This window comes from Larus michahellis, chromosome 3 (genome assembly GCF_964199755.1).
Source record: "Larus michahellis chromosome 3, bLarMic1.1, whole genome shotgun sequence".
Taxonomy (NCBI): Eukaryota; Metazoa; Chordata; class Aves; order Charadriiformes; family Laridae; genus Larus; species Larus michahellis.
Window position 1 is genome coordinate 92303012 of NC_133898.1, and position 72089 is coordinate 92375100.

Sequence of the window (72089 nt, forward strand, 5' to 3'; positions counted from 1 at the left end):
GAGAAGAAAAATGTAGAAAAATCCTCCAGTGAGGGATTCCCTGGAGGGAGTCAGTCCAGACTGAAAAAATCATTTCTGAAGTACTCAATTCCTACCATTGTGATGCCTAATGATAGGGACATTTGACAGCACAATCTTTTCTGATCTCGAGAATGTGTGTATGAGCTGGGAAAAGAAACTGTGTATTCCTGTCTTTAATGCTGTAGTTTATGACAGAATGGAGTGTAGTATGTGCTTACTGAATACTTTTGACTCCCCATACTTACAACTTTATGCCCCAGCATCATCATATGTGGAAAAAGAATAAACCCTTTAAGATCAACTCACTGAGTAGGAAAACCGTGGGAAGTGCCTAGTTGCTCTCCCAGTGCACACTTGGACATTGCGTGGATACTGGTATTTAAACAAATTAACATGTCAGGCTGGGTTCCTCATCTGTGGCATCCCATGCAGATATCCACAGCCATGCCTGCATCAACTGCAGAGTGTCTGTCCCTGACCCTCCAGTTTATTTACTTCATTCAACTCATTTTATCTGTCTGAATATAGGGGGGTTTTGAGGTAGCTACTAACCCAGCAGCCTTATGCCAGTTGTGAATAAACAGAGGGACCAGATTTTTCAGCACCTTTTCAATTTCTAGCCAAGCAGTTGAAATTCATCCAGTTATTATGGACCTAATCTTGCTTTCACCACCAAAGACAGAAAAATTCCCATTGGCTTGAGTGGGAATGCAATGAGATCAATAACTGAGCCCAATATGGAACTGGATTTCCTTTTGGAGGAAGCGGAGAGCTGTGCAGTGGCAGAAGCCTTCCCCCAAATCACCAGGAGTGCTCCAGAGGGACAGGAGGAGCCGTGCTTTCCGGTGCATGTCTGTTATCTCACGCGATGTGGCAAGAGGAGTTATCCACCCGCAGCTGTACTGACTCTTGACGATGAAATTATTTAATTCACAAGGCATTCAGTACCTGCAACAACAACAAAATGGCATGCATTCGAGATATGTAAATTAAATTACTTGCTTTTGCACACAGAATTTCAGCCATTAGAGGGAGAGATAATGACTTGCAATATGTTTTTGAGAAGAAACACACAATCATAATCTTATTTATTTTACACTTTAATTTCCTAACGTGCACATGTGCATGGAGGACTTGTTTGTGCAATTGTCAGTTATCAAAGAAATGTCAGACTACGGATAATTTAATATTGCTGCCCCTTAGGCTTGAGCAGATGGCTGAAGTTCAGGAACTAGCAGAGTTGCCTGCATTAAGAAGAGAAATCCGTGATGTGCACAGGGTAGGTTCTTGATGTAATGTTGATTACATACACACAGACGTGCAGACACACACACACACACACACACACACACACACACGGAAAATAGGCAGAATACAAAAAGTGAGCTGTTCAAGAATTTTTTTCATTCAAATTATTCTTTTCTTTGCAGAATAAAATATTCTATTTGCAATCACTTTGAACTGAATGGCATTGTCTGATTGATCTGGAATATTTTAAGTCAGGTAACACTATATATTGCACTTCTCCGTTGTGGTGCACTGTCTCATGGGAGACACGCTTCCAGAGCTCTGCTTCTTAAAAGAGCTGTAAGTCCCATGACAGACATAACCATTCTCTGATGGAGCAATTCAGTGCCTCCTAGGAGACACGCATGGGAGCTGCAAAGGGGTTATCTCACCTCCAGAGCTCCAGTGCCCTGGAGAGGACCAGTGCCCGCACCCCAGGATACACCACCCTGACAGGGAAACACTGTCTCTTGCGGGCTGACCTGAAGCACTCTTTCCAGCCAGTTCAGTATCAGACACTTCAGCGTGGCAATGTTGTGTCTTAATCAAAAAGTCCAAAATGAAATGGTTTTACCATGGCTCTTCAAAACAATCTTTCAGGTAAGTGTGTCTCCTGAAACATGTCAGCGTGTAGTACTTTTGCCCCAGTGGGTGATGAAAGCAAATGCACCAATATAGGAATTCCCCCAGGAACAAAATACTTTCTTTTTCTCTGCTAGAAGGAAAAGTGTACACTAAATTTTTTGTTCTCCCTGCCCACTAAACAGCAGCTATTATTTTCTTCATTTCGAAACGGGCCTCTCCGGGGAACGCTGCACCCGGCAGCCACTGCAGAAAGTGATGTGACTGCTCCTGTGCTTGAGCTTCGGGCCAGGCCCTTGAGACCGGGCTGCCTTTGTCAACGGTGGCAGCTGCCGTTTTCTTGTAAGTCATGGCTGGGGTAGGAGCCCACCTCCCTGCCTCAACCACCGCGCAGGGATTAGACCCCTCACTCAGCCAGACCAGGGTCAGGTCCTCCCTCTGCTCTGGGGCTCGGCGAAAGGGTCGGCTGCTGCTATTTCAAAGCCAGATGACATTTTAAAGCTGGGTGGCATTTGGGTCCTTTCATAGGTCTAACATTAAAGTTTCCTCACACGTACAGGAACCGCAAATCACCTTGTCCTCCCCGGGATTTGTTCTCACGCTGGCTGCACTGTTATTTAGGATGAAGTAAGAATACATCATTTTTTCCATCTTGCGAAGGCCAGTCACAATATTGTGCTGAGAGCAGCAGAAAATGCCCTTCAGAATAACAACACAAAATCTTATTAACGGCTTCTAAAATGTTCCGGTGCAGCCTGCCCTGGTTTCCTTTTTTGTGACTACCATAAACATCTGTCTAGCTCTGTAGCAGAGCAATGACAGAAACTAAACCATTGCTTCAAAAAGCTGTAAAATCTCAGTCCTGTTTGGATTCATGCTCAGGCTTTAAAATTTCTTTTAGCGATACAATTTGTGGCTTTTCCTTACAACTGTAAGGAAAGGTCACATATGAAAGTACCATATATACCCTCTGATCAGCAAAGTGTCCACAATTGCAGACAGAATGGAGGTGCAGGGGATAGAACTGACACACACAAAAAACATGCCCCAGCCAGACATCCCAACCCAGCAGGCTCCCCTTCCAGATGACCTCCTAAATGGACAATATCTTTCTTGCAATGAACAGTGAGGCAAAATATACGGTCTTAGGAGCACACCGCTTTGTCAGCAGCTGCCATCAAGTGCTATAGTTAGACAAATGTCGTCAGCAGAAACGTGCCCTTTCTCGGTGCGATATACATACAAGGTTGGGTTGTTTCTTTCATTGCAAAAATGAGATGTAACACTAATGACTTTGCTGAAGTGTCTCTGGAGGTACCCCACAAACGCAGATGCTGGTCAATTGCTCTGTGTTTGTACATCCCCCCTGCCCTGGGTGGTCCCAGTGGTGCTCTGGTACTCTACAGCTGATTGGACCAACAGGATGAGACCAGCCCAAATCTGTAGGATTAGAAATTTATGTCTTCCAAGAAGCACATGAGAACAGACTGTTTGTTCGCTTCAGTCTCTTCCTTAAAGCTGTGTTCCAGAATGTGGAGGCTGGAAAACTGCCGAAGGTAAAAGAAATTTGCGTCAGCTGACAGCTGATGAACTTCTTGTTCACAGACACAGGGCCAAAATCCGTGGGGACTTATGCTGCGGAGTAATTCATATGGAGCCAAATCCATGGATGGCAGCATGGGGCTGGGCGTCTGGGCAGAGATTAACTAAAGAAAGAGTGGTGGAGGCTGTTTTGCTTCACTTTAGTCTGTAAGTGCCATGATCAGGAACAGCGGATTAGCAGCTAACCACACGCATTTCCTCTGGGCCCCTCAGGACCGAAGTTCTGCACAGGGTGCTGGTGAGTGCAGGTCCTGGCTCATGGTACACCTCCCTCTGCCCACATTTCATGAAGAGGTTCACCAAGACAGTCCAGCAGTGCTGCATTGCATCTCCACTTTTCTCTGGCAGCAACAAAAGCTCACCCTGAGGTTCTCTCAGGGCCAGTTTGGGTGCTACAGGCTGAGGTCCAAAGATCTCCGCAACTAAGTCTGCTTATTTCCCTGCAGTCCCTTCATCTGCTGCTGCCGTGTTTTGCACAGGCACTGCCTGGGCATTGGTATGGTAGAAGGTCCTCAGCCCATGGCTACAGAAAAAGGACCACAGTCTCAGCTGGCACCTACTGCTGATCATCAATGGACACGTGTGCCATACCACACAGACTTAATGGACTAAGGTGTACTTCACTTTAGGCATACTACTCTGGGGATCACTATACAGCCCTAAATATCATCTACACTGACATATTTGGTCTCTTGGCCTCATGTCTTCCTTCCTCTGTTTCAGTTTCAGTTGCTTCTTCTCAGTCTACCATTCAAGAATAAGTTTCAAGAAGTAATATTTAAGCATAATCTTGGTCTCCTTCTCAACTGTACAAGCCACTGGGGCTGGTCCTAGTCTTGTGGCTCAGGCTGGCATCCTTTGGGCTCCTTTTCTCAAATTTTGACAACATTTACATTAGAAAAGGCAAACAGTAAACTTCCAGCTATTCAAGGAGTTAATCAACAGGATCCCCTCTGAAACTGCCCTCAGGGACAAGGGAGCAGAACAGAGCTGGCAGATCTTTAAGGATGCTTTCCGTAGAGTGCAAGAGCTCTCGATCCCCAGATGTAAGAAATCAGGAAAGGAAGGCAAGATGTCGGCATGGCTGAGTCGAGACCTGCTGGTCAAACAAAAGGACAAGAAGGAAATGCACAGGCAGTGGAAACAGGGACAGGTATCCTTGGAAGAGTACAGGGATGCTGCCCGGTTGTGTAGGGATGGGGTCAGGAAGGCCAAGGTGCAGCTGGTGCTGAACTTGGCAAGGGACACAAAGAATAATACGAAGGATTTCTACAGGTATGTCAGCCGGAAAAGGAAAGTCAAAGAAAGAGTGCCCCCCATGAGGAACAAGAGTGGCAAACTGGTAACAACGGACAAGGAGGAGCTTGAGGTACTCAACAACTTTTTCCCTCACTCTTCTCTGGCAACCTCTCTTTCTACACCTCTCAACTGGATGGACCACAAGGCAGGGACTGGGGGAGAAAAGTCCCTCCCACTGTAAGAGAAGATCAGGTTCATGGCCACCTAAGGAACCTGAACACACAGAACTCTATGGGATCTGGCAAGGTGCATCCCAGAGTCCTGAGGGAATCGGCTGGTGTAGTTGCCAAGCCACTCTCCATGATGTTTGAAAAGTCATGGCAGTGAGATGAACTCCCTGGGGACTGGAAAAAAGGAAATATTGCATCCATTTTTAACAAGGGTAGAAAGGAGGACGCTGGGAACTACCAACCTTCCCAGGCAACTCTATGCCTGAGAAGATCATGGAACAGATGCTCCTAGAAGCTATGCTAAGACAGACGGAGGGCAGGGAATTGATTCAAGACAGCCAGCGTGGCTTCACCAAGGGCAAGTCCTGCCTGACCAACCTCATGGCCTTCTATGATGGAGTGGCTACATCAGTGGACAAGGGAAAAGCTATGGATGTCGTCTATCTGGATTTCTGCAAGGCCTTGGACACAGTCCCCCACAACCTCCTTCTCTCTAAATTGGAGAGATATGGATTTGATGGATGGATGGTCACATGGCTCAATGTCCAGATGGAGATCAATGACAAGTGGTGTCCCTCGGGGGTCCATATTGGGACCACTACTGTTTAATATCTTCATCAATGACATAGGCAGTGGGATTAAGGGCATCCTCCACGAGTTTGCAGGCAACAGCAAGCTGAGTGATGCGGTTGACACACCTGAGGGATGGTATGCCACCCAGAGGGACCTGGACAGGTTTGAGTAGTGACCCCCTGTGAACCTCATGAGGTTCAACAAGGCCAAAGGCAGGGTCGTGCACCTGGGTCAGGGCAACCCCCAGTACCAATACAGGCTGGGGGATGAAGGGTTTGAGAGCAGCACTGCCGAGAAGGACTTGGGAGTACAGGTGGATGGAAAGCCGGACATGAGCTGACAATGTGTGCTCGCAGTTCATAAGGCCAATCATATGCTGGGCTGCATCAAAAGAAGCGTGGCCAGCAGGTCTGCCCCTCTACTCTGTGCTGGTGAGACCCCACCTGGAGTACTGCATCCAGCTCTGGAGCCCTCAGCACAGGAAAGACATGGACCTGTTGGAGCGGGTTCAGAGGAGGGCCACAAAAATGATCAGACGGCTGGAGCACCTCTGCTATGAGGACAGGCTGAGAGAGTTGGGGTTATTCAGCCCGGAGAAGAGGAGGCTCTGGGGAGACCTTATTGCAGCCTTCCAGTACTTAAAGGGGGCCTATGGGAAAGACGGGGTCAAACTTTTTAGCAGGGCCTGTTGTGATAGGATGAGGGATGATGGTTTTCAACTGAAAGAGGGTAGATTTAGGTAGACATGAGGAAGCAATTTTTTATGATGAGGGCAGTGAAAGTCTGGAACAGGTTGCCCAGAGAGGTGGTAGGTGTTCCATCCTTGGAAATATTCAAGGCCAGGCTGGACTGGGCTCTGAGCAACCCAATCTAGTTGAAGATGTCCCTGCTCTTTGCAGGGGAGTTGGACTAGATGACCTTTAAAGGTCCCTTCCAACCCAAACTATTCTATGATTCTACGAAAACCCTGAAAATAAAATCTAAAACAAACAAAGAAGATCCTCTCTTCTTAAATCCCAATGTATAGCACATTGCTATGCAAGCACACAGACATAGCTCGTGTAGCATGAAGTCAGTGAAACACCAATTTAACAGGACTCCTGAGGGGAATTCTTTCTATATTCTAATACATAATGAAGAATAATGGAAGAATCACAGCATAGCCTGAAAACTTGTAGGAACTGGACTTTGTCCCAAATCTTCTGTAATTCAGGCACCCGTTCAACTTTCTACAGAGGTAGCCCTGTTTTACTTGATGAAAATATCCTTGGGCTTTGAGTTAAACACACATACATTAAAACTAGAAACTGAATCCCTGGCATCAAAAATAGCTGTTTATACTACCTTATCAATGAAGACAGGCTGGATTCAAAGCTTTTTTTGTATGTTTGTTTTAATTTGTTTGTTTTGCCTGACCTTAAAACAAAATTATTCACAGTTCTTTTGGAAGAAATAAAAAATCATCGCAAATTCAATATATTTAGCACCCTATCAGATTGGAGTACTACTTCCTTTAACTGCTGTAGGAGGAAGAACCACATGCTTCAGCCCACACTTCTCATGCAGTTAATAACTTAGGCTTTTTGCATAGGCAAAGGGATCTTAAGTCAATGGAAAAACAATGTTATATGGTTAATGTAATTAATGAAACAGAGATCTGCCTCCTCCATGGGCCCCAAACCAACAGGAAACGATGGCTCCTTGTGGCAGGCTACTGCTGAGCCCTCTGGCAGGAGGAGAAGATGGAGGCATGAAGAAATGTCCGATTTTCCTCCAGGACAAGTCCATGACCGGACTGTTGCGTGAGAGAACAATGCTCTCCCATCTCTCTCTGCTCTGCATAAAGAGGGGCTTCCTAACTCCCTTTCAGTAGCTAGAGACAAGCCTAATGGAGAGAAGTCCATTTATAATCTTTTCTCTAAGTGGAGTTAAATTCACTGCCTTTTGAGAGCTGTCAAAAGTTTCATGTTCTTGGTTTTAAATCTTTGGGCCGGAGTGGGAAAAAAACAGGTCTTGGTGACAGCTCTCTCAGGTCAATGACAATTTCTTGCCTTGAGAAGCAAATCAGAAAAAGCAGAGAATAGTTATTTTCCTTTTTAAAGGAATTTCCTGTTCATTTTTCAAGAGCAAATGATTGACTCAGATAAAGATTTCTGTTAAAAACCTCTCAATGCTTAATAAAAATTTAACCAAAGAACAGAATATTTACAATAAGTAACAGTTGAAAAATAAAATATTTCATGAAATTTTCTGGGTGTTTCCACTTTGCAGGATTTTAAAATGGAACATTCGTTATGACATTTCCCAAGGTCTTCCTAAAATTTCTAGTGATTTCTAGCTTGTTGCAAACACTTTATTTTTAATCTTTCATTTACTGAAAGACCTCTTTTATGAGAAATGTAAGTCAATACTAGGATTTCATTAAATGTTTCTGTTAAAATTTTGTCAAGAAGAATAACAGGAGAAAATTAAACTTGAAAAAAAGGTTACAAGGTAATCATTTCTGTAAATAAAACACTTTTTTGAATGGCTGCTTTTAACAGTGTAGCAATATCAGGAGAGTTTTGGCCTTGTCTATTCACAATCAAATTCAAAATGCATCTGAAGCAGAATTAGTCAAATTACATTATGTTAACAAACCGCAATCAGAAGGCTACATGAAATTAACTAAAACTGATTTTCATTATAAGACTCAACTGAAATAATTGTATTACTCATTTTTTTTATTTAATATTTTTATGTTTAAATAGTCTAAGAAGTCAGGAGAGATTTTCACAGTAATTGTACTGTGTTCTGCGTTTTTTTCCCGTTTGCACGAAGAAAAACAACAGATTTTTAAGACACAGGCAGCAATAGCGGGGTTGTCATCAAATCACTCAAGATAGGAAGAGATCATATTCTGTTCTGTAAACGCACTGTATCTCTCTTAAATTCCCCACTGTGCAGACCTGGCGTAGAGCCTGGGTCACGGGTATTTGGGCAGAAGGATGTGAAGCGTCATTATGCCCCTACGCACAACCTCACTTTCACCACAAAATTGAAGTCCAGTCAGTCGGGGGAGGAACACTGATGCTGGTGGTCCCCACGATGACATTTTTGCAGCCATAAATGGTTGCCTATCTGACCGTGTGAGTCATCTAGTAGGAGACCACAGAGATCTTTATCAGCTCTGATTTTATTTGATTTCTGTATCAAAATGAATAAAGCCCACATCAGCGCAATCTGCAGCTGTAGCACCTTTGCCCTGGGGCTTTGGTATGGTAAGAGCAGGGAGGGATGATGTTTACTCCACGAAGGTACAGGTCACCTGAGATAAGGGCTTATGTTCCTTACAGATGGTCAGGTGCTTTCACAGCTTCCAACAGCAGAACTACCTGCCTGGAATTTGCTGCTTGGATTGATCCCCTAAGCAGAGCAGAGCTATTTTCTGGGAACAAGGCAGTGCTTTCCAGACTGAAAGCAGGAAAAAAAAAAAAAAAAAAGAGTTGTCTGTGTGTCTTTCGCATGGGAGAACAGAACCACCTTAATTTGGTGCCAGGTTGGGAAGTCTGCCAGCCCGCATGCCTGGAGTGGCAGGTAGGATGTGTCACGCAACACTGTCCAACTTGTATCTGCTTTACTTCGGAGTCTGTTCTGCTTCATCTTAATTGAGGTCAAGTCTCCTTGTTATCCTTCGCAAGCAGTTTTAGCTCTGTCTGTACTTGCTTTTTAAAGACAGAGATCTGACATTCTTTTGAGAATATATATTTATTTGCTTATTTGAAAGTTTGATTTTAAAACTGCAGAGACTTTTCCACTAACAGAAGATGAGTTATTTGGTCAGTGGGAGCAGGTGCTTGCCATTCAGGCAGAACGTAAATGGAGAAATATTTGTGACTACGACCCTTGGATTACACCACTTGGCATAATTGTGTTTCGACTTCTTTTTCTGCTCTGAGGAACCAGGCTAATGTCCTGATCTTGCTCCAATGAGGGGTTTGCTGTTGTTTTTACCAGGCACAGTATCAAGGTGTAGGTATGCTGTTATGTTTCAATCATTCACTTGGTGGTAGGTCAAAGTCTTTTAAGTTTGGGGTTGCTTTTTCTAGGTCAAAAAAGCATGTTGCTCAAAGAACTTTTTGTAGCCTGAAGGATATCTGGGTTAAAGATTGTGACAGGTGAACCAGCAGCACGACTGTGTAGCCACAGACAGCCAAGATAAGGCTTTGAATGATAGTTTGAAAACTATCCTTATGAAAAAACACTTCTGTGTATTGGTGTACTTGCTGCAGTTTTCCAGAGCCTGATGAAGGAATTGCAAGGCACAACATTTTTATTTTTTTTACTTAAAGCTCTCTGCAGTGCATTTTACAGCATGTGGTGAAGTGTCTTATATCTCAAACGGCACCTTCCATCCCTACTGTCCCATACAGGCGGGTGAGCGCACGGCAGGGGGAGATGGAGCTAAATAGGGTTGTTCAAAATCCTGCTCCCCTTTGTTGTTAATGGAGAGGCGGAATGCTACAAACCCTTTTAAAGATTGGGACATCAGTACATCGTGCTGGTGCCATCATCTAGAAGATGGCAGTGGGATTTCACATTTGACACCCAGCAGGGCTGTGTCCCAAGCTGGATGCACCACCGCTGCTCGTACGGATGCTTTCAGCTGCAAGAGAACATGGGAAGTTAAATCCTGACCTTCAGGTGAAACACATGGAGCCTTTCAGCAAAAGATGCGTAATGACATCCACAAAAAAGACCCTATGGTCTCTTGCTGAAAGGGTGACTGTTTTAAAGAATAGTTACATTTATTCCCTAAGGCTTTCTGTGTTTCGTTCCCTCCAAGAGTGAGTGTCTTGAGGCTGTATTTAATTCAAAAGATTTATCTCATGATTAAACGAATCTCATCTGCTGTCACTCCTGATGCAAACAACTTTTTTATTTTTCCTGATACAGGCAAATTGTAAGTCGGGCAGAATGTCCCTTTCTTTCATCTTACAACCTATGTTAACGAAAGATTACTTTCTGGAAGCTTTTTTTGATTGAAAAAGAAAAGAACAGATTAAACCCCGCATAAATGTTATGGCTCATGGAAAACAAACAAAGGTATCTTTTTACCAACTGTCATTTCAGGCCTCAGGTTACAAAAGTTATTGCTAATTTTTATTAAACCTGCATGCATGACCACAGTCACGGTTGGGTTATAATAGCAAAAATGTCAACAGGAAAGTTTATCTTGCAAATACTGTAGCATAGGGCTCATGCCCCACCTGTGTCTTTCTGCTAAGGAATTGCTTCATTTCTTTGCTAATAAAAGCACTCACCTCCTGGGAAGGATTCTTTCTACTCCGAAGCCAGCAACAAAATTTAATGCATTGTAGATACCTTTTTATGTCTTTACTGTCATAGGAAAAGAGAAATCACAGGCACTGAATTAGTGACGTTAAAATAGACTGATTCAGAAAATTGTTTCCTTTTTTCTGCTGCCTTTTCCTCTTTTCACACTTCACATTGTCTCTGTTGTAGCACCGTGGAATCACAGATCACCCATGGACCTACCACCAAGATGTTTAAAATCTGTGATACAGAGCCCTTTATCTAATTATCTCTGCCGCATAACATCAGATGATGCCCAGACTGCCCTCTTTAACTGCAAATACATTGGAAAAAAACACTGACAAGTGGAAATACATTGAAAAGAAATACTGACAACAGTGGTATAAGTACAGAAAAAAAGTCAGACTCCAAACACTTTTCCTATAGATGTTTATTTTTAGCAGGTACATGTGGCAGTCTTTCAATTCCACTCATTTAAGAGATCCCAGTTAAGACACTGACTGCAGCGCAAGCTTAACTGCCAGCAAGCCTCTGGACACCTACATGGAGAGGCTAAAATTCAGTGTCTGCACCTTGAACTACATTCAGCCCCCAAAGACAGGTGAGATGAATCCACCTCAGGGTGGATTTTTTTTCCTTTTGTGACCTCATTAGGTAATAATGTCAAGTTGAAATGTGTTTCTTCCATCTTTTCCTTAGATTATGGTACATTTTCTGACCTAACAGCATTTCTTAAGACACACAGAGTGGGTTTGTTCATGTTTCTCTGTATCTGGAGTACTATGGAAAGTGGGGCTATACCTTAAATCTTAGAAGAAGGAGGTGTCTTCCTTGAAACATTATATTTATTGTATTCATTGTTCTGATGCTTTCTGGCAAAGAAGGGTAAGATCTCGTACCACAGACTCCAACCTATATATTGCTATATGTGCATACTTGGACACGATGGCGATGTAGTCTGTAGTAAGTTATTAAACACCAGGTCAGAGTGTGTCTTCCACCTTCTGCCTCTAAATGCTTGGTATGTTGTTTGCACCAGTCCTCAGTTCCCACCTGGATTTTATCCTCATTGAAAACCGGTGTCTAAGACAAATGGACAGATTCTTGCCACCAGAAATCACTCTCTCACCTTTGATTATAGTGGGAGCCCACATACTAGACTGGACTAGATATCTCACTTCTAGATAAGCGAGGTGGACCCCACAGTAGGTATCTTCAGTTGTGACCACTGAGAAGAGCCAGTAAGGGAGTCACGCAGTGCAGAAGTCCAGCTGCACTGTCATTGCAAACAATTACCCTTAGAAAACATGTTTGACTTGAGAGGGACAGTGATTTCATATATCATTAAAATCAAATTCTGCCCAGTTTTGCTATTAATAGTACGTGGCAAAGCAAAGTATAAATAACCAACCCTTCCCATGGGTTTCAATACCTTGCACATTCTTTGCCCTCAATATAATGTCAGCAAGAATTTGTCCATTAGCGCACAGTGAGATAATTGCACTTTTACATTTATAGAATTGCAGGACAGCTGAAGTGAACCGGTTGGATTTTATTGTAAATATATAAGCTAAACTCTTCTAGAGAAATTCTGAACCTTACAGTTGAGAATAACTGTGTTTTGAGCATTGGAGTTCTACATTTGAGGTTGCCTGCAAGACAAATTTGCAGTTCTAATTAAGGCTGCTGAAAGCCAGAGTAATACTAAATAATAATAATAATATTAGCACAAAGAAAGTTGGCTCCAGATGGTTTTAAAAGAAATTGGCAAATTAGTAGAGAAGGTAGAGATTACTCCTATAAAAGAAATAAAACCATATAGTACATCTGTAACTGTAAAGCAGCAGAAAAAAAATGAAAGGAAGACATCAAAAGATAAAAATAATTGTTTGAGAAAAGCAAGACCCATTACTGTACCAAAACCCACCACTGTCTGATATACTAATTAAAGAGCATTCCTTAACTTGCAGACTTAGTATAGGATTTTTTCAGTATAATACAGTTAGAAAAAGCCTGATCCCAGGCTCCCAGTGTTACCCATGGCAAGTCACTCTCGGAAAATGTTCGGCCTGTCCATAGCTGAAGAAGAAGAGTTAAAAAGTCCTTATGCTGCATCAAGTCAGCCTGGTAGGCCAAAAGTGTTCCCTTCTGCCTCATGTGCCTCAAATCATCCAAATGAAAAGGTTCCTCACCTGAACAAACGTGATGACCTCCTGCCTCAGAAGAATATCAAATGAGATCTATTTTGAAAAACATTCTCTCACTTAAAGCCGTTGATTGGCAGCATCAGAAGAGAGAAAAAAAAATAGACTGATTGAAGTGGTGGATTTTTTCATAAGGGGTTCTGTAAAGAAATCTAATTACTATTTTGGCTACAAGTTAAAGATCAACAACCTCAAATACTTTGAACCGATGTGTAAGAACTGATAATAAACAGAATCAGAGAATCAAAAAGGAAAAAAAAAAGTTTGGAAGGGACCTCTAAAGATGGTTTAGTTCAATCCCTCTGCTCAAGCAGGGTCAGCTATCACAGGTTGTTCAGGATTGTGTGCAGTCAGGTTTGGAACATCTCCAAGGATGGATACTTCACACCAACTCGGAAGCAAGCATCAGGAGGTCCCTGCTTGGATATCACACCCCACAGACATCAAGCTCTGCACATCAAAAGGAAGCTGAAATTTAAATATTCCAACAACTCATGTAAATGGATAACAGGGAAACAGGAAACAGTCCTAAATATCTCGAAGTATTTCATCAGGGACATTTGAGATGATTTATTTAGATTTTGGCAGATGTAGACTACCTATTTTTAGCTTTTTATAAAAACTATTTCAAAGTGCTCATAATTCTTTACCGTGTTGTCCTGTTTAGGTTTCCAGGTCTGTGTCTGCGTTAAAAAAAAAAAAAAGAAAAGAAAAAAAAAAAAGAAGTAGCAGTAACATTATTATTTTTGGAAACATGTACAAACCAGAAGGTAGGATCAGTGTTGTGGTACCAAACCTCAGCAATACACTTACAACCAATTTTCTAGCAGATGATTAAAAACATGTTAATCAACAACATGTTGGATTTGACTGAATGCCACTTGGCTGCACATAAAATATTATTGAATGAGTTGAGTAAATTTAAGTTTATAAATATTTGTATTATCTTACGAGAACATGCAAACCCTTCACCTGCCATGGGTTTAGGTTAGCCTGCTTTGTTCAGCGTGTTAAAAACAAGCATCAACATTAAGGATCAGTAATTCTCTTCTTTCTTTTCTTTCTCTCTTTCTTTCTTTCTTTCTTTCTTTCTTTCTTTCTTTCTTTCTTTCTTTCTTTCTTTCTTTCTTTCTTTCTTTCTTTCTTTCTTTCTTTCTCTCTCTCTTTCTTTCTTTCTCTCTCTCTTTCTTTTCTTTCTTTCTTATTTATTCTTTTTAATTATAAGTTCTCTTATTTCTCCTGTTCAACAACTTTACATCCTGAGCCGCACTGAAGAAATTTGTACCCATTTAACTGCAACAGAGTGACTAGTAAACTTCACTAATGTCTGTTTGTTTTACATCAGCCCAATTTATACCTCATGGAAATGCTTTAGCTCAGCTAGGAAATATCCAAGAAAATAAGGCTAGATTGAGTTAAATCAATGGAAATAGCTGCATTCAATCTAGTTTATATTGCTGAGTCAGAAGTTGTGCCACTAGCAGGGGAAGGGAACTTAGTTTTTTTTCCTAAATAAACAGTCTGAGTTACTGATTCATTAAGGCAATAAAATGAAACCTGTACAAGTAGTTGTTTTTATTAGCCAATACTCTGTGTTAAAGCACTCCAAAATATGCAGTACATATCTTCTATGTAAAAAAATGGGGTTTTTTCCTAGTGATATCTCTAACTGAAGTTTACCGTCTTAGTCTAAAAACCTTGTGAAGACCAAACAAGTAATTTTAACTTTCATATAGTTTGACAACTATGCCATACTTAGCCATTACATCAACTAGCTACACGAGGTCAAAAAGATGACAAAAATAAATGTGTTTGCTGCTAGGAGGATATACAGAAAGATAGACTAGGCCTCTGATATGTAATCTTGCTCTCCAGCTAGTTAGAATGCCTTAAGATCATACCAATAAATATTTTCTAGATGACATCATAAATTTCCAAGGTCATCTGCACCTGTGTCTGCATTGAAGCCTTTGCTTACAGTTGTAATGCTTTTTTTGAAGGGATTCCCCCAGTTCTCCAGCTTCCTGCAGACTGGTGCAATTTTGGTGCAATCACGGCAGATTTCTTTCAGAGGCACCATCCTGGAAGTTCTGCTCAAGGGGTGCCAGCGCCGTCCCCACCCGTTGGGGGACACAAGGGTCCAGAGCAGTGACTGGCACCATGGGCAGCTTCAAGTCACATGCAAGGGGCTGACTTTTCCACCAAGGGACTGGACAAAATCTAGTCCAAAGCAAAAACACAGAACCACCAGCAGCGTAGGTGTGACTGCTCATCAACAGCTGCTTCATTTCCCTGACTCATTCAGGCAGCGTGGAACTGTTTGCTAATGTAGGCACGGCCCCTGGAGGTTTCTCAGTAATTAAGACTTGCAATCTAGGCATTCGTGGTTCTGTGAATACCGGCAACCACACGACCATCATTTTTCTGAGGTCTGGCAGGCAGGAGGTAGAACTGCCTCTAGAAATTTCGAGGAGGGTTGTCAGGAGCAGACTACATACACATGCGGTGCTTAGGGACATGGTTTCCTGCTGGTTTTGGCAGTGTTAGATTAATGGTCGGACTTGATGATCTTAAAGGTCCCTTCCAACCCAGACAATTCTATAATTCTATGATTCTATGTCTTGGTTGAACGTGAGCTTGCTGCAATATCATATCAGTCCATCCAGGTCCCTGCCTGGCACAGCACTCAGTGATTTTGCACATGGATTGAACATAAGGTGGTGTCTTTTTTCTATTTTGTCACTGATTGTAAAGATGTACTGTTTCAATGCGGTCCTGAGCAGCAGCAAGACTGAGGAGGTGAATTTTATCTTTAAAGGATTGTAAACAAGAAGTTACCCTGATTTCTCAGAGAGGCCAGGGACGTGGATCTGTCACCTAACACAGACGTAACCCCTATTCCTGTACCTCATCAAAGGACCTCAGCACAGGGGCCAGAATTATAGAAGCAGTGCCTGACTTATCTAGGAAAAATTTTGCTCACTGTGAATTCATGTAATGTTTTTTGTTCTGTCTGAAAAGTCTCAAAGTTTCTCTTTGATGTAGCTGGTGATTGTCAGGCTTTCAGTTCCGATGCAGCATATGTCGATCTGTTGTGCTTGAACACAGGGGAGGCCTTGAATATAGGGAGGAAAATGTTCAAAACCCATTAGTAATTTTTAATGCTTCAGCTTTCAAAACTGCAAAACTTTTCAGTACACTTTCATATACCTTGACCAATTATTAAAACTTAGAACTATTTTTCAGTAGTCTGTATTAACATTATAATATGGGCTGGTAAATATAGATGAAAAATTTGCTTTTCATTTTCCTTTAGTACAAAGTCTATTTTTAAATCATTGAGGGATTTGTTTTAAGGCTTTTAGCTAAAACAGTCTTCAAATAGTTTATTTTCATGAAAGTTTCATGGCAAACCTTAATGTGATGATAATGCGTTCAGAGATTTAATAAACACCTTAGATTGCTGAAGAATTTGTAGTGCTCTCATTACCGAGTCCTTTTGTTTCTCTAGTAAAAGTACTATCTGGAATTTTAAAACAAAAAGTGGTGGTATTAAACCCAATACCACCTTGCTGAGGATACAATGTGTTTTTTTGGAAAGAAATCTTGATGTCTATAGTCTTCATTTCTTTTTTGAAGTAACTACTGCCAACCTTGGTGTCTGCAAAATACCCCTCCTGAGATGTGACGTTTGATCCCAGCAAAAAGAAGATTGCTATTTTCATTCCCAAACAGAAATGTAATTGCATTATCATAAAAGTCACATTGCTGTTGGCTGTATTGCAAACACCCATGGATGTCCTCTTGACCCTAAAGGTGGCATCTAATGTAAAAGATTTCCAGATAATTAAGATAACTCCCTCTGCTTGTGTCTGCAGGATGAAAGTAGTAAAAATCCCGCCATAACTGTACTCTAGCACCATTAAAAGAATAACTCAAGGTATCTTAAAATGTTTATTTTGTTTTAAGGCCAGAGTAAAACAGAGGAAACGGTTACTAATAAAAAGAAGAGACCACTCATAATCTCGGTTACTGGTGTGAAAACCTAGACTTGTTCTAGTAAAACCAGTGGAAGTATTTTACTGTCCAGTGCTCCAGTTGGAATTGGAATTGGGATCAAAGATTGAAAGCATCTTTTAAATATCAGAAGGAACAACAAAACCAGAAAATATCATTTTAGCCTGCTTTTCTAAGGAGATGATGCTCACACAAAGATGCTGGATACACCTGTCTGTCCTATGCTCAGAACCCTGGAGGCCACCGATCCATTTTAAGGAGATTTCGCTTCAAAGATACTGTGTCCCTGTCAGTTTTCCTGAAATTGCAGGAAGGAGAGAGACTACTACTGACCTGGGATCAGCACCTCCTTGGAACGCCACATCCACCTGGCAGCTCAGGCGCAAGCTGCAGCCCATCAGCAAACACGTCTTCGCCAGCTCTGCCCCTCAGGGACCACTCACACGTTTACCGGGTGCCAAAACCTTTGCTGAAAGCCCGGTAGTCCACGAGAGTTTTGGCAGAGGAGTCCCTGCCCTGAGATGTGGCACAGTGAAGACAGGCCATCATGCAGCTGCCTAATCTCTCTCCTCTGAGTTGTGCAGAAGAGTTGCATTGGGTGGTGCTGCACCAGTGGGCTCCCTGAGCTCCTCTTCCTCTTACTCCCAGTAATGCCTGGCCTGACACAAAAACTTGCTCTATAAATAAGCACAACTTAAAACGGGGACGGAGGAAGGGTATTCTTGTTATTCCTATTTTGTAGCGAGGCTCAGAGTCCCCGAGTTAGACAGGGCCTCAAGGGAGAACCAGCGGCAGAGCTGGGAGGTAAGTGCAGAACCCCAAATCACAGCCTGTGGACCTACGGGGTAAACCCTCTCACAAATACCTCACTAAATGCAGCAGGAGAGAAACAAGATTTCTAAGAAAACAGAGAAGTGCACAGAAAATTTCAGCAATACTGGACACATGGCAGTCAAGAAAAATCCAGTACAGCCAGCGTTCATGATGTATTTCTGGCAGCACGTGCTTAAAATTTTAGCCAAGATTTAACCACAAACAGCTCAGGTCTTTCTTTCACCAGAGAGTGTGGGGTTTGCAGCAGCAGCACCGAACATGCTTCCCTGCATACCGGGATGTTGTGCTGGTTTCTAACACCTCCCCTTCCAAATCCCTCTCTGTTTTTGCCACAGGCGAGTGTGCTGCAGGTGGCTGGAAGTCTCTATCCTCAGATACAGTCTCCAGTTCTGCAACATCCTCCGAGACTTGATTTCAGTTCAGTTTCAGCTGTGGCTCTGCCCTAAAGCACAACTTTTTCCCAACAGGAGACAAGCAGCAGTACTGCAGCCCCCTCTGTGCAACCACAGGCAGCTCTCGTAGAATCGCAGAATCATTTGGGTTGGAAGGGACCTTAAAGATCATGTAGTTCCAACCCCCCTGCTATGGGCAGGGACACCTCCCACTCGACCAGGCTGCTCAAAGCCCCATCCAGCCTGGCCTTGAACACCTCCAGGGATGGGGCATCCGCAACTTCTCTGGGCAACCTGTTCTGGTGCCTTACCACCCTCACAGTAAAGAATTTCTTTTAGCATCTAATCTAATCTCCCCTCCTTCAGTCTAAAACCATTACCCATTGTCCTATCACTACCCGCCCTGATAAAGAGTCCCTCCCCATCTCTCCCGTAGGCCCCCTTTAGGTACTGGAAGGCTGCTATAAGGCCTCCCCAGAGCCTTCTCTTCTCCAGGCTGAACAACCCCAACTCTCTTCAAGAACCCTGTCTTCATAGGAGAGGTGCTCCAGCCCTCTGATCATCTTCATGGCCCTCCTTTGGACTCCAACAGTCTTATGCTGGGGGCCCCAGAGCTGGACGCAGTACTCTGGTACTCATGGGCTGTTGTCACCTGCAACTGAGGTTCAGAGGTCATTCCCACAGAGACCTGCCAGGGCATCTTAGTGCTGCTGTTCAGTGATTTAAATCAGGAAGACACCAACACTTCTGCCGTAGTGGCAGGACTACACCCACAGGTGGAGATGTCCCCCACTGCACTGAGCAGGTCCCATCCTTGCTATTCTTAGACGGCTTGTGGTACTTCAGGCAACGTGCAGACAGTTCTGCTAATAGATATATAGCTTCCTCTGTGGCCGCTAATAGATATATTTCTGCTATACATATGGCTGTCTCTGACTCCTGCAAGAATGGAAATTAGTTTATTTCCCAGGCCAGACACCAGAGGATTACAATTTATCAGCAGACTGCAGGGTCACTTACTCGATATGATTTAATTTAGGCAATTTTCTACTACACTGTAGCCAACAATTGCTTAACCAAAATACTTTTTGTATTGAACAGGCTTTGTTCTGTGATTTTTTTTTAGTCCAAAGAACTGATGTCCTTTTCCAGCTCGGGTTCAGTTACTGCCCTTACTGTAGTGTCTGCTGCCCTGGCTGGCTTCTTCCCTCCCTGCCTGGAGAGGAGCAAAGCATCCCACTCTCATGCTTGCTTCTCCTCCTGGGTGTTGCTGCCCTGGGTCCAGAGCAGGGATGGACAGGAGCAGCCTAAGGAGGGTAAAACACTGCTTGAGGAAACCAACTCCTCACCCACCCTGGATGAAACCAGGAGCTTTTGCAACTTGGGAGCAGTTTTAATGCAGCAGGGTGGTGCAAACAGTGCTGCCTTCAGCTTCAAACAAATACAACCAATTTCAGTATGCTTATATGTATTCATATGCCTTTTTTTTTTTTTCTCCAAAGTGTCTGCAAGAGGTTGCTTTGTGCTGCAGCTGCGCCACAGGTAGCTCTGTCATATCGCAGGAGGTCAAATGTCGCCGTGCACCTCAGTGGCCTGGCTGGTTAGCACAGGTGACACATCCCACAGCCAGCACGGTGCAAAGAAATACCACTGCTAGCAGCCTGTCCTTGTTTCCACATGTACAGGGACAGGTTTCCCCAAAAGGCTACAACATGATCATACTCTCCAGCAGTTCTTCTCCTGCCAGAAATGACCAGCGCTTCCACTCGAAAGGCCGAAATCTCATCGCAATCAAAATTTCTCAGACCTCAGCGGGTGCCATAAATCCCTGCTTGCTTTACTCAGGTGGGTGGTAACATTGCTTTTAACACCTCTAGTACTACAAGGAATGCAAGCAGGATTCAACTTTATATGAGCGAAAATATGAGCTATTTCAAATCTTACTCTTTTTATATCTGGCCCTCAGATTAGATGGGAATTTGTGCCCTATATTTAAGATGTAGTGTTGAATGTCTGCCTCTGCTATCACAATATTCCTGTCAGTGAAAGCGTCTTTTGGCATGCTACAGAAATTATACATTTATCAGCCAAATCTGTTTCCAGCTGAGAGAAAAAATAGATTTTGCTTGGGAGCTTCAGAGTATTTTAAATAACAGGGTGATTCCCTAGAATATACAGATGAGCAATTACCACCTTTAAATTGTGCACTGTGTGTTACTGCTCCCATGAATAATGTATATGCCAGCCAGCATTATAAGACAAAACAGTGCTGTATCACAGTCTGGTCTGGGCAACCTGAAGATACTGGTATCCCTGGGAGAAGGGGAAAAATGTAATGACAATCCTCACCCAGATGTCCATCACAGGGCAGCGTGTCCATAGCAAGGGGGCATTCTCACCATCTAACATGGGTTGTCTTCAGTGAAGGGGCCTGAGTTAGTGTAGTAGCTGTTTGCTGCCTTTTATAATCACTAAAAAGAAATAGGCAATTCCAGGATGCAATTTCTACAGACAGTTTAATGTTTACTTTATGACAAGATGGTGCAATGAATCCTGTCTAGTCACCCTGAAAATGTGCTTCTGTCAGCCACAGTGGGAGAAGGCTCGGAGGAAAGGGCTTACACTGCTTTTCCAGACCATTTTTTCCTTAAATTGCTCACTGTCCTGTCCTTCCTCGCAGACTTCAGGGAAATATCCTAGACCCAGTGGGTCAAGATTTGATCCTTTCCAAAGAAGAACAAGTGGGTGAGAAACACTGCAGGTCCCAGGCGGGCAAAGCTGTCAAGCGCACAGGCCGTTTACCAACCCTTTGTCCTACACTTCAAACCTTTACTAATTCCCACAGGCAGTTTTAAAACAAACAGAAAAATAATTGCCTGAGGAGCTAAATGGCTTTCTAGTTGGTAAATATACAGTTCACAAAACCAAGGTCCTTTGTTGACCTGTCACTACTGATGCACTTGAGCGTAGGTCAGATCCTCAGCTGCTGTAAACAGACTTGGCGGCATGGATGTCCTCATGTCATGATCTGCACGGATGTCCCCATGCCATGATCTGCACGGATGTCCCCATGCCATGACCTGTTGTGATTAATGGGGTGAAATCCTCTTGGCGGCCAGTCACCAGTGGTGTCCCGCAGGGTTCGGTTTTGGGGCCAGTTTTCTTTAATATCTTTATCATTGATCTGGATGGAGGGGATTGAGTGCACCCTCAGTGAGTTTGCAGATAACACCAAGCTAGGTGGGAGAATTGATCTGCTTGAGGGTAGGAAGACTCTACAGAGGGACCTGCACAGGCTGGATCGATGGGCCAAGGCCAATTGTATGAGGTTCAACAAGGCCAAGTGCTGCGTGCTCCACTTGGGTCACAACAACCCCACGCAGCACTACAGGCCTGGGGAAGAGTGGCTGGAAAGCTGCCCAGCAGAAAAGGACCTGAGGGAAGTGATTGTCCCCCTGTACTCGGCACTGGTGAGGCCCCACCTCAAATACTGTGTCCAGTTTTGGGCCCCTCACTACAGGAAAGACATTGAGGTGCTGGAGCGGGTCCAGAGAAGGGCAATGAAGCTGGTGAAGGGTCTGGAGACCAGGTCATATGAGGAGAGGCTGAGGGAGCTGGGCATGTTTAGCTTGGAGAAGACGAGGCTGAGGGGAGACCTCATTGCCCTCTACAGCTACCTGAAAGGAGGTTGGAGAGAGGTGGGTGTTGGCCTCTTCTCCCAGGTGAATAATGACAGGACCAGAGGAAATGGTCTGAAGTTGTGGCAGGGGAGGTTTAGATTAGATATTAGGAAGAATGACTTTACTGAAAGAGTGGTCAGGCACTGGAACAGCCTGCCCAGGGAGGTGGTTGAGTCACCAACCCTAGAGCTATTTAAGAAATGTGTAGATGTGGCACTTGAGGGCATGCTCTAGTGGCAGAGATTGTAGGGTTTTTTTTGTGTGTGTATGGTTGGACTCGATGATCTCACAGGTCCTTTCCAACCACGAAGATTCTATGAAGATTCTATGAAGATTCTTCACAGATGTCCCCATATCATGATCTGACAGCAGACAGTCCTCCAGCGAGAGCAGGTTAGCGAGTCCTGCACATCAGAATGATTTGGCACTCAGGCTTTTCGCTGATGTAAAATTCAACCCCTTCAAGGAGATTACTAACTTTTTTCTGTGGATGGAAAAGGGACAAATGGTTTTCCAGAGAACAATATTCACTGACATTTATATCATTCAGCGAGCTATTGTTTCCTGATGTAATTGCAGTAATGAGGAAGGGAAAAACATCTTTTTCTTGCTAGAAGGTCAGAGGACCCTATTGAGGAAAACACTGTCATAAAGAAAGTATTTCACAATCAAGTAACCAATTATGCCAAAATGGAAATAAAAGTGTTTAAATGACAGAATAATTAGAACTGTAATAATTATAGCCTTTAGTAGAAATTCTGAAATGTGAAAATGTATGAAAAACTCAGTTTGTAACAGATTAGCATAGTGCTATAGATCAGATCAGATTAAAAAATAACCTTTGCCATGTAAGCAATAGGTCATTTTTGAACAGAAGGGACAGTGTAGGTAACATGAAAGGTCAGGATTTTGGTACTATCTTAAAGAAGTACTGGTACAAGTCCGTAGTTACTAATACTGTACATATGAGAACAAAGAGAAAAGGGTGCCAAAAAGGAGCAAAAGGGGCTGGATACCCAAATCCTACAGAAACTTCACATCACTGAGCACCGAAGACCAGATTTAGAAGGGCAGCCGACTACATTTATCAACCTTACCTGCCAGCTCCCTCTGGAAACTCCACGCTACTCCACTTTCCAATAAAGCATACAAAGGAGTACACATGAGCACTCTGTAAATTGAAGATCCTATCGCAACAACCACGTTCTTCTGTCTTCCTACTGCTCTTTCGTTGTTTCATTCACTGGTATTTCCACATCTTTCTCTCCAGACAGTCTCTCCGAGGAGCACGAACATACTGGGTGCTCCAGCCAGGGTACAATGTGAGGCATATTCAGTAAATTCAATCTGCAGAAGCCACCCAAGGCATTCAGCCTCAGGTGCTCCCCAAAACTGATGCAAGCACAAAGGTACAACATCAGAGGCACCTTCTGAAAAAAACAAAAAACAAACAAACAAACAAAACCCGAAAAAGACCCAGGTCATATTTTAAAATAATGACACAACTGCCCAGGAAAAAAGTCAAAATCAGTCAATTTCAGTCAAAAGTTGAGATTTTCAATTGATGTGGGGTCGTCTTTTTGTTTGTTTAGGGTGAGGTTTCTACCCTTATATTGTTTACCCAGTTAAAGCAGTGCTGTCTCCTGCATCTCCCTGTTCTGAACACAGTCCACAGGCAGGTGATAACCTGCTCAAGGCTTGACCAGTTGATACTATTGACATATAACAACACCGCTGCCGTTAGCAGGGCTGTCCCACATTACCTATTCAGCCCATTAACTATGGACTGGCACCATTTTGAGAGTGCAGGTGCCGCCGCAAGATCTGTCAGTGCAGCACCGTCCGTGTTTGTCTTCTCAAACAGCTCCCGACGAGTCTAAATTTAGAGCACCGCCAGCCCGCCTTATCAGCTAGACACATAAAAGCTGGTATCAGTTTAATTAACATTCGCACAACACTGCTGCAGCGAGTTCCCTGAACGCGGCGGTAATGGGAATCACATGCAGACAGCAAATATCCAGATGCCACAAGGAGCCCACGCTTGCCTTTTCCTGCTGTTTGCAGGGTGATACACTCAGCCCCTGTGCTTTATGAATCCCCGTCCCCACTCCAGGTGCTCCCCTTGAGACTGGCAGCACTGGTGTGGGGGTGACGGCCTCTCCAGCCTCCTCCCTTGTGGCTGCAGATAGGTAAGTGGTACAGCTACAGCTACAACCACCGTGGTACGGGACCAGAGGCCAGCAACAATCATAGAATCATAGAATTGTCTAGGTTGGAAGGGACCTTTAAGATCATTGAGTCCAACCATCAACTTAACACTGACAAAACCATCACTAAACCATGTCCCTAAGCACGATGTGTGCGCATCTTTTGAATACCTCCAGGCATGGCAACTCAACCACTTCCCCAGGTAGCCTGGTTCCAATGCTTGGCAACCCTTTCTGTGAAGAAATTTTTCCTAATATCCATCCTAAACCTCCCCTGGAGCAACTGGAGGACATTTCCTCCTGCCCTATCACTTGTTACCCAGGAGAAGAGACCGACCCCACCGTGCTACAACCTCCTTTCAGAGAGTTGTGGAGAGCGATAAGGTCTCCCGTCAGCCTCCTTTTCTCCAGACTAAACAACCTCAGTTCCCTCAGCCGCTTGCACTTGAGACCCCTCACGAGATTTGCTGCCCTTCTCTGGACACACTCCAGAACTTCAATGTCTTTGTTGTAGTGAGGGGCCCAAAACTAGACACAGTATTCACAATGGTGGCACCAAAGTCACTACAAGACCAGAGAGCCATGTCCCACAGGCAGAACAGGGATGATGGTGTCAGCACTGAGGAAGACCCCAGATTTGAAGGACGTGTTGTATGTCTCCATGAGAACACATTCACCATGCAGAGATAATGTGTTATGCCATGGGCATGCTCATCCTCCTGCCTCATCAGCTGCTGGTGCCGTCCAGCCTGGCCTCATCCCAGGGCTGCAGCGTCCTACAGGGACAGTAGCTGGGCTGGGGGATGGATGCAGGCAGGGGCAGTGCTTTGGCAGGGTCATGCCATGAATTACCATTTGCTGCACTCCTGCTCAGGTTTTGACCTAACACACAGCTCATCCTGAGGCGTGATGTGTGCTCGGAGTGGTGCCGTTGTGTTAAAGTGAGAGCATCAAGCTGGCTGGACGCATGGAGACGAGCGGGACGGGTCACCCCGCAGCCTTTTCCCCCTCCAGCTGATGTCTCCTCCACCGCCATCCCCTGCAGTTTTGCAGCAGTGCCTGTGGGGCAGTTTCTGCATGTTTACTGTCAGGGTTTGGGACAGCTGAAGCAACCTGGGAATTCTGAATTGCCGAGGAGAAAAGGCAGGAGAAAGAAAATCCTGCCTATTTCTATGTAGGTGGGATTTTAAGCTGTTAGCATGGCATTATGCGTATAGCACACGGGTAAAATGATTTTCACTGTTTCATGTGCTTGGCCCAATTTTTAAACCACAGTGAACCAAACAGAAAGACACAGTGGGAAAAAAACTGTGCATTTAAAAATTAATTCGGGTGGAGCGCTTGCACTGGGCCTAGTGATTTAACTCAATGCAAGTATTACTGTTGGCAAGCGTAATTCAGAGTCTGCTTTGAATTTCTCCAACTCAGAAAGGAAAAAAATATTCTGATGCCGGTACTCTAACAAACTGCAATGGCACGCCCCTGGCTTTCTCCCCTGTGAGCTTCCTTGCCACAGGGATTGCTTACAGCAGGGGCCAAAGCGAAGAGCAGGGGCCGTGATTTTCAAGATTTGAAAACAGCTCAATAGCCACCGGCGTTGTGGGGGTGGTTTTCACCAGTGACCCTCCAAGGTGCAGTAAGTAGCCCACAGAGGGAGCTGGAAACCACATCAGCGGTGTTTTCAATTACACAGTACAGTGAGGACTGTGTGTGGTCATCTGGGAGAGATACTATGGGCTGGCGGCGGTCCCCAGGCCCAACGAGCTTAGAAACCACTGATGTAATTTGTGGCATAGATAGTGTTTTTCTGCAGCCTTGAAACCTTTCGAAAAATAAATAACGTTTTCTTCTAAGGATACACCTTACAAAATCTTTCCATGAAGCACATGTGTATGGGTTACACAAGATACGCAGTAATATACCTTCAGGGAGTCATCTCTCAAACATCAAGCGACTTTTGACACAGCAAGCAAAGCTTTTATGCCAAAAATAAGAAGTCTAAGTTAGTAAGTATATATTTCTCATATCAGACATACATTGATCTTTTACCCATGATATTTACTAGTAGCTGCTAAAAGAGTACCAGCATATCTATTATATACAGTATAGCAAGTGTGTGTCAGGGAAGGATGGAAACTTTTACTCCAGTTTTAGTAATCCCTTTCCCATATACTCTGAAAATTCACTGGCTTTGGAGACACGTTTTACTTAATTCTACCATCAGTCCCAAATGCGACACTGCTATGTCAGCGCTGGGGTTTCAATCCATACTGCCAGGCTCCTTCCAGTTTTATACCTAGAAGTTTTCTTTTCCATCTACCTCTGATACACAAATAGAGGGAGAGATCCTTTAGTACCAACTACAAAGGAAAATATCATTGTTTAACAGCTTGCCTGAAAATCCTTTGCAAATGCCAAAAGACCTCATAATATCAGGGGAATTTTTATGTTGTTCATAATTTTATATAGAATAAAGTGAAAAAAGGCTCTGCAGGGAAATGCTGCTGATTTACTTATAACTGGCAGAGTTCTACTAAGTGCAGGACTTTTAGTATTTTCTGCCTCTCTTTTGGTTTAGTTATTGATTTAATTTTAAAAAGCTGTGAAAACAGAGGCTACAGGAGATTAGAAAGCATTTTCCTTTTAAAATAAAAGAATTAGCTGCTAATATTTAGCTCTCATGAAGAACTTCAGAGGCACAGGCTTAAGTTTCATTGCCTGGTTCCCAGAGGGGGCTTAAATCCCTCTGTTTTGTTCTTTGGCTCTCTGGCTCGAGGAAGTGCAAGGCTGCTCAGTCTTCTTATGAAAGGTGGTTAAAGGAAGATGGATAACTGTAATGTGCTGGCACTCTTAGCCGGGAAGCGAGATTGGCTTTAGACAGAGGTGGTTCAAACACCCATTTCTACCTACCAAGAAAATGCCCTAAACGTGAGCAGCTGGGTGAACCTAGGATCTGCTGGGCAAGGGCTGCGGGAGTCGCGAGCTCGTGGGAAAGGGCACTCAGTGGGGAACCCAGGGCTTTTCATCAACTTAATTTTATCCTGTCCTTAAATACAAAAATTGAAATATTCCAGGATATGAAACTCCACACTTGGATGCCCCTCAAACTAAATACAACTTGTTGGCAATTTGTTTTTTAACGGTCTTTTTCCTGTTTTGTGAATTCCATTTCCCTTACATCCAGTGGCACATATTAAAATAGACCAGTGGCTTTATATCTAAAAAAATACTTACAGGTATGAGCCTGTGGAAATACCCCAATGTTTGTGCAATGCAGGATTTTGTGCATACAAGGTATGTGTTCCTACAGACTCACTGTGCAGGCTAAAAGCGTTAGCAGGCCCTTGTTGAGTGGAAAGTTCGCTTTTTATTAAAAAAAAAAAAAAATGCCCACAAAGTGGGAAGGAATCATCAACAGTTTCCTTGTTAAAATCTCCACTCTTTCAGTTTCTATCGTTGCTTCATGTGGCCCCCAGTGGTACACACAATACAGCCGGGCCAGCTCCACTAACATCCCCAGCATCAGCACTTTCATGAGACATGGTTGCATCCCTTGAAACCCAAAATGCTCCTTCGATGCCATGGAGCAAGCAACCTGCATGAAATCAAAGCTGCTCTGTTCAGCCCTCATTCAGCCTCAGGCCCAACGGCAAACTCAACCTCAACAGGAGCCTTTCCATGACAACACAATATTTGCAGAGCAAAAATAATGGCACTCATGCACATGAATAGAAATCCATTGAAACAAAGACTGTAAGTTGTTGCTGTAAAATGCAAAGACATTTTCCAGGACTTTCAAGTATAAATTCATTAAAGATCTGCTCTTTTTGCCTTTGTTAAATCCTTTATAGGATTTATGAGTGTCCTCAAGGTCTTCTCTGGATGCAGGAACACACAAGCCAAACAAAAACCACAAGGCTTCGGACAACATGCAGATGTAGTTGATATTAGTTATGTGTTTTCATGAATCAGGTTTTACAGGTGAGTTCCCTGGAAGCTTTCTGGGGCCAAATGCCCCTGAGGACATTTTGACACACGCTAATCATAATAGTTCGCTGTGGCGACCAGTATCTCTGGGCTGGCTGGTGCAGCACAATCCAGAAGAAAGTCCTTGGGACTTAATTTCTTGTGACTTATCGAAATGGCAGATCACCCAGTAATTGTCCTTTTTGACTTTTGTCTGGAACAATGGATTTCTCCTGTTTCTCTTTCCCAAGTCATGGCCTCAGAGGCTTGCCATTTTCCAGGTTTGCTGAGAAAGGATCAGGCTGAGAATGGAATTTCATGGCCAGGCTCAGAAATGGAATGACCAGATCCCACCGCAGCAGTAAGTCGCATGACTGAGAGAGGGGTATATCCCCTCCTTTTCCTTTTCTGTTGTCAGCTGACTCCTCACAAGAAGAATAGTTATAAACAATTATTCTGGTATTTTTCAAAAGGGAAATCATAGAAAGGAATATGCGAACCTCAACTTATTTTTACTGCCTTCCTTAATAAGTACTGAATGTTCTCAGCACTCCACGGGAAGCAGAAGGAGTGGTATATGCAGCCTATATTTAGACTCCAAAACATTATTTCCAGTGCCTCCAGTAATGTGTTGCAGCTTTCCAAATGGTAGAACAGCCATTGAACTCATTTAATTTCTCAAAGCCTATCTAAAATTCAATAATTGTCTTCAGCTGTCTGAATTTTTACTACCTACCATTAGTCTGGCTGTGTTGAGGCTTCCCATCACTTTAGCCAACCTGTCATTGCCCACTGTGTAACTGCCTTGCAACTGGCAATATACAAGGCTCTGATGTGGTGGCAGCTGCATAAATCTGCCTCATTTCCCAGATCCAGTATGAAGGAGGTAACTGCTCCTCTGGCTGTGAAGGCAGATGCTCCCGTTCGACCCTTCTGTTTCATAGGAGGGGATTGTAAGTGATGTTTTCAGAGCCCAGATTTCAAATGTGTAAGTACCGGCAACACATTTGGGTATACGCACAATTTTCATCTGCAGACAGCTCTACACTTGGTGGAAGGACTGAATCCTTCGTGGGTACCCGTGCAGGAATATACCCTTACATAGCCATGGGGTTTGCAGCTCATCAGCTCACGTCAGTCCCACATTCAAGTTATCTGAGTTCTCCAACCAGGCTGCACAGTGAGTGCAAGGTACTTCGCGTGAGTCCCTACGAGAACAGCAGAACTTAGCCCTCAGATATTGGTCTCCAAATATTTATGCATCCTTCAAACAATTTAGCTTTCTTGTCATTCTTTAGGACACTGTTTCCTTGCTAATCCTTTTCATTTCTTCTCCTCTCTATCCTCCTCCCCATGGATCATAGAATTTGCACAAAATGAAGATGAAAATGTCAGTGTTTTCTCTAATAAAATCTATTTAACATACTCCTGCATTATTTCAGTGATCTTTTCTGCTTAGAATAATTCTATTATTTTTGCCATTTTATCAACTGCCATTCCTCAGTTTTGTTAGCTGTCACTTTGACCATATCCCTTTCTCTTGCCTCTCTCACACATGTCCTGTTCAACACCAATATCTTGAGCTGTTGTTAGCTCATTTTTGCAGGAGTCAAGCATACTGTGAAAACCCAATCCAGTTGATATTCAGCACAGAAGTTCCCACCAACAGCTCTTAAGTATATTTGGGTGCCAAGAGTTCTTTCTCAGGCTAACACATGATTAATAGCAAGAAGCCAAAGATTAGGTATTAAAGATCATGTCGCTGGCAGAGTGCATGAGGTTCTATACTGAGAACATTTAATGCAACCTATATGTACATACGTAGGCCATTTTGTACAAGTGTGACACACTCAGTTCAGTGCACTGATGGAAAAGAGGTAAGTAGCAATATGTGCTACAAAGCCTCAAGATAATACAAAATAAATCAGGAGAGTCAAATATAAAGCTGACTGCTAAAATTGTCACCAGAACACTAAATAAGTGGGCAATAAGCTTGCAGGCGAAATTGAGTGCAAATAAAAGCATAGCCAAGCACGAGGAGAAAATGATCTTGTCCATGCATACCCATCCACAGCCTCTGATTTATCCCTTATGAGCCACGGAAGAGCTCCTGATGCCAATGTGACTAGTTGCCTGAAAATACCACTCAGTGCCTGAAGATGTTCAGAAAGGCAAGTAGACTGCTAGGTGTGTGGTCAGTAATATGAGTGCTGCAGGAGAGTACAAAATGTTTGTATATTTGTATTTTATACCTTTTATTAGTCTAGGTACTGTAGCTAGAAAGAGTAGACAAGTGTTTGGGAATGCAAACCCTTCTCTGCATCTCAGGAAGAGAGAGCAAGATGGGAAACATCATTATGCCACCATATAAAAGCATATAAATGCATCTTCAATATTGCTTGCTGTGGCAGTCATCCTAGCTTAAAAATGCAATACATTTGAAAACTAGAGATATAAGAGATACGGAACAGCTTCCTTTGAGAGCAGAAAAATGTAGTTTTAGATTCTTCATCATGGAAAAAAAAAGACTAAACACGGGACTCTGCTAGAAGCATACACAAGAACTGGTACTCAAGTGAAAATTAATAGGGGAAAACAATTGATTTTTCTCACAATAGAAAACTGTGGACATCTAAGATTATTGGGCAGTGGGTTTTAAGCAAAAAAAATGGTGCTTTGTTTATGCAATATTTAACTGAACTGTGGAACTCTGTGGAACAGTTTTGCACTGTTGTGAAGGAGGGGAAGTCCAGAACAGATAAATTTTAGGGGTACGAGAAGACCAGAAATTTAGGTGTCAAATTCAGAGATCAGTGGCTAGAAGAGGGAACAAATGTCCAAAAGCCCTTGTGTGTAGAGGACATTTAGCAGATCTGTGAGAATAATTTATCCTACAAAAGCCCTTGGTGTAGATAAAGAGAGGGTGTTCTTTGAATTAGTAGTACGACTGCGAAGAGTTAAAATTTGCTCTGGTATGACACAAGACTTAGCAAATCTGCAAACTAAGTTATGTCCTATTTTAAAACCTTGAACTTGCCACACTTGCCAGATCTTCACTCTGTGGCAAGCCAGTTGATCCTTGCAGGTTTTAGACACAAAACCCCTTAATCCATGGGCTAATCTTAAAGAAGCACACATCCCCAGACACCTTTTGCCTTGTTCCCCTCGCTGCTGCGGCTGCATTTCTGCCTCCTCTGATCCGCACGGTTTAGCAGCCACCGAATTAGCCACAGAATAACTTCTTTCTTGTGAGCCCGGCTCTCTATTGGCTCCTACTCAGGCTTCATTTGCAGAGTTATTTCCTGCACAAATTTGGCTTTTCGAACTCTTTTTGCCAAGTGACTAAGAGGTAAGAGTTTGTGACGGACACTGGCCGAGCTGGGTGGCACAGGGACACCACCGCAGGGACACCTCAACACACGCTGCCTTAGTTCATGTTGACAGAGTATTGTGTGCATAATTATGTCAGCCTGAGAGTTAAAGAAATTGCATGTTCGACTGACAGAGCCGTGCCAGGAGATGGCCTTGGAGAGACACAGCAATATTCTTTATGGCAGTTTGCCGGGAGAGCTTATGTCGTTCTTCTAACCTCTATAAACCACTGGGAAAATAACTCCCTCACCAGCATGAACTGTGCAAAAGAGCATTTGCCACTTGAATTTGGGCGTTGGACTGAGGTCTCTTTCAGCTACAGCTAAAGGCAAAGGGTGTATTTGGCAGAGAGGAAAAGGTGTGGGAGCTCAGCAGGTCTCAGTGGGGGCAGAGAGCACAGAGTGGCCATTAACCCTCCCAGCAGGGAGGCAGCTGCAGGGCCAAACGCTCTGTTCCTGAGAACTCTGCTGTCTGTGAGAGCAGGTAAATAAAACAAAACATGGTCAGAACTCTTGCCAAATTTGTGTGTGTTTGTTGCCAAGGTCATGGTCTGTAGAGCTTTCCCAAAACTTATAACCCCTCCAAAGCCTTACTATGGAATGGAATGGAATGGAATGGAATGGAATGGAATGGAAGAGGAGAGGAGAGGAGAGGAGAGGAGAGGAGAGGAGAGGAGAGGAGAGGAGAGGAGAGGAGAGGAGAGGAGAGGAGAGGAGAGGAGAGGAGAGGAGGGGAGGGGAGGGGAGGGGAGGGGAGGGGAGGGGAGGGGAGGGGAGAGGAGAGGAGAGGAGAGGAGAGGAGAGGAGAGGAGAGGAGAGGAGAGGAGAGGAGAGGAGAAGAGAGGAGAGGAGAGGAGAGGAGAGGAGAGGAGAGGAGAGGAGAGGAGAGGAGAGGAGAGGAGGGGAGGGGAGGGGAGGGGAGGGGAGGGGAGGGGAGGGGAGGGGAGAGGAGAGGAGAGGAGAGGAGAGGAGAGGAGAGGAGAGGAGAGGAGAGGAGAGGAGAGGAGAAGAGAGGAGAGGAGAGGAGAGGAGAGGAGAGGAGAGGAGAGGAGAGGAGAGGAGAGGAGAGGAGAGGAGAGGAGAGGAGAGGAGAGGAGAGGAGAGGAGAGGAGAGGAGAGGAGAGGAGAGAAGAGAAGAGAAGAGAAGAGAAGAGAAGAGAAGAGAAGAGAAGAGAAGAGAAGAGAAGAGAAGAGAAGAGAAGAGAAGAGAAGAGAAGAGAAGAGAAGAGAAGAGAAGAGAAGAGAAGAGAAGAGAAGAGAAGAGAAGAGAAGAGAAGAGAAGAGTTGAGTTCAGTGGAAGGGACCTACAATGATCATCTAATCCATCTGCCTGGCCACTTCAGGGCTGATCAAAAATTAAAGCATATTATGAAGGGCATTATCCAAATGCCCCTTAAACACTGACAGGCTTGGGACATCGACCACCTCTGTGGGAAGCCTGTTCCAGTGTTTGACCACCTTTTCAGTAAAGAAATGGTTCCTAATGTCAAGGTTGAGCCTCCCCTGATGTGGCTTTGAGTCATCTCTTGTCCCTCAAGAGAGCCAACAGCACCTCCCAGTTTAGTGTTGTCAGCAAACTTGCTAATGGTACATTGAAATCCTGCATCCAGACCATTGATAAAAATATTTAACAGAACTGGCCCTAGGACTGAGCCCTGAGGAACACCACTGGTGCCTGGTCACCAGCCAGATGTAGCCCCATTCACTTACAACCCTTTGAGCTCTGCCGTTCAGCCAGTTCTTCACCCAATGCACCATGTACCTGCTTATCTCACAGCTGGACGACTTGTCCAGAAGGTTGCTGTGAGGGACAGTATCAAAAGACGTACTAAAATACAGAAAGGCTACATCCACCGCCTTCCCTTCATCCACTAGGGGGGTGACCTTATTGTAGAAGGATATCAAATTATTTAAATAGGACTTTCCCTTTGTGAACCTGTGTTGACTCAGCCAAGAACACATTGTTCTTTAAATGCCTTTTATAGCACCCAGTATGACCTTCTCCATAATTTTTCCAGGAACTGATGTTAGACTAACAGGTCGTAGTTTTCTGGATCTTCCCTCAGGCCCTTCTTATAAATTGGAGTAACACTGGCTAGCTTCCAGCCAGCAGGGACCTCCCCACACTCCCAAGACCTTTGGTAGATGGTTGAGAGGTTGAGAGGGGTCCTGCCATAACATCCACTAGCTCCTTCAGTATGCTGGGATGAATCCCATCACGCTCCATGGATTTGTTCAGCTGATACAGCTGGTCCCTTATCTTTGCACACACGCCCTGAAATTGTTTTCTATATATGTATATATATGTACTCTGTGTGTGTATATATATATAGTATATGTGTATATATCAAAATAATGCTTATCTATTGAAACACATATACAAGAAATTATGGAAGCTAGGGCCCAAGACTAACCCTTGCGGCCTGTATTACTTAATGAAAAATATGTGAAGTCATTAAAAAATGAATACCAGAGGTATACAGATGGGCAGAACGAGCTTCCATGAAGGATAATTGTTTCATGAAAGTGAGAATTTGGGATGACCTCTAGCTAGATGCCCCTCCTAATGATGCTGAGGCTGTATATCTATTATTAATGAAGAGGACCTGCTGCAAAAAGTCTGGAATGAGAGTATACATTGAATTGTGCAAGTGGAAAGGACTTTGTGAACAATTTTTCTGGACGAGGAACAGATCCTCATAATGAGGAGAATTTCAGGTAGAAAACTATAGAATTTACCCTGTGACTTACCTTCTGATTTTCTGCTACTGTGTAAATGAACGCGGAAATAGCCTGAGACTGCAGACAGGTTAAACACCACCTTAGGGAAGAGACCTAAGCAAGTCCAAAGGTTGGGGATCAACTGACCAAGTGTGCATGCCTGCAATTGAAATTCTTGCTTTTGCTGACTCAAATGTCAGCAGTGAAAAACAGAGATCGGCTCATCCTGGGTCAATATATGTGGTAGAGCAATGAGTCACCCCTATCTATGCCAGTTTCTCCCCACCTACTGCCAAGAGTCTAGAAAACTAGCTCAGACTTGCACATCTAGAGGGGAAAGCTTCCAAAATATCTGATAAGCGCGCTTAAGTGTGAACAGGTTGAGTAATTTCCAATGAAACATGTATGACAGCACTGCTTTGGCTGAGCTGCTGCTAATACGGAGCTCACTGATAAAACACAGAGCTCCAGAGGCACAATTTCTGTGGGAAAAAATCCTAGCTGGAGCGAGGTGGGCCATCCCAGGCGTGCTGTCACACATTGTCTTCGTATTTGTGTTCGCCTGGAGGTGCAGGGGTTAAAAGCTTAAGAAAAAGGTTATAGTCAGCTCCAGGTAGAAAATAAGGCCTATCTGTGCATCTCTCTGGCTCATAGGATCCCATCACTGGATCTCAGCCCTCTCTCAGGATTATCGATAAGCTCTGCTCCCCTTGAATCCCTTTCAGGTTCATTCTCATGGGGAAGCGTGGCTAGTTATCTATGCCCAGAAGTACACGGAGACCTGAGTCGAGCACCCGCTAGCACAAACCCACAGGGTAAGCGTGCCAATACCTACCCACAGCACACACCACTCAGAGCAGCAGAGGGGCGACTGCTGCGACCCTGTGCTTCCCTGTTGCTCAGCAGGTGACTTTTTGGCTGCTGCAAAATTCACTTGTTTGGTTTTTAGCGGCAGTAATCATACTCGACAGCTTAGGGTCTGTCTGCTCAGGCTTTTGTTCTCAACTAATGACAGCAGTACAAAAGGGATTATGTCAGCGCGGCTGATTTCTGTACATTTACCCCGTTGACGTCAGTGGAGCTCTATGGGTACAGCACATGTTGAGAGCTCCCACTGAATGTGAAGCAACTCATGAATACAAAAGTAAATACACTCGCTGATGACATCCCCCCCTCAAGCCTCTGAGATAGGAGGTCCAGCAGAAGCATGGGATGAAAGGTACCCGCACGCACTGATCTTCTCAGCCCCTGCATTTTGCTCAGTGGTGCTGCAGCAGATGTTAAACTCACGAGCCACATAATTTTCCCTTCACGTATACACCGGAGAATAATGAGCATGAAATGTAAATGCGTTCAAGAAGAGTTTCTTCCTTCTGAGGTCTCTCTCTGGATCAGGTTAGTGGAGCTTTTAGCATTACAGTGACTTCTTAATTCATTTTCTGAAAATTCCCCGAGGTGGGATTTGATGAAGATTTTAGCCCTGGCTTGGGTGCACGCTTAAGCTGATGCAGACAGCTGTTAAAAATCACCACATACAAGCATATCCGAAGCATGCAAATGAGAAAAGAAAACTTTGATTTCCCCACTCTTTTTCTTTCTTGATTACACATAAGCATTTATCAATTTGCATAGTTACCTATTTACTATGAATAGAGCAGCCTCATGGAAATATTGAGTTGCTGTTGGACACAACATGAGTTATATTACTGTGAATTACACACTTCGGGTAAGAGATATCAATAGGATGTTTGTTTGCCTGCAATGGGTAGTAAAATTAGTTCATCTTAGATCTGTTGAAAGGTTTCAAATTCCCATTTCTTGAAGCATTTTTTCAGCTTCACCCTGGCAGATTTCTTGCAAAGATATTCTAAAAGATAGAGTTTATGAACAGATGATGAAAAGCGCAGACAAAGCATTTGTTTTATGGGGGCAGATAAGATTATCTTTCCTAACGAATTCAAATGATAGACATTGCCGAAGACTATTTAAAACGACTGTGCAAGAGTCATAACATCTTTAATTATGCTGCAAATACCAGGTGGTGTTTCAAATATGTAACAGTAATGATTAACTCTGAAACTTATCATGTCTAATTTACATCTTCAAAAGCTAACTGCAGGAGTCTCAAATATAGAACATCTGGTAAACACAAAGTCCCCATAGACAGAGGCAATTTTTCTACTAACCTGTTGTTATAGAAGCCAGTAACACAACCTTTGCCTTTTAAATACAACCTGACTCCTGTTCATGCCTTTCTTACCATTATTCTCTTGATAAACTGACAAATAATTATTACTAATTATGTCCACAACTAATAAACTACCAGAGAGGGGCCAAACACTGTTTATGCAGCCCCAATGCTGTTGGTGAGGCCACATAAGCGTGAGAGAGGGTGTAAATCAGCCCTTCAGCTCTGCAGTGACCGATGGTGTTGCCTTTTTCAGTGTAACCCTGCCTTTTCTCATGGCCGTGTGAGAAAAGTCATAAATTCTATTTATCACTCCACCTGCAGCTTTACCATGCTGTCAACGTGCAGCAGCATTTCCAAAGGGATGTTTGCATGGCAAACAATAAAATTAATCCATTTGCTCTGTGTATGTTGCAACGTTTCTGCTACCTCCTTGCTAAAGGGTGATCAGTCCTTACTTGTCCGCTCCAGAAAGGTGGTTCCGGGGCAGTATTCTTCTCCCCATCAGGGTGCCCTGGTCAGGGTGAAGCATGCACTGTTGGAGAGGGATTCGCCATAAGGGGTTGCAGAGACTTCCCTGCTGGTATTAGAGGGCTTGTGTGAAGCATCCCACGCTGTCTCAAGTCCCGTCGAAGACAAGAGAGTTATTTGTGGATTCAGATACCATAATATTAAAACACGACTCTCGGCTAGTTGAAGCTGACTGTACTCTGGAAGGTGAAGTCAGGGTATCAGACCAAGAATGAGCTGGTGAAAGAGGCCAGGAGCAGCTTTCATTCATCTGTGTGGTAGGTGCCAAAGGGTTACTGACACAGCAGGGCCAAGGAATACTGAGCCCAAAGACTGTAAGGCTCATCTTCCTTCACGTGCGTACTGTAATACGTATCACCCAATTTCTCATTGGTCGTGAACTTGTATTGTTCTCCATCCATGTTTTAATTAGTTCATATTGTTATCTCCATGGCAAGTGTGCATCTGCAGTTCGGCCGTTAGTAACACGCCACGTTCAACTTGGAGGAATCTTCTTCCCACAGTGGGGGCGGAAATTTGCCTGTTCCTGCAGCCCCTGTGGCACCTCATCACACTGTCGCTCAGGCATGGGCAGCTCCCTGCGCATCCTTTTCCAGGCCTTGTGAGTGCCTTCCACCTGGCCAGCTTCTGCCACCACTTGATCACAGCTGAGGTCATCTTTCAAGACTGAGTAGCCACTATTTTTCCTCTGCTTCTCACGGTGTCCCCATCACAGCACAACTGAATGAGCATTGCTCCACTTCACGCCCTTTCAGAGGCTGATGCACCAACTGCAAATGGCTGGGACACACTGAAAGGAGCCACATCCCTCTTTCCCAAACGCGGGAGGCTGGAAACACGGCACCCTGCCACTGGGGCAACCACCTCCAGGGTTAACACCCTTCCTCCACGCACCTTGCTTGCCAACGGAGGTAGAGAGGGACTGGCCAAGCAGGCGGCTACTCTAACGGCACCGGTAAAAGGCAGAGACGATACTGTGGGATTTCACCCCAGGATGCTACACCGGGAAAGTGCACGTAAAAAAGGCAAGGAGAAATAGGTAGAAATTATCCTCAACACTTTACCCTGCACGCACTGCTGCTGTCAGTGGGAACTCCTTCATGAGCTGCATAGGGCCAGCACTGCTGGCAGCAATGCCAGTGACAGGAAGGGTCTCTCCCCACGTCATTTCAATGGGGGCTGGCAAAAAGCAGCTAGCTCCAGGCACCCTCCAATTCTGCTTGCTGTTCCAGTCCTGTTGCACCTCCAGAGTGTCCACAGTTTTATTCCAATTTGATGGGACTCATCCGCCCTTCTTGATTAGGCACTTTAGAAAACCAAACGTGACATTAACTTCCCCTAAAAACACTGATGTTTGGTCCAATCTCCCTTGAGGAAGTGTGTGTAGGTCACATAGGCCCAAAGCCACAGAGGGGTTTAGATGGCTAACACTCAGTGTCAGCCTGGGTCTACTACTAGAGTCTTTCATCTCTTCTCTAACCTTGGGTGCCCAAACCACCTATTGCTGGACAGAACTCACACATTTATGAGATATTCAAGCATTCACATAGATCTGTATTCTCTGGAGTAAATCCTCCTTCCATTTCCACCCCAGCAAAGCTGCTGAGACCCAGAGCAAAGTGTGAATGCAAATGAAGATGCTGTTTGACGCACAATGATTTGTGTCGTGACAGGCAGGGAGCAGACACAGAACACATTGCCCCAAATAGTTCCCAATCTACAAAAGCAAACAAACAGAAACAGCCAGAAAGGGCTCGTGAAATGGAAATGGAATGAAAGCTTGCCATGCTCATTAGAAAAGATCAAGACCAGTGAAATTGCCTGCCTGCCAGCTTAAGCCAATTTTTCAGGTAATAGTGTCTTTCCTACTCTGTTCAGGATTATATTCCCAAATACAAGGAAATACAAGGCCATACTCTCTGAAGACCATGCATGATGAGTGGTCAAAACATGCAGACTGAGAATCTACTGGACTGCCCCTGCCAAGTAGATCTGTCTCCTCCTGCATCTGTCCACAGGCAGGAGTGATTTGGCCCAGGACCACAAGGTTTCCAGACATGCCAGTGCATCTGTAGCAAGGGCAATGGCCCAGACAACTGGTCCAGTCCTCCTTTCATCCAGACAAAGCTTCCATGTGGAAACATTTCTGAAAAGCCAGCCATGACACAAATAGCAACTGCAGATACTAGAGCTGATGAAAGCTAATAGCCAGAAGAGGTTTCCCCACATAAAGATCCCTGTTAAATTCAGGCTTCATATGTAAATGAAACACAACTGTTGGCCAAGTCTACTCTTTAATTAAAAATATCATGCTGCATTGAAGCCCTCTGAAGAATATTACTGAACTTATCACACAGACTTTCTTCATAGGTTTCTTCAAGTAAAATGACATTTTAGAAGGGATTGTACAGCCCGACTAAGCAGAGGAAAAACCAATATAAACACATAAGATAAAAGCAGATCTATGTGTACATATGAGATAAAGAGAGATGTCACCCTTGTAATCATCTCTCATAACCAGATAATGCTCTAAGTCAGTCTGAGGAGCCAGTCAGCATTTTGGACTCTGGGGTGTCTCCCTTGGAAGGCAGACCCAAGGAGGCATTTATTTCCTACAATGTTGTCTAATTGCGAAGAATAGACATCGATAGAGGCCCTGTATCCCTGCATACCTGACAGGTCCGATTCCCTGCTTTTTATTCAATGTACCAAGAGAGCAGCTGGATTGCAGTGGGTGGGTTACTGGAGAAGGGGAAGAGAAAGCGAAGGCAGGACTGACCCTTCCCAGGGCAGTCCAGTGCTGTCTTGGTGCTTGACAGGGGCTGTGCATCCCCTCTTCATGCTGCTGACACATCTAGTCCTGAAACAGACCCACGCACCCTCCTTCAGCTTTCCAAATGACCCATGTTTGGGGCAGAGGCTCCCACCATTTTGCCTCTTCTGTGGCTTTCCGCTTTTCTGCCCAGTGAGGGGCAGATGGTGTGTGGGGCAGCAGCCTCAGGCAGGATCCACTTGCCACCCAGGTGCAGCAGCTACTCGCACCTCTCTTGAAAATGATGTACTTACAAAGGCAAGATCAAAAAAAGAAGAGTGCTGCTCAGGCAGAATAATCAAGGTGAAAGGACAACTTCAAAAATAGGAAAACAGCAAGAAAACTACGGAGTATACCAAATACCAGCAAGCAGAATGTCCAGAATAGAAAATTAGGCAATCAAGGTGGCAGGGCAATCAGCTGAGGCCACGGGCATGATTGCCAGAAGGCACCACCCCATAAGCCTGAAGGATACGAGGCTCTCAGTGGATGGGAACTGGCGCGGTTCCATTCTGGCCAAGCTGGGGGCTTGCCCATTTATTCATAAATCCTACACACTGATGTTCATCTGACAGCATTTTTAAAGCTGAAATCCCAGTATTCTCCATGTCTTTTAGAGAGGAAGTGTCAGGCTTTATACCAGTTGTGTTAAAAAAGACCAGGCAAAGCTTAAAAACGTAAGCATTGAGACAGAAAGGAAATACGCCTTGTTCAAAGGGCATTTGGCTGTTTAGAAATCAAGTGAAAATTTCCATGTTCTTAGTCCCTCCTTTGAAATGTGTTGCTTTTTTCCCTTTTAACTTCCTTGAAAGGGAGATAGAGATTTTAGGTATTGTCTGCAGTTCTCCTTTTCATACAAATACTTTCTACTTCCTATGTTTATTTTCTATTTACTGAAGCAGGATGTAATTGCAGTTATTGTTTGTTTAAACAGGATAAATATAGACTGTACCATATAATATTATGTGTACTATAAATATTATACTAAAAATAACACATTTATTATTTCCCTAGAACACAGAAGTGTCAGACCTTAACTTCAGCCCCAGGGTTTAGTTTCTAGCAACTTGCTATAATTGCGTAGAGTGAGTGTTCAACAGGGGGAAGGACCCTGCAAATGCAGGGTGAGCCCACTTGTAATCATGGCTTTTAGGAGCTGATGGAGGTTTGACTGATTGAAGAAACTCTGGGGAGCTTTAGTTGTTATGGGACCACTGAAAAGGCAGTGCCTCTTCTCAAAGTCCATACTTCATTATATATTTGTATTTATTATGCATTATCTATCACCAGGAGTGACGACAAATCTGCAGTCCTCCCTCCTTCAGACATTTCAGAAATGAGCTAACCTGCGCTTTACTCCTGGAGTCCCAATGTTGTAGGAAGAAGATGTAGTTTGGGAAGGAGCCATAAAAAAAGGCAGCAAAGCGAGACCCACAGCAACTCTGTCTACCGATTCCTACGATGTTATGCGGGTCTAACTATCGTTTGTCTTTTTAACTCGGTCAAATTCTCTTTGAAAAAGCAAATCCTAGGAACAAAGAAATATTGCTGTTCTAGTTACATTGGTGTACATGTCAAGAGATAGGTCGCATTTATTATTGTTTAGGCTCATACATTACTTACTCCATTTCATCAATAGCTGTGCCAGTGCACGCAGGAACAAAAATAAATCCTAATGAACACTACAATGACAGAAAGCAGTTGTAGTTGTATTGAGGTGTGGGACATGCTCCAAGCAATGAAGAATGACTGAGGGAAACCAAGCAAAACTGGCAAATGCTTACTAACTGACCCAGAAACGCTCCATGATGGTGTGGAAGAACCCACCTCTGCTAGAAACGCACAAAAGGAAGGACTTCCAGGGCTCCTTTGTGCTCCAGACAAGCCACACAGGCACTTTGGACTTAGATTGGGACAAATTTACAGTGATATGCAGAATCTTGCAGTGAATCAGAGATGGTTCACTTATGAGCAGTAGACAGCAGGGTACAATTCCCCCATCACTGAAACACTCAGCATTTCATCATGGGCTCCGCAGAGGCAGGATCACAGGATCACAGAATCACAGAATGGTAGGGGTTGGAAGGGACCTTCAGAGATCATCTAGTCCAACCCCCCTGCTAAAGCAGGTTCACCTAGAGCAGGCTGAACAAGATTGCATCCAGATGGGTTTGGAATATCTCCAGAGAAGGAGACTCCACAGTCCCTCTGGGCAGCCTGTTCCAGTGTTCTGCCACCCTCAAAGTAAAGAAGTTTTTCTTTATGTTGAGTTGGAATTTCCTATGTTGCAGTTTGTCCCCGTTGCCCCTTGTCCTGTCACGGGGCACCACTGAAAATAGTCTGGCCCCATCCTCTTGACACCCGCCCTTAAGATGTTTATAAGCACTGATGAGATCCCCTCTCAGTCTTCTCTTCTCCAGGCTAAACAGACCCAGGTCTCTCAGCCTTTCCCCATAAGAGAGGTGCTCCAGTCCCTTGATCATCTTTGTAGCCCTCCGCTGCATTCCCTCCAGTAGTTCCTTGTCTTTCTTGAACTGGGGGAGCGCGAACTGGACACAGTACTCCAGATGTGGCCTCACGAGGGCAGAGGATAACCTCCCTTGACCTGCTGCCATGCTCTTTTTAATGATCACACTTAAGCAGACCACGCCACAAGGCACTCCCCTCTCAGCAGCACAAATACAACTGTTGTGCCTCCAGCTGCCAGCTCTTTCTTCTCCATCCCCGGGGTTCACAGGACTTCATGTAAAGTCCAGTGCTAAAGCGTGAGCATGGAAGGAATCCCTTTGCAGAAGATCAAAAAATCCATCCTGGCTCGCCTTGCTTTATTGCATGCTGTCATTCCTGTGATTGCTCCTGCTGGCGTAGCTCCATTGTCTTAAAATAGACCATCTCTGAAAGGGCAGTCATTAGAGTCAGCAGTTTATTTTGAACAGAGAGAAGTACCAGGCATTTCAGGAGCCCGACAGCTTCTTCTTTTCAATCCTGCGATCAAGACAAATCTTCTGAGCACGTTCTGGTGCCGAAAATCTTTCTGGCTGAACTGATTCTCCCGTCATTTTCCTTTCATGTTTCCAATTAGATGAAAGAATTTTGCACAGCGTTTCCTGTAACGACTTTTATTGTCACATCTTTTGTATATGGGCACCTACCTATAAGCCTGAATGCTGCAGGCTCAGAGAATTAGTGAAGTATGGCAGAGGCTTTCTTTAGGAGTCTTTCCATCTCCTGCATTCTGTGCCAGGGAGTTTTGTCCACTCTGTGGTAATCTTGTTTCTTATGGCACTTCCCACAGTAGGAAATAAGTGTCCTAAGAATTAATAGGAGTCTTAAGGAGATTAAGTCATTAGGGCCTTCGCTAAGTGAACACAGCATTATTCACACACTTAGAGTTTAGCATGTGCTTAAATGCTTTTAACAAGTGCAGCTGAAGGAAGGAGGCATCTCGGCCAAACACATGCTGCATAATTAGAGATGAAACAACTTTATGCCCCTTCCAGGGCACTCAGATAAATACGACCTGCTGTCTCACCCCAACTTTCTATGCACGTATATGATTTCAGCTCTGGCCTCCCATATGTCCTTTTGCAATGCTACCTCTCACGGTCACTGTTGATGTATTCTGTGAAAAACAGAGTAAAACACTTTTACCGAGACAGACGATCTTCCCTTCCCTGGGCTGATTTCATCTTTTCATCTCCAGTTCACGCCACCACCTCATTTCCAACCAGCACTTTAGAACAATCTCTGCTTGGAAAGCTATTTTTTAAATGCTTTTCCTTTTTAAGGTTGCTGCTGCTCAGGTAATTTTCCGTATCACTATGACGTTGTCTCAGAGCAGCGCAGGGCAGACGGGGGGAAGGAAGCGAGGATGCCACGTTGGTTCCAGGACTTCTCTGCGCCCCAAGGACAAGCCAATTATATCTTTCAGCTATGCCTTGGGGAAAGTCAGAAAAAGATGTAATAGTAAAGTGTTTCCTTTTAGTTGCCAAGACAGAAACTTCTTTAGCCCAGCAGGAAATTTTTAAGCATCCGTGTTATAGCAGAGCTGTAAAAACACGCAGAAATGCTTCCACACCTGCAGATTACTTTGCCCACAGTTCAGCTCCTGTAGGTGGCACAGGAACACGGAGCAGTGACTGTCTGCTTGCTGCCACTCTTACTGCATGGCAGCATATGAAGATACAATGCAAAAGGTGGATTCATCTGGCCCTTAGAAGCTACTCAGAAAAAAAAAAAAAACAGAAGGCTTCTTGGAAAAGGTTTGCGGCTTTTGTATCTGTTTCCATTGCGATGACTTCTGAGCCTGAACACTTGCTCATGATTTTTCTAGTCTACTAGCTCCCCTGTTTTATCTCAGCTCTTCTCAGAAGTTTGTGCCAGTGTCATTTGGCAGGCCTGGCCCTTGGAGGGAGCTCTTCCTTCTCCTGATGACAGTTGCCGTGGCCTCTTCTGCTGCCAAGGCTTTTCAAGATGTGAAGACAGGGAAACTGGCAGCAGTGTTGAACAAGATTTATTCAGCAGTTCAATATCGCGGAACCACAGACCCACATAGGCTGGAAGGGGCCTCCTGAGGCCGCCTGCCATGACCCCTGCTTAAAGCTGGGCCAGTGAGAGCAGGTTGCTCAGCAGAGCTTCAAAAATCTCTGGATGAAGATTCAACAGCCTCTCTGGGCTACAACAGTCTGCTCCACTGTTTGACCACTCTCACAATGAACATTTTTTTCCTTCTATCCAATGATATTTTCTCCAGTTCCAGCTTGTGTCTGCTGCACCTTGTTGTAGCCCTGTCCACTGCGCTGCTAAGAAGAGTTTGGCACCATCTTCTCTATACCATCTCATCTGATGACCCTTTGTTGGGCCCCAGCATGTCCATGTCTCTCCTGTACTGGGAAGCCTGAAACTGAACCCAGTACCTGGATGTGCCTCCCCAGTGCTGAGCAGAGGTGAAGACACACTTCCCTTGACCTACTGGCAACACTTGCTGGTACAGCCCAACACACTGCTGGCTCACGTCCTGCTCATTGTCCCCAGGAACCTCCAGATCCATTTTTGCAGAGCTGCTTCCCAACCAGTCAGCCCCCAGCCTGCACTGGTGTACGGGGTTGTTCCTCCCCAGGTGCAGGACTTTGCATTTCCCGGTGCTGAACACCATGGGATTCCTGTCTGCCCATGTCACCAGCCTGTCCAGGTCCCTCTGTGCAGCAGCCTGCCCTCCAGCAAATTGACCACTTCTCTCAGTTTGATATAGTCCACAAAATTGCTGAGAGTGCACTCTGTCCAATCATCCACAAAACTAGTAAAGCCCTAGTGTTGGCCCTGGTGTTGGCCTCTGAGGGTTGTCACTAGTTGGACTTTTACCACTGGTCACATCCTTTGAGCCTTCATGGACAGCCAGTTTTCCAGTCACCATCCACCGATCTAGTCCGTATCTCAGCAGTTTGGCTGCATGGATGTTATAGTGGATAGGTGTTAAAGTCAAGGTAAACAGCATCCCCTCCTAAACCGAGATGGTCATCTCATTATAGAAACCACATAGGTTGATCAGGTGTGATTTGCCCAGTCACCTTCTTGCCCTTCACATGATCAGAAATTACTTTCAGGAGGATTTGCTTCATGATCTTCCCAGTGGCTGAGGTGAGTCTTCAGTAGTAAATGTAGAAAGACTCTCAACACATTTCAGTCAGCGAATAAAATATCAGCTCCTGGAAAAGAAGTAACAACTTTGCCCAGAAATACACCTGGAAAGGTGGGATAAAAAAAGGCAGGGATTATTGTACTGCCTTTACAGGAACTGGGGGTGAATGAGAGCAGCAAAGGGACTGTCACCGGCATGGTGGTGGTGTGAGGGGTGCTGCACTGAGAGTCTCTCCCACTTAAGCTTCCAACAATGGGACATCAGCCAGCGCTGCCACAGCAGTCCTACCTGCCTCCACCTCTGCACTATGTCAGTCTGTAACCCCTGACGGTGACATCTCAGGAGCACCAGGTATTCTGTGCTTAGTTAAAAACCCATCTACTTTTAATGCTCAAGTGTTAATCTACAGTCGTGAGTGGCACCGGAGGGCTCTAGGGTGAAATGTATTTAGGGCAGGTGGTGAACCATTGGACTGCCTTCGGATTTTAGGAAGCTGTTCATGTGCCTGCAGTGTTTCCTTCCAAGGATACTGGACTGAATTTTCTTTTTTTCTTTTTTTCTTTTTTCCTTTTTTCTTTTTTTCTTTTTTCTTTTTTCTTTTTTCCTTTTTTCTTTTTTTCTTTTTTCTTTTTTCTTTTTTTCTTTTTTCCTTTTTCCTTTTTTTCTTTTTTTCCTTTTTTTTTTTTGACTGGTAGGACAATAAGTACTCACAATCTGTTCCTGCTCATTGTGCTTCTGGTAGCCAAAAAAATACACCAAAAATACCATTCATCTGTGCATAAAGAGTACTAATGGTATTGCACTGCCTGTAATCTTTTATCAGAATGAAATACAAGTAGGTCAAGAAGATCATACAAACAAAGATGTTTTAAAAGTTTGTTCTCATTGGAAACAGGTATTTTTTGCTAAGAGTTACCCGCTTTCTAGTTCTCAACTTATGAGATCAAACAACATGATGGCAAAGGACCAGGCAGGGAACAGTCCAGTACAGGCAGCAGCGAGGAGTATAACGACACCCCGTGGAGCTAGGCAGAGACCGACTTTTTTATTATCAATGCTAGAGACAAAGTCACACTTCCCGTCGCATATGACATACTGACACTTTAAGCATGAATGTTATTGAATCTCCTGGATTAAAGAAGATTTTAAAAAAATGTGTGTAGGAGGAACAGATTCAACAGGTGACATTTTTGTCCTGACTTGGTACTAGGGACAGAGGAGGGCAGGATGGTTTTCTTAGTCCTGGTTTCACAAGGAACATGGCCATGTCCCCATCCCTGTGTACTTCTGGTATGTGTCCCTCTTCAGCCTGCACCTTCCTTCTAGCAACCTTGAGTGAAAAAGTGACATACACTAGAGTTTAAAACAGCTGCAGTAGTATTTAGGAGAAATAGAGCCCTTCAAAATAGCACGCAACCATCCAGCTCACTGGCATTCGTTTTGGAAATGGGTCATTTTTATGAATGAACAGTGATTCATGAAGCCCGATCCAAAGCTCGCTGAAATCAAGGGGAACATTTCTTTGGGTTTCACTGGATTTGGGTCAGCTGAGTGATAGACTAAAGTGGTTTGCGCACACCCAGCGAGAGTGTGGGGACAATTAAAATCTTATCTGCAAAAAGTGTGTCTACGACATCCTGTTCTAAAGGACTCCTGCTTGTCCTCATAAGATAGTCTGCTGCCTGAACAATGAAATGAACCTGATGGATTAGCTACTATAAGAAGTATAAATACTCTCCATAAAAAAAATAAAGCCTGCCATTCCCTGATGTTTTCTGTTGCTGAATCCTCTAACAATTGGGACGGCTCTGCCAAGAAACATTTGCAGGCTTTTTGGCAATTTATTGCAGTGTCTGAAAGGCTACCCGCTTGCTACAACCTTTAACACCAACTCACACTGATCTCAGAAATTACATGGGAACGAGCAGATTTGTGTGTGTTCTTTCTATTAAAATTATTGCTGCAATAGAAGGACCATCTGTCCATTTAATGGGAGGATCTGCTTTAAAATTACCTAACTCACTTCTCAGTTAAGTATGTATATAATTTGTTCTTTTAAAAAAAAAAAGCAAGAGGAAGGTCTTTTTGTTTTTTTTCCCCCACAAAAAAAGGCTAAGGAGAGCCTTTTCTGACACCATGTTGTCCTGTTTTCCTACGCTGTAGCGCTGTTAGCATCAGTGGGTTTGGTTGGTCCTAATTTACCCCAGTTCAGTGGAGACCAGACCTGCTGAGGGTTCAGCATGAAGTACATTTAATGACATATGCATTGAATGGTCCTTGTCGTCCCCTAAGGATATCCCAGACTAAGTCACAAGGGCTTATTATCCCAACAAAGGGGATGCTAACGTTGATCAAGCTAGTGGAAGAAAAGATACAACCATAAGCCCATTCTCCCCTCAGAAGATGCTGGTTTGAACCTTTCAATAGGAGAAGATTTGGGCAGGATTTTCTGCTGCAGATCCCCTGGATTTAGGGGCAGCAAGGCTATATCTTTATTTAAAAGCAATACCGGTCAGGGTCAAATGCCCCAAAGGGCAAGTCGCGCTGCACAGTATGTACCCATCAGCGCAGAGTCTCTCCTCTGCTTCCCTGAATCAAGGTGGCCTCATCCAGGGTGCCCACAGGGAACCCGTCCTCCTTCACACCCTCCCCACTGCATGTGCCAAACCTCTTCTGGGTACACGTGAGTCTCCAGAAGACAGCCTGGACTACCAAAAATCTTCTGCAGCAATGCCATAAATACTGTCTATTTTTAAGATAAATGGCCAGTCTGGACAAGTCTTTAAGAAAAAAGCTGCTCTGAAATATACGGTAAGCACCTGGAAGATGTTTTCTGGCTTCTGTTTCTCTTCATTGTGTGTGGAGGTGCTTATTACCATTTGCATACAACATGAGCTTGTCAAACTGTAATTTGTCTGATTGCCAAATTAAAATGGACAATGGGAATATGGCCTTTTTCCCAGCTCACAGTGCAATGCCGGCCATGTGTTACAGAGAGTGTTGATGCTCTAATTATGCAATAATGCAAACAGCTGGGAAGAAAAAAATACAATTAGCTCATTAAGAAAACAGAAAATCTCTCCTGTCAGGCCAGACATGATTTATCAATTTCATCATTCATGTCCAGCCAGGCAAGACAAAGTGCAAACTTTCTTTTCATTTGGTTGTAGCCTACATAAGACACATGAAAACCTCAGATGCAAAATTTACCAACACGCAGTAGGCTACCAGGTAAGTGAGGCTTGGTTCTGGTTATTACTAAGCCCTTTTTTCAGGCTTAGATCTATGGTCTCAACCTCAAAGATTTACCTGGGTTGATGCAGATGCGGCCTCCCGTCAGGTTGTCCCTGTGGCTGCAGGACCCGCTCCGTACATTGCCTGCTCCTCCTCCTCCCCACACCTGCCCACAGCACTGCTAGTTCAAAGGGTTCACATCCCCCTGTCAAAGGGTTCACAAACCCCTGGGTTCACATCCCCAAGCGAGATCAAGCAAATACAGGAAAAGCTTACAGTAACCCCTTCATGCACAGTCTGAGCAGATGTCAGAATAAGCATTCTTGAGAAATACATATTTTATTTCAGTGAAACCTGAAAAGTGTTAGGGCTGACCACTCCCTTCTTGAACACAGACAAAGATGAAAGGAGTTGAAAACCCACATTTCAGCTGAGCGCCACACTTGCTTTCCTACAAAACCTCCAGTTATGATCCTTCTGGCTGGTCAAAATTCAGAATTTTGATATGGTGGGTAATTGTGACATTTAAAAGGAAAAAAAATCAAGTGTCTTGAAAAATACTCAGCTGAGGTTGAGTTTCCTTGAGCAGTGGGACCCTAAGAAAAATCTTACACTCATTACTTTCCCTCCTTTTCTGCTAATAGAGATGTCTTCCTACGGAGTGTTTCAATTTCCCTGAACAGGAATTTCCTAACAGTGAATAATGGTCTGCCAGAAAATGTACAACCAATTTACCAATTTTAGTAACACCAAAGTAAAAGTATCTCTCCAGCAGAAAAGCAAGGTTATTTCAGATCTCAGCTTTCCCTGCAGAAGAGAAGAGAAGGTTTTTGCACTGTTCTGTACCTTAGGGCTGTGGTGCAATGCCAGGTATTTTGATGAAAATGTCTCTCTTCCGCACTAATAGAGCTTGTGCAGTCAAGGCCTGTTCAACCCTTGATCTTTGCACTAATCTAACTAATCATCATGTCAATGAGTGATGAGGAAACCTCTCACTGGGCACTTGTTTCAAAGGGACCTGGCAGCAGGGGCCACTGCTTTCAATCCACTGTGCACAGGGAGCAGAGGTGTGTAATGCAGGTACAACTCAGGGTTCCTCTCCTCTCATTAATATTTGGCTGCTTAAGGATTAGCTGTGCTTGGCCAAATGAAAATTATCCAGTATTAGTGAAGGACCTTCACCTGACAAGCCATGATTCACTGAATGCGAATGGGGCTATGGTAAAATTGTCAATAAAATCCTTCTGCTAGTATCAGATGAAAAGCTCTGAGCATCAGGAGGCCGTGGTAAAAGACAAGAAAAATGTTTCCCACCATCCAGGGATAACAGATGAGGCAGGAGATGCTGGCATAACAACTGTGGGAGTGCAATACTTTATGGAGTGGCACGTCTAGGTGAGAAGAAAACAGAGCAAGTGAACACACTGCCAGAAGGTTCAGCAACATCTGCAGACCCTGGTATGTGGTGCTAAGGCATCCTTCCCCATGTGAACCACCAGCTTTCAGACCTTACCCTCCCATCTTGGTTCCTCACAATCTTCAAAGAGCAATTGGGTTGTTCATATATCTGCATCAAATTTTAGAGAAGCATTGTGTGAACATCAGGAACTGAACTAAAAGTATGTCAGTGATCTTGGAGTAAATAAATGGCCCAAATGATTGCTTTTTGGCTTTGCAGATCACCTGCACCCCTGAACGCTCCAGGCAGGTCATTTCTTGAACCAAGGGTGAGAGCTAACAGTGACTGAGTAGAAAAACCCTCCAAGAACTCCTGAGAAGGTTCCCAGCTCCAAGTCACGACCCAAACCCCCAAAATCAGGAGGCAATCCTTAAAGAATTTTCAAAGGAAAAAATATTTGATTCTTCTTCTCTCTCTTCTCTTCCTTCACAGCACACGTTACTAAGCAGTTCTCTGCAGTTCCATTGCATGTCACATAACTCCTCTCACAGTTACATTTTGGGGGTGGAGGAGTTAATTGTGTGACCACAATTTGACCACATAATCGATGAACCAGGACTTCAGCAGAAATGCTGCATGCCATTCAAACTTCATGATAACACGAGGAGAGTTGGGCACACTGCTGTGCTATCTCAGGGCAGCAGAGCGTTTGGGCAGAAATAGCTCTGCACGCCCACAGCAAGCGATGGTGTCAGCAATTTCTTTAAGAAGTAGAGAGCAATTTCTGTGTTACAAAGAACCATGTCTGGCAACTTTTTCAACCATTCGTAAACATCAACTCTTATTTCATCCTAAGCTGAGTTTCAAAATGTCTTCAAGAAATGGATTCAGCTTGCCCGCTGCAAAATGTCACCAGCCCGTAGCCTATGATCCATGCCAAGCACTGAACCCCGCGAGCCAGCTGTCCCAAGGACACACACAGAGCAGAGCCATCTCTGGGGGCATCTATTCCAACCTTCGATCAAGAGTTTCCCTCTGGGGCAGTGCCAGGGTCTGCCACCTCTGCTGGGAGCATCTCTGTGGAGATCTACCTTATTCGGTAGCATCAGCTCATCTTTCTTCTGTCCCCACTTGTTGGGAATTTTTATGGTCCCCTTTGAGGCAGCTCCACCATAGGTATTCCCACCAGTTGGAGAAACCCACCCTCCTCAGGCTCTTTACAGGCAGCGCTGACCCTGCCTTTAATCTGCATTGGTACCAAGAAATGCTGAAATGTCACGGTCTGTTGTGGAGAACCAGGTGACCTCCTGGTAATCCCTCCCTGTCATCAGGAGTACAGGTGAATACAGAGCAGCGCTACACACCTCACCACTGCCCACATCCACAGAGGTATGAAAGGCAAAAGTTCAGAGGGGGGCATTTCTAGAAGCTCTCTGCCTTCTTTGAGGAATTAGATCATCTCTGTGGTTCATAAAATTTTAAAATATTAGTGTAAAAGTTCTTAAAGACCAACAGCATAGTATTTGCTGTCAGATCACAGCTAAGCGTAAAACACAGCAGGTGAAGGACTCCCTGCTGAGCCCTAAAGCTGCGTCTCATATTTGCAGTGAGTTTACCAAATCAAATCACAGGGTAATTTAGAGAAACTGCTCTTGGATGCAGTGGAGCATCTCGCATTCAGCTCTGAGCGAGGAAGGGGTGTATATGATGGTACTGCAGGCAAGGCTCCGAAGAGCAGTGCAAAGCAGGTAATAAAAGTGCACCAAAGCGCCAGGAAAAAAACACCTCAAGTCAGCTGAGTGCGTGAATTGAGAAATAGACTCCATTTACAAGGCACAGCCAAGTTTGGGAATGCAATTGCAGGTAAAATAGTCAGCTAGAGAAACAAATAGGATCCTGCTTGAGAGATTTGCAAATCACACACCCAATCTGCAGCAAGCCCAGCAAGCTAAATTGGATTTGGATTTGCTGAGAAATCTTTAGAGAAATTATGTTTTCTTTTATTTCCCTGTGGATACACATTTTCACTGCTCTACCTCCCACCGCCTACCAAGAGGACAGATAAGAATGATTGTCAATGAAGTGTGATGCTGTGAGCAACACGGGAAAAGGAAGCCGCTGCCTCAACAGTTATGCTGATGTGTGCCTGCGAATTCCCATCAGATGCGGCTGTAACAGCACTCCAAGGTGGCTCGTTTTTTGCATTAAAATTGATTGTGTACCCAGGCTTGCAACAGAAGTTTTCAAATTGGCCTCTGATTTGGGGCAAGTTCAGTTGCTCGCTTTTGATAAACATTGATACGCCCCACTGATGCCATAGGTGATATTTTTCTAAGAAAAGGACCAGGTGGTTTTTTTTATGACAGGTTCTGGACAGTAAAAGCCCCTGATTCGGGATGCATTTTGATCACCATCTGCACATGTCAAAAATCAGAAACACCCGAAAAGAAAAAGATTAGGGAACATTTTGTTAAGTTATTTTGTTTTCTAATCACTGGCTTTGGAAGAAAAATAACAAGAGAAACTACACGGTAATGTTCCTTGACAAGCAATGCTATTACCAGCAACAAGGAGATATTATTTATTGACCGTAGCTGGAATGAATAAAGCTGCTCTTAAGCGGCTCTGCTCTCTTCCTGCCAATACAATAATAACACTTACAATAGCAGATGGTTACTCAAAACTTCCTAAGGCTACCAGAAAGAAAGGCTATGTTTTGTCACCTTTCTGTGCAAGACCATAAGGGGAAATGACAAGAAGATCTGTAACGCTGTGTTACCAGCAGTTAGGGACTCTCTGCTTCAGGTTGAGTTTTCCAGGACCCGCTCAGTAGAGTCAGCTAGAATTAAAATTGCTTGAGGGAGAGGTTGGACTTCTGAAACACCACAGTGGCAGACACTTATTTGCTCTTTTATATGATCACTTGCTTCAGGGGGAGACCTGCAGCTTGGATTTTCAAAAATGCCTATTGAATGCCCATTAAAATCCACAGGAATTGACATTGATCATCCAAAATTGCAGACCCCTTCTGCAGAGGTACCTTGACACTAACTCTCACCAAGTACTCCTTACTTTTTGCTGCAATTAAATGTGGACTGATTTAGAGAGGGATTTGTCTGCATTTGCTGATAATTATATTGTGTTTTTATTACTAATTTGTCTGGCAACATTCCGTAAATGTAAATTAAAACAAGACAGATTATTCTTTTAAATGGAAATTTCATAGTCGAGTTACCATGACGAGAAACTGAAGGTAGTGATGCTTTCTGCTTAGATCAAATGTCACGTTGCCGAGCAAGATGAAACATCGCATGGCGATGAACAAGCAAAGAGAATCTGTTAGTGAACTGACAGTCTCCTCGTCCTTGCACGGTTCCTAACTCACAAGGCCACATTTTAACCGTTTATGCCAAGGAGGGCTGTAGGCAGAGTCCAGCGTGCTCAGCAGGAGGAACAACTCCTCTTCCTCCTTGCCTCTCAGGGCTGGGGCTCAGCGACATCCCCTGCCCTGCTCCGGGTGATCCTCCAGCAGCTCCTTCTCGGAGGTGCTGGAGGCTGTGGAGTCCCTGCAGGCAATGCGGGAGACTTCTGGTGTGAAGTTATGCCCAAGATAAAACTCCATAGGTAGTTCCTTGCTCCTCTTCATTTCCCTCCTCCTTCTCCTTCTGCTTTTTCCCCTTCCAGCTTTTACTGCCTTCCCCTCTGTATTTTTTCCTTACGGGTCTTTTAATCTTTCCACAACAATTTCCCTGGAAATACCGTGACAGCTTTGGCATTTTAGTCGGCAGAATTCTGTGACGCAATAACCTTGTCTATTATAAACAAGAAAGCATGAAGGAGACAGATAATTTCATTTGCATATTTCTCCATTTTGCCCAATGCTGTAATAACAGGGTCCAACAGAAAGTAAACGTTTTGTGCTTTCCAGCCTGCCAACGCATTGTGCAAAATTTATTGAGTTACACTGCATCACCTTTTTGGAAGAGAGTGTAAAAATAGTATTTGCCTCAGAGAAAAGTATTATGATGGACTAACAATGTGTCTAGCACAGCTTTACTAGTTAGCCATCACAAACATGAAGCGTAACTCTGTGAAAGTTAACGGGTTTGGGAGAGGGATAGAAAAATACCCTCAAAGCTTACCTTAGTGGAGTAGTGATGGAAGATCCATCCCCAAAGAAATTCGGGGAGTAGTTTTTATCGGATGCACCCAGTTCCATTACGTCTCAGATTACTGGGATTTTTTAAAAGGTGGTAAAATGTTTGATGTATACCAGAAAAAGGCTCAGATGATGTTTTTGAGAATCATGACATCTACTCATTTACTGTCTTTTGCACTGCAAATGTGTGCCATGTAATTGCAGATATACAAATATAAAAATATGGTAAAAGACATTTTCCTTCCAATATACCAAATGTGAGAGGAGGTAATAGCTCATGGCAGGTTACAGAAATACCAGCTGCAAAAAGAAGCAATGAAGATGAAGTTTTGTGTCCAATATTAACTGTGAACCTGAAGGTCTGCCAAGTCCTGGCAGCCTGAGGCCACTGGAAATTTAATGGCGCTCCCCTGAGAAAGTCTAAACCAGCCAGCTGTCCTCAGGCAGCTTCAAACACGGGATGCCACCTACTACAGGAGTGCCTTCCGCCCGCTGCGGACACTGCACGCCGGTCTGTGTGCACCCAGCCTGACATCTGCAGGGGAAAGCCATCACAAACATGAAGCGTAACTCTGGGAAAGTTAACGGGTTTGGGAGAGGGATAGAAAAATACTCTCAAAGCTTACCTTACTGGAATAGTGATGGAAGATCCATCCCCAAAGAAATTCGGGGAGTAGTTTTCATCGGATGCACCCAGTTCCATTAGGTCTCAGATTACTGGGATTTTTTAAAAGGTGGTAAAATGTTTGATGTATACCAGAAAAAGGCTCAGATGATGTTTTTGTGTTAATAGATGATGCAAAATCCTCTATAGCCTGTGTCATGTAAGAAACTAACCTTCAGCATAAGCCACAGGATTTACAGATGAAATATGGAGCTCTGGATCTAGTTCTTGAATTCCAACAGAGCGTTTGGTGTCAGCAGTGATTGGCCATCTGAATAAAACACCATTTGTTTTACAAGTGATAAAGCGAGACTGGACAGCCAGAACAAGGCAGGTGGGTAATATTTCCATTGCGAAAAGACTGGATTAGGATGCTTTTTGATAACAATTTCACACTAGCACCATCTAGAAACTTCACTTTCCCTCCACTGAAGTGGCATTCCTATTCTCTGAGATGAAGGATTTAGGAGCGTTTAGGAGAGAAAATATTCTGCAAGGCTCGGATCACTGCAATTAATCGTTTGGGAGGCATTTAAAATGCCTTTGAAGAAAAAACTTAAATGCATAAGCTCTAGGATACCCTGAGACGTAGCAAGAAAAGGAATAAACCAGTGAGATATTCTGTGAAAAGATGGACATATAGAGAGAAAACCTTAGTGTTTTGGACTATGGGAGTAGACCAAGATTTCTTTCTTTGTTTGACCCTGAATTCCAAAACAGCGGTATACTGTCAACTTCCACTGTCAGCTTTGAAAGCCCCAAGGTACCGAAGCATCAGATGCAAATCACATGGGAACACTCAAAAGCACCAAAATTTCTTTGTCCTGGTGGGGCTTTGTTGATTTAAATGGAAATAATCTGCTTTCATAGTGGGTTTGGAGGAATTGGAATTGCTGCCTAAAAGTGGTTTTGAGAGTTTTGTTGAACAGCCGAAGGCCTCTTAATGAAAGACCTCAAAGCACAAAGTGAACACACCCGCCTTTACCTCCTTCAGGTGTTCATAGCAGAAAACTGGGAGAGGTTTCCACGTTGCCTGGCTTTGGGGCATGTGGGACACTTTAAAAAAGGGGTAATGAACTAACTGTATGAAAACAAAAGTGAATCACATACTTTCTAAGCACGTGACTTAATATAATACTGCTATAATACTCCAAAAGCTTTCTTGTCCTTTTTTCAGGAACTGTTTGTCCTTCCTTGATCCATTGAACAACTTTATACAGGAGGTATTATTCTAAATATTTCTTCCACTTTTCCTTCACTTTTCATGTGCATTGAATTGATTCATGCTCCATGGCAGTTCCTGGAAATTAAAATATGAAGGAGAAAAATAGGTGCCAGACTAAAAATAACAGCTGATGAAACGTAGTTTAATATCCATAGTTTAATACTGTAGTTACTGTAGCCAAAACTGCAAGTACCCATGGATCAGCCTGCGGTTTCACTTATGTTCTAAGGATGGGGGTCAGCCCACCTAACTACGGCTGTCTCAGGTCACTAAGCGACTTCAATAGCTCCTTTGATATCTAATGGGGATAAACAGATACCAGTAAACATGAATGCAACCCACCTTAACACTGTGGGTCAAGAGAGGTTACGTGAATCACCTTCTGAAAGTGCTCTCGTCCATTGACTGCAAAAGGAGGCCTAGGGATAAGTTCAGCCCAGATACATGCATTTAAGTAAAGTATTAGATGAGATGAACCCCAACTGTCAACATGTTTGTGAATAACTACCATGACAGAGGTGCTAAACTGCTGTATTAATACCTTGGGTATCAAAACTCTCCTTCAACTCATTCCATGCACACCTGCCAAGATCATCATCCACATTCCTTTGGGTCATTTTCACTGCATCCGGGAACCTTTTCCCTTTTCTCCCACAGCTTTACAACATGAACATCCTCTGCTTTAAAACATGCTGCTGCCAGCTCCTTGCTCATCTGTTCCTGTAAGCAATCTCCTCAGTCCCCTCTGATACCCAATGAAGGATGATACAAGCCTAATGGTCTGTATTTTCCACCGCCTCCAGAAATATTTTAAACTTTGCAAAAGGAGCTGTATAAATTTTTCGCCTGGCCCCCTTCAACTCTCATTCCTAAGATCTCTTGGTTCCAGCTGCAACCAACCAAGCGGAAAGCAACTCCAGTGTGGTGTCTATGATTGCATGCATATTTGTATCTGTGGTATATGTCTCTGTACAGACAGATATACACACAGATATGCTTTTATATACACATGAAAACAAAAATTTAGCAAGCTTATTATAACAGTCCTGCTCCCGCAGACAACCCCATATGAGATGATCCTCACGACTGTGTGGGTCCAGATGCAAAGATCTAGATCACAGCCAGCCTGTGCAGCCCATGGTCCCCAAGACATGTCACTGAATTGTGTTCCTTCAGAGGCAGGAACGTCTGCAGCTTCCAATGAGTCTGACTTTCTATATACACCCCACCCAAGAGGAGTGAGGTGACCCTTTCAGCCCATGAGCCACGGCAGACGTGATAAAGTAGATTTGAAATTTAGAAAATGGCCACTGTTGATGAGGCTTAAAAAAAAACCACAAACCACCAACAGGCAGACATGACTGTGTTGAGATCTTGGAACTGAATGAAATACATACTCTGCATTAAAATCAACTCCAAAATTGCTTTCAGGCTCTCGAGCTTGAGAAGGAGGCTACTGAAAATGGGAGAAAGTAGAGTGCTTGTTTGGGATTTTTCCTCTCAACAGTAGAAACCATTGCATTTGAGAAGCAGCAGGTGAGCTTTTTTGATGCTTTTGAAATTTCCAGTACTTCAGCATCTGATTTTCTTGAAGAGACTTGGCCATGAAAGTGCTAGCAGGAAAACATGGATACTTGCAAGTGTCCTGGTTTGAGGTAAAACAGAACCAATTTTCCGATTTGTAATTTTACTTTTTAGCTGGGCCTCTTCTAACTGACTGAAGTCTGAAATTAACAGCATATTGTTCAGAAACTGTTCACTCTCAGAGTGATAAGACCTGATTATACCAAGGAACGGTACGCACAGAGGCTCTTGCTTAGACTTACTGCTGTAACAACCAAGGTCAGCTAACTTCGCTGTTTGCCCCGTTAGAGGGTCGGAAGCAGAGAAGCGTAGAGAGGTCCCACCTGCAGGGAGGAGTGGATGGGACAGGTCACCCAAAACTGACCAACAGGGTATTCCATCCCATACGCATCATGCTCAGTATAAAAGATGAGGGATCAAGGGGGGTCTGGCTCGCTTTTTCTTCAGTGGCTGTCTGAGGAGGACCCTGTCTGTTCGTCTGGCTTTGATCCCGATCCGAGCATTCCTGACTCTAGTTCTGGAATTCAGCTCCTGTCCGTCACTGACTCCAGTCTGGGACTTTCCCTGTGTCTGCTGGTGACACGATCGTCATCCTGGGAGCTGGATACGGTTTTGTATGTATTGTATACTTTTTTTCTTTAATTTTTATTATTCTATTCTTATTTACTATTTTCTTATTTATTATTATTTTCATTAAAGTAGTTTAGTTCTTTTTTCTCAACTCATAAATCTCCTTCTCTCTTCCTCTCCTCTCTGAGGAGAGGTGGGGGAAGGGCCATCTGTCGTTCTGATTGGCCAATTCAGCCAAAACCCCGACAGCAAGTATATCAGGCAAGCAGACAGTTAGCTCTTTACAAAACCTTAAAGAATGAAACATTGCAAATATCATGCGACTTTTAAGAATTGGAAAATTCTACCAGGAATTGTAATCTGCTCCGTTGCATCTTTTAAGATCTCAGCAGGCAGCTCTTCCTGAAGCAAATGGGTTTAGTGCAGTGTTACCAACGTGCTGCAGATAATGTAAATGCAAAATGTATTATAAAAGTGTAATAAAGACAAATAAGGGAAGGAAATAAAAAAAAATCTGTGTCCAAAAGTTAACCAAAATAGTATCTTTTGCTGAAAAGATGCAAAGAAAAGTTTGAAAAAGCACTGAACTCCCTATGAGCAACCTTCAGAAATAGAACAGGAGCAAGGTGTAAAGACAGGGATGTTTTGTCAACTGGTAAGAAGGTGTTGACATTTCACCCTTTACTATTTTAAGAGTAGAAGCATTCCCAACTGAGCCCTTTTTAACTTCCAGCATTAAAAAGTTCAATGGTCTTAGTCCAGCTCCATTACTCAAAATGGGCATGAGTAGATTTGGTCTCTGACTAAAGAGACCAGTGCCAATGAGAGAGCAGGGAGCTAAAGCTCCTTCAGCAGTGGTCAATACAAACCAGTACCATTGGAAAGGAAGGAATAAACTGGTCAATGTTTTCCCCTTCTTATGTTGACGGGCTTTCACTTTCCACAGCAGTCAGGTTCATTTTTGTAAGTGAAAACTGTCAGCTTCTGGGAAATTAGGTATAAAATAAAATAATTCAGGACTGAATTCTTTATTAAAATGTCTCAGAATTGCTATTCTTAAAATAAATTCCTGGGAAATGTCCTTAAACACCAAGCCAAGCTTGACTGCCTATTCTGGAACCATCTGCAAATAAAAAGCTTGTGCTATCCTGTATCAAGACTCTAAATTTAATGATATGAGAACAAAAGTAAATTTCCCCCAGTGTTAAATTAAAAACTTACAAACATATATGCATGGTACTGGTAATGGCATGGAAAAATGCTAGCATATAATGAAATGCTTAGTCCAAGCTTTTAAAGGTATTTCCATACAATATTTTTATAAATGTTTCCTTGAATACGTATGACCTGATTCAAGGAGACTCATATAAGACTCCTAGATGTTACTGAGGCATGATTAAAGGTCATTATTGTTGTTCTTTTTGTTGTTGCTATTATTATTTTTACAACTGCTTGTTGTCAGTGGCTGTCTGCACCTGTACAAGGTGTGCACAAGAAAGTCATAAGCTACAAACTTATTGGGACCTGTGTGTCAAGACTCGTCACCCACAAAAAATCAGTGTCATAAGCACAGTGGGTCCAAAGGAGTTGATATTTGGCAAAGATCATAGAATCATAGAATCATAGAATCATAGAATCTTTATGGTTGGAAAGGACCTTTGAGATCATCGAGTCCAACCATACACACACAATGATGCAGGATGGAAAGAAGTTTTGGATGTGCCAGTCCCTAAGAGTGGAATTTGAATGAATGGGGAGAAGAACTGCCAAATAACACTAATGATGACAGATGGCAATCTGCAAGTTGTGCTTTATTCAACTGAAATATAGGTGATTACAAAAAATACTACCTCTTTCCAGAAAGCAGCAGGTATGGGAACTTTACCTTACATCTTTTTTTCCCATCAGAAATTGAAGCTGTGCCAATGACACTGGGTTGTTTTCTAGTGTAATTTCTACATTTACTGAACATAAAGTTGAATAGAGTAGTCAAAACCATGTATAAGGCAATTTTTCTTTCAATCTACCAAATGAGATACCCAAACAAAAGAGTCCAGTTAGCCAAAGTCACTCCCTTTGTTCTTAACTTTGATCTCCATCCCTTTGCTTCCAGCTCCCCACCTCATCACTTCTGGAGTTTGTCCCTGAGGTCTTTCACTCTGACTCGCTGGCCTTTGAAAGCACAGTCCTTTTTCCAAAACTGAGCGCAGCCTAGCATAGAAAGTACTTTATGCTAATGCTCCATCTGTGAATTGGCTTGGCTATTCAGAAATTTTAAATATTTCCACTATCCACAAGAGCCACGTCTTCAGCTGGCTCCCATTTGGGGAAGAGGTAAATCGGTGCTCATCCGCACGTTATCCTCCGGGGTCATCTAATGCCACGGTAGGAATCGGCCTTCAAAGCATCTTTTGGACAAGCTTTCTACATCACCCTCTGTAACTCATTCTCCTCCCAAACACTTTTGCCGGAACAGCAGGGAATGTTTTGGAGCTCTTGGTTAATAGAGAGCTCACAGCGAGATGTCAGATGCGTCTTTTCACTCACTGCCTTGCCTTCGACTGTGCTCACATTGTTAATATTGTAATATCTGGTACACAGGAAGGCAACATCAGACAACAAGGAGAATTAATTATCACAGGCTTTGGGGCTTTGAATCGTGTATTATCTACAAATGTTTTTGTCTGGAACAACCAAACCCTTGCAAGAAGACTCAAACATAACACTAAATCCCAAGCAGACATTTTGAGGGCAATATCTCAGCAGCAGGTAGAAAAGTAACTTCTTTGGTAAGTTACTTAAAAGAAAAAGAAAGGAAGATCCATCCAGGAGTGGTCCCTATTCAATAAACACCCCTGGAGTTCACCGCACAACAGCCTGGGGTACAGGCTCAAAATGAAGTGATTTCACAGCGATGGTGTGTTGCTTTTGCAACCGATAGTGTAGTGACACCTGCTGATGAACACATACATTGCAAACACTTGTAAGATGCAGGGCTGGTTCGCATCTACATTAAGCCTATTTTTTCTTCTGTGTCTGAATACACCCAGCTTAAGGTACTACAGAATTACCAAAAGTGCATTACCAAGAGCGCTGCGGCCCCCCAGCCACTCCCCTCAGCCTGTGCCTGCCTATACAACTCTTGGGACACGACGAGCTCATTTGCTCTCTAAATTTAATGTCAACTTTTTTTTTTTTAAAGGGACTACAGGTCGGATCGTGACAGTGTGAGGGAGGATATGTTATTTTTCTGGACACGACACACAGTGATAATGGCACCTTATTTTTGCAGTGTTACAGCACAGAGGACTTTTCTCACTGCAGTTTGAAAATTAAGCAACTGCCTTTGGCTGGTCCCCCAGTTCATCTCTAATTGTTTGCAAATGATAGCCTGGGGATGTTTCTCAAGACGGGATGAGGATGCAGAAACAAACTTGGAGGGCTCTAACTACTCATCGAACCTGAAAGCAGAGAGTCACTCAGTCCCACTGTTTGACGCACTCACATGCGTTTCCACCGACAGGATGTATACTTCTTTAACGGGTGTTCAGGCTACATTTCTACATTTCCCTCCATTTACAAAGTGGAGGGGGAAGGCTAGGGATTCACTTCAGTTATGACCAGGGAAGGTTAATTTATAAGCAGTCGTAATTTATATAGGTCTGGATCCTTTTTTCTGGCTCCACCACTGAGCTTTGCAGTGACCCTTATCAAGGCAATCTTCTGTTAGGTCCAGCATGCTGTGACCTCCTTTGTGTCTCAGTCACATCTGTTACCTTCTCAGTGGTAAGTTCTTCTGCACTGCCTGCTTTGGGTCTGTGCAGGGAAAACCCCGCTGCTGGGGGTTTTTCCAAGCCCTACCAGCTATAAAGAACAGCCCCAGACCCACTGAAAAGCCAAGGCTTCTCAACAGGCAAGGGACCAGTTTAGCGTTGGCAGAATAACAAGTAATAACCAGTGTTATAACAGGACATTTTATAAACATTTAGATCCCAGTATTTGCTAAAACTTTAAAGGCAATCAGCTCCTGGTGCTATGTTAATTGTATTCCATCTATCTGACCCAATGATTGATTAAAATCAGTAAACAAGGAGTGCGTAAGGGAAGAAAAAGACCCCCTTGTTGTATGCCATTGGGCAGCATTTAGGGGGAAGTTGGTACGTTGACATTCAGGCTGAGAGACGTCATGCCAATGTGGTTTTAGAATATTGCCTGAGCTGTGTTCCTCCACCACAGGCTTGGTCATGGCTTGGGATGCTCTTGTTTGGGAGCTGGTGCTGTAGGAAGCACGAGCACAGCTGATGCTCTTCAGGCTGGCTGGACCTTCCTGGGATCCCATAAGGCACGTCCCATGTGCTTTCACCAAGCACAGTGAACTTTCCTGAGAGGAATTCTGCCTTCATCAGGGCATCTCCTAACTTATTTGTCTTTGGCCACCTTTTGAATGAGGGCATAGAGTCATGGTCCTTGGGACTCTTGCCTTAGCCCAGAGCTGTGGTCCAGCCACATGCAGGGGGTGGGCACTGCCAGCACTCACCAGATGCCCAGTTTTATCCACCAACCCACCTCTTTTTGCACGTCCAGCTACAGACATGGCAATGAGTGTAATACCACAACACATAGGACATGCAAAGTCTCGCCTCTGTCTGTCACACAGAATCACAGAATCACGGAACGGTAGGGGTTGGAAGGGACCTCTGGAGACCATCTAGTCCAACCCCCCTGCCAGAGCAGGGTCACCTAGAGCAGGTTGCACAGGAACGCGTCCAGGCGGGTTTTGAATGTCTCCGGAGTTGGAGACTCCACCACCTCTCTGAGCAGCCTGTTCCAGTGCTCTGCCACCCTCAAAGGAAAGAAGTTCCCTCTCACGTTTAGGTGGAACTTCCTATGTTCAAGTTGGTGCCCATTACCTCTTGGCCTCTTGCCGGGCACCACTGAAAAGAGCCTGTCCCTTTGTTTGGGTCCTTTGCCACCACGTACCCCAGGAGGGGGTCAGCATTTCTCATCCCACTGGCCAGCAGCATCCAGGGGAGCTTGGAAACCCCAATTCTGAGCTATTATGCAGAAAGCTAGTTCGTCGCTGCAAGTATCTTCTGACGTATCACTTTGCACACACAAGTGTCCAGAGATGGCATTACCCTTAGATTTTCACAGTAACGTTTTATGAAGAAATTTGTCACCTTTCACAAGACAACGATACGTTGAGTACTGAGTCATCAGCTCTGCAGTGGTGTGTAAATTTATATGTAGGCCATGAAAAACATTTTTAATTGTTCTTCTTTCAATCTGTTGAGAATCACTCTGTTTCATTTAATGCGCTAATAAAATCCCAACAATGCAATAGATGCTCTTCTTGCTTTTTTGTTGGAAAGGTGCCAGGACAGGCTCCCTGTTTTACAGATTCAGCTCAATGCTGACACTTTCTTGCCTTCACTACTTCCTAAAGCCAAGAGTGGCTCTAAACGTTGCCATAAAAAATGAAAGCTGCTTACAGAAATGAAATACCACATCCATTTCAAGTCTAACTTGCATACAGTTACGCAAGATGCATCTGGATGTTTATATGATAATTTGTTAGAACTGCGCAATACTACAGGAAAGCAAACCCCACAGTGTTCATTTTTTGTCTTCCCTCTGCTTTATTTCACATTTCCCGGCATATACGCATGTCTTCTTATTTTTTTTCAAACTTATTTTTTAAGTGATTTTGTTCTCCTGCAACCTGACCAAAATTATTCACAAAGTTGCTAATGATCTCAAACAGAGGAGATGCCCTTGAGTGTCTTAAAAACGCTGCCAAGCACCTCTCTGCCTCTCGGGAGGGCAAAACATCTTTGAAAATCAGGCTCCTCGTCCTCTTTAATATGAGGAAAAAGACATTGGTTTTAGGCTTCTGCATTTCTAATCTGAATCCTGCCCGTTGCTGGTTTTTCGTCCAGTTTGCAGCACCAGTCAGTAGCTGAGGGTCCAGTTTACCTGAGCCCTCCCCAGAGTATGACTGGTGGGTTTAACCACAGCCTACAACCTCTCAGGTCTAATGCTGCAGGAAAAAGCCAAGCAAAAACCAGGGGATACCCCCAAAAACCAGAAAAACGCATCCCCCAAATGAAGGATGTGCCGGTCTTTGAAGGGAGTTGTGCTGATCCTGAAGCAGGGGTGTGATTATCCTCCTGCTATTTGGCATAGATATGAACAGGTTGTGTGTATGAATGATTGTGGTGCTAAATCTCCTTGTGCCTCAAAACTTGATCAGCGAAGCCTTCACTTCCTGGCTGCTCTATCTGCTCTTCGAGAAGCCAAAATATCCTTCATGATAGCAAGAGTCAGCAAGCAACAAGTACCAATTCCACTTATGGCCACCTTCAGTAAGGTGGCCATAATTATTTAATTATTCATTAAAATTCATCCAACTAATTTAAACAACATGATGGTCTCTGCGAGAGACTCGTAGTGAATTCTCTCCCTCCCCTGCCAAAGGAGGTGTTACCTGAACAGCTGTGCCTTCCCTCTCCCAGCTGATTTCCCCCAGTGTCTCTAGTGACGTTTAAACCATCTTAATTATTGTCTTTGACAATTATACAAGGAAAATAATTATTACAGTATTTATCTTTATTGCTTAAATGCTGCTGGGGAGAGGCAAGATGCCTTTTCTTAATTCTTTGGGCAATAATTAAAACTAACACATGGTTTCCTATTAATTTAGATTTTTTGTACTCCTTTTAAAGGCCTCATCTTGCCTGCCTCGTTGTACAGCAGCTGGAAAGGACTGTACAGCAACAAAAATACAGTGAAAATTCCCTTTTTTTTCTGATGGAAAATAGAGTTGGAGAAGAAAAAGATCACATCCGGCATTCATTAAAACAAATTTTACTAATTAAGCTGTTATTATTAATGGCACCAAGCTGTCATTAGCAGCAGATAACCATGTGCGTTCAGCTGTGCCCACTCGCAGCCTTCGAGGTGGAATCTGGGGGATGCAGACAGGATGGGAGGAACCAGGCGTGCAGAAAGCTGGCAGGGCCGCCCGCTTGCATGGCTGCCAGCCCCTTCCCAGAGCCCGTTTAAAGCCGTTAAATTCGCATTTTCCAGTGGGAGACATTTCCCGCTGCATACTTCTGCCCAGCATGAGGGCTGGACGTATGTGCGCTTCAGTCCTCGCAGTCGTCATTCATTCTAGTGCCCTCTCCCTCCTTCATATGCTAACAGGCATGTCCGACCTTCCCACTGTAAGCGTGTTTTATGGGGGCATTAGGAAGCCATTCTCTCAGCAAAGATAATTACTGTGTGCGGCAGTGCAGAGCTGTAAATGCAAGAGCAACATCACAGCTCCGGCAGTAGACCTCTCAAGAGACTTGTCTGCACAGTGTCAAAAATCTATTTGAATTGATAAGAAATACAGCATTTGTTGCCTTCCCTGAGGGCAGCGTACAAGCCACACACTTGGGGTTTCTTACGATCGTTTTTAAAGACGTAAGTCCTGATTTGGGAAGGTCTCATGCTTCATTGAGACCACGGGGAAAGTCCCATCAGAACCAAAAAGACAAGGCTCAGGCTTGCCACTAGCCCCCGGCAAGGACGTGGGCTGAGCAGATAACTCCGCTACTTCTGTCAGGGCAGTGTTTTAGTTAGCTGGTATAGGAGAACAGTATCATAAATATCCCAATTTGGCAAATTTTGCCCAACAAAACAGGCACGGGCAGCAGCTCCCCTCTGTCTCTGAAGGCACCAGCGCTCTGCGCTTGCACAGAAGAGCAACGTGCTGCAGCTCAGAATATTAATTTGTTTATATTCCCCTAACCTTAAGAGGCATTGCCTTCCAGTTTTATCAGGCCAGTGGTGATTTTTCATGTGTATTATGTCCCTTATTTTGAGATACTTGAAGAGGCGGTTTCCTTGTTACAGTGCAGAGACATTTCACATCTATTTGGGCATGTTGGTGTGGTTTTGGGCAATTTTCCACATATCTCATGATGTTATTTGCATCATGCTGAAAACAAGCAAAGGCACTCACTGCCTGACCTGTCAGGTCACAGCATCACACTTTGCATCCAAAAAATCAGTGGCGGAGTCCAAACCCTGCCCAGGCCCCTGGAGGGCAGCGATACTGGTGTATCTCAGTACCGATACTGAGATACCGTCCACTCTGCAGTACCTCCAGCCACGGCTTCTCAGTCCAGCGTTACCACCAGAACCACAAAGAGAAGACAAATAACTCCAGACAGAAGCAGGGAAAATCCATCTTGTCCAAGGCATCCTGCTGGTACTTTCCCAAGTCCGAGACACTGGGCAGACTAGAGTTTGCAAGGACCTTTTCCTCTCTCACTCAAAACCTCGTCACAGAATGATGCACTTTCTGTTCCTGCTTCTTTCCCTTTTGTCTTCAGTAAATTATTTTGGAGGGAACTGGTGATTTTAGCAGCTGCTCTTCAGCCAGAGTTGGCGGATGAAGCAATCCTGCTCTTCTTCTGAGCAAGGGAGCTGGTGTGGAAGAGCCCCTGAGGCCAGGCGGGAGCTGCCCGAAGAGCACATTAGGGAACATTCTGTTGAGGACTCAGTGCATGTGCAACAGGGGCTGCATCATCTGAAGGGCTTTGAGCACGTGTGTGCATGTGTGTGAGCTATTGCAGCTAGACAGACTTTAGAAGGAGGCAGCAAAGGCAGAAAAAAAACCCCAAAGTCAACCTGAGAAAAGTGAACTGTCAGAAAAAGCTGAAGGGATATGCAGTGGTGGGCAGAGTGCTGGCTGGACATGGAGGTTTGAAAAATGGAGGAAGGAGATGAATGGCCTCCGGGCATCCATAGCGACTACGTTCAGCAAGACACGCACTTACACTCTTTGTAAATTAAAGGGCAGCTCCAAGGACTTCATCACCGAGCTCTTCCCCCAGAGGCAGGGAGGTGGCCCCTTCCTCTAAGGGTTGTCCACAACCTCAGGCATCAGGCCCAGGGCCGCCCTTGGGGCTACAAGGGCAAGGGGGTGCCCACCTTCAGCAGCCCATGGCCCACTCCGCGACCTGATGCTGAGAGCAGCCGAAGACAGGCAGCGACCACCCAGCTGTGAGACTGCCTCGCCGCGCTTCCCAGCCTCCTCCTCCGCCCCTTCTTCTCCCTTAGCAGGACTGCTTCATTGCATTTGTTACCCTCTTAAACCAGATGCAATCTGAATTCGCGGGTCTTTAATGGAAACTGTGGTTTGAGCCGCTTTAAATGCCGAGATGGATCTTGCCTGTGGGTGCTTTTCAACTGGTTTTATGCTGGTTTATATTTGCGTAATTTGTGGGAGAAGCTGCAGATCAAACCAATTTTATTCTAATGTAGTAAAATTGTCCTACTTTATCCAATTTAGGATTGTTTTAAATGATCTGACTTAAATTCATATACTACCTGTGAGCAAATTACCCCTGTCAGTACAAGGAATCAGGAGTCATTGGCAGTGCAGAGCACCAGATTTTTCTGGCACAGGATACAAATAATACAACCACAATGCTATTTTTCACATTAAATATAACCCTAATTAGTTTTTATAGGATTCTTCTTAATTTGCCACTTGTATGTCTGTATTTCAGCCCATGTGAAAAGAAAAAAAGAAGCAGCTTATATACAAGATCAATCATAAAACACAATCACCACTGCTAACGGGAAATCCTATTTGCACATTCCTGGTTACAGGCAAATCCTCATCATTGTGGGCCCTGGCAATAACGAATGGAAACCTCTTGTCAGGAGTTCGTGATTACATCGTGCTGTTGTCTTACTGATACCAGGGCACATCCAACCAGTAAGACGGCCTCCGGTTTATTCCCTACAAAACCAAAATTAGATCGTACCGCACTTCCTCCTGCCGAATAGAACCTGCCTTTATCAAAGTATCGCTGACAGCTGTAACGAATCCTCCCACCACTTGATTAGTATCATCAAAGGGCAAACTGTGATGGGCAGATGAGCTGATTAAGTTCAGACAGTTGCTGTAAAACAAAAAGGGGAAGGATCTCGGAGGAGCGTGGCACACTCCGGTACCTGTGCCAGAAGGGAGAGGGGGGAAGGTCTGGGATGCCCAGCTGGGGACTGAGGACCGGGGAGCATCTGAGCGCCCCGTGGTCAGCCCAGCAAGGCTCCACGTCAGGGCACGGGCAGCTCCGGGGGGCAGAAAGGGGATGTTACCCCATCCCACCGCCCCATTTCCAGCCGCTGGTGGGGCCATGCTCCTCCCTGCCTGGCAGCGCGGTGCGAGTCGAGGGAAGAGGCAGACATTCCCAGACACATAATACCCCTCTCCCTGAGGATTTCTGTCACACCTGGCTTTCACCCTGGGGAGGTTTGTTGTGCTGTGTTTTGGTTTTTTCCTTCAGCTAGTAACTAGAATGTATTTTTACATTAATTGAGTGCATTTGGAACATATTTTGACAGGAATTTAAGTGTGTCAAGAGTGATTACTCCTTTTTTTTGCTCTACTTCATTTAACAGAAGTTCCGTGAACGGAGTAATCTGAGGACTTCCCCATCACTACGACACTTGCCTGAGACAGATTTAAGTCTCCTCGCTCCAGCAGGGCACGTGCTTTGGCCACCGGCCGGGGAGGTTGGAAGGGACAGGCGGGGATGGTGGCTCGTGGCACGGCCACTGCTGGCTCCTGCGCCCAGTTGCCATTTGCCTCCCCTGTGCTGTAGCTGCCCGAAGATCCATACTCACAGACCAGAGCAATTTCCGTTAAAAAATAACTTTCCCAGGTGAGGGACCAAACCCAACAGGAGCAGAAGGGGGCGGGGTGTTGGTTGCCCCCATTTGCAGCGGCAGAGTGAATTTAGGGGAGCACCAACAAACATAAGCAAAGGGTTTTCTGCATGCCAGAAGCAGAAAATACCAGAGGCAGATGACCAAAAGGGAATAAAAAAGACTTTGTGGACGCTTTTTTGCAAATAAAGACTATTGTGTAAAGAAATAGCTGATCCATAGGACCAACAGCCCAGCACGGGCCCTGCTGCCAGGAAACTGCTTCACTTTCCAGGGCCACATAGAACAAAATCTGGAAATCATGGATATAAAACCTAAATGGTACCTATGGACTTCAGCACTAAGACAAATTGTTTCCAACGCATGAACATTAATGCCGCTTTAAAGAAACGTGATGAAATTTCAAGAGAGGCTGAGAGAATGTGATGTTTGCAAGGTCTGTGCCTGATAGCCCGCGCATAATGGGAAGAAGAGACAGAACAAATGTGATGCAGACACTTATATCCCAAGAGATTTGAAAAGTGTCTGTGCCAAGTCGCTTGGAAAATCTCATGAAATTAAATAATTCAATGGAGAAAAACATATTTTCATGAAGCAAAGAGGCGGGGGGGGAATAAGCCTTATAGACCAGATGGAAATGTGAACTAAGTGAATAACTACTGTCAGACCATGCTGCGTTTTGTTTAAACAAAGAACAGGTGAATGTTACAAAGTAGATTTATCTGACAAATACAGCCACAAAACACAGCACACCCTGGGAAGGGAGAGCAGGAAAAACCTGCCTCAGAGATGGAGAGGTTTGTTTGGCAGTGACTGGGGCCAAGGCCAACCACTGTCAGTGGAAACCTGTCCCCTGGTTTAGGTGGCTTTTCTGCCCCATTGCAGGTCCTCACAGGGGAAGCCTTCGTATCAAAGCTCCTGAAAGAGGATCAAAGGTACCAACAAGTACAAGAAATAACTCTGCGAACTGAGGTGGAAAACTGCGATCACACAGAAATCATTTGGGCTGAACCCAAACCTTCACGCAACCAGCAGGAAAACTGCTGCTTGATATGGTAGGATCGCTCGTGACTTATGAGAAGCAGGTAATTAATGCTTTCCTGGGATGGGATTTTAACCAGCAGTGAATAGGGTAATACAAGGGTATTTGCTGAAAAGGGCAGAGCAGCCAAGTGAGGAAGGGGTTCTATGGGACCATCAGTGGGCAAATATAGCAGAACAACAGAGGTAAGACATAAAGGAAGATGCGAATGGATGGGACTTGTGAAAAAGTCTCCTTATGGCCATAGAGCTTCCTTGTTCATGGCCATGTCTCTCGTGTACTGGGGAGCCCAGAAGTGGACACAGTACTCCAGGTGTGGCCTCACCAGTGCAGAACAGAGAGGCAGGATCACCTCCCGCAGCGTTCTGGCAGTGTTCTGTATAGCTCTGAGGTAACACCACAGAGGAGCTCCATACCGTCCTCCACCACAGTCCTTCTGGAGAATGTGGCCTTTCCTATGAGTATGACAGAGGCCTGACCATAAACAAAACTGAAAGGGCTGTGAAAGCCAACTGGGTCATAAAAATCTTAAATATCCTAGGCTTCATGGGTAGAAAAGCAGACAAGGCAAGCTTCGTGGTCTTATTTCCTTGAATATGTTTCATATTTCACTTTTATTTCCTGGGAAAGAGAGAAACAGACAGACGGTATTCATCTCTGTCAGGAGAAGGTCCAGCCTTCACTAACGTAACAGGAGAGGCCCAAGCCAGAACAAGCACTTTTCAGTGTAATTACTTTGCCTCAGCAATTTCATTTTATCATAGCTGATGTAAGCCAAAGCGAATGAAAGGGACCCGAGAGCGCAACATGAAAACAGCATGGCACATGAAAGGCTTCAGCTTTCTCAAAGACAGATCGAGTCTGTCATCTTTATCTGACACTAATTGGGAGCTTTTTCATTATCACAGCCAAATTCTGCCCTTGGCTACCTGCCCATAAATCTCTCTGACATTTTCCAGTGGGAGCTGGAGGCAGATAATCTGAGGGCAGGATCTGATAGGGAACTGGTAGAAGAACACAAGAGCTCCTCTGCCCTGACCCAGGCACATCTGTTAGCTGCAATGACACCAGCTCATCCTTTTCCCCAGATCTGGGGTGAAGGGAGAGCGTGAGGAGGTTTGCTGGTTTTGAGAGAGATGGGCGTCAGCTTGGATTTAATTTTCATTATTTGCTTGGTGACTTCTGGAAGTGGGCCGGGGAGAGGTTGCTCCCTTTATTACCATTGCTTGCACTGGGGTTTCAATGGAGTTTGAAACTGCTTACACTGTTGGATAGCTGCCTTTATTCTTTCCATCTGCTTTCAAATACCACATTTGAGTTGGGTAGGGGCAGCATGTAGTGATGCTGACCAGGAGGCCACTGTACATCGAGGAGCTAGTGGTCCACACAGCAGCTAACCTGGGCAGATGCCTCTACAAGCTTCCTACACAAGCTGAAACCAAATCTCTCTTTAAAAAAGAGAGTATATCTGAAACAAACAGCATCATATGGTGGAAAAGGCTCACCAACTCAGGCAAAAAAAATGCAGATGCATGGACCAGCAAGGAAATTTTAAAGAAAAGTTATTTTGAGCACAGGATGATTTTTAGCCTTATTTTAGCACTTCTTTCTCTTGTAAAGATGCAAATGAGCCCATAACTCATAATTTCCACAGCTAAATGTTGCAACATGCAGAGAGGCATTTTATAAATACCTGAAATCCAATAGGGAAATAGCAGTATAATTAAATAAGGACACTCCACTGTGCAAGTGGGCTGGCCATACATCTGTCTCATTTGGTTTATGAGAGTGTCCACACTGTGATTCACAAGATTGCTTTAAAAATCCCGTGTCCAAATTGGAAGCCTTCTAAAGGGAGGCACAAAGAGCAGTTTTGGGAAGGAGGAGGCTCCTTTGCCTACCCACCTTTACCTGTTCCTGTGCTTTATAGTTTGATCTGTGTATGTACAAAGTACTGGCAGTGAAAGGATAAATGTCATGCTGGAAAGATGGGTAGCATTTATACAGCAGACAACATGCCATTCCTATTGTTTGTTCATCTCTGATCATTCTTCTAGCCTCAGTTTTGTA